This window comes from Salvelinus alpinus, chromosome 16 (assembly GCF_045679555.1).
Source record: "Salvelinus alpinus chromosome 16, SLU_Salpinus.1, whole genome shotgun sequence".
NCBI classification, from domain to species: Eukaryota; Metazoa; Chordata; class Actinopteri; order Salmoniformes; family Salmonidae; genus Salvelinus; species Salvelinus alpinus.
Window position 1 is genome coordinate 56,703,116 of NC_092101.1, and position 72,089 is coordinate 56,775,204.

Below are 72,089 nucleotides of genomic sequence, written 5' to 3' on the forward strand. Positions count from 1 at the left end.
TGGTTAGGTACAGTCGTCCAACGATTGTGCTTTTTTCGCAAATGCGCTTTTGTTAAATCATCCCCCAGCATTGCATCGATTATATGCAACGCGGGACACGCTAGATAAACTAGTAATATCATCAACCATGTGTAGTTATAACTAGTGATTATGATTGATTGTTTTTTATAAGATAAGTTTAATGCTAGCTAGCAACTTACCTTGGCTTCTACTGCATTCGCGTAACAGGCGGGCTCCTCGGAGTGCAATGAGAGGCAGGTGGTTAGAGCGTTGGACTAGTTAACTTTAAGGTTGCAAGATTGGATCCCCCGAGCTGACAAGGTGAAAATATGTCGTTCTGCCCCTGAACAAGGCAGTTAACCCACCGTTCATAGGCCGTCATTGAAAATAAGAATGTGTTCTTAACTGACTTGCCTAGTTAAATAAAGGTATTTTAAAAATAAAATAAATAAATTTAAAAATCGGCGCCCAAAAATACCGATTTCCGATTGTTATGAGAACTTGAAATCGGCCCTAATTAATCGGCCATTCCGATTAATCGGTCGACCTCTAGTCCAGAGTAGTGATGATAGATGCTAACAGTTGAGCAAGCCATTCGCACCATTTGCTCCTCTCGCGGCCACACAGCAACGACTTTCAAAAAGTTGAGGACAAGAGAGGTTGAGGACTGTAAGTACACATTTTTGTCCGAATAATTTAATAAGCATTTTGTAATCTGTTTGTTTCATTGAACCTTTATTTAACTAGGCACTTCAGTTAAGAACACATTCTTACTTACAATGACGGTGTCATGACGCTGGCCTTGGGGGTAGGTTTATGACAGTCATAAATACCTCTCCCCCCTTTTTTTCCTCTCTACCCTACTGATGTGACTATTGAAAATCCCTTGGTTAACATAGAGATTCTGGGAACATCAGAAGGTGGGGGGAAATTAACTATATTTTGGTAATCCAACCAGTTGAACATATGCGTTGGTACTTAATGTATATGATGTCAGTTCGGTTGTCATCTGAGACATTCTCATCAATGATAGGATGACATAAACGGTACAGTAGAAAGTCTACACATTATAGTTATCAGATTCACATGGAATTGTTGTGCAATTTAAATGTTTGAATATGAAATTATTTGTGAGGGGATGAAATGTGATTTTAGCTTCTAAAATGTGAGAATTGGGTTTTCAAGAATGAATTAGGCCCGACTCAGTGGCCCGCCCACGTGAAGAGACATTGGTTATAAACTATGAAACACACCCTCCTCTCCCTTCCTATATAAAGCCTTGACGACAATATAACTTCCTGTTCCGGGAACATTAAGGCGACGAAATCTGATGGCTGAATGGTAAAGAACATCTAGCCTCTCGAGAGCACCCTTACCTGCAGATCTATAAATTATGTCTCCGTAATCTAGCATGGGTAGGATGGTCATGTGAATCATCTGTTCAGGTCGCAAACTAGTATTTTCTCTAAACTTTTCTCAAGAATGCAGAAGCTAGCTAGCTAACGTTACAAAACGGACAGAAGTGGACAGCTAAATATCTTTAGCTAGCTACAAGGCGGGAAAGCATAGGTAACTGATTGAGAGGGGTCCAGCTGCAACATCGTCCCTCAGAGCAGTCATCCCTCAGAGTCTTTATGCAGGTCATCTCTCAGGAAAAGTGGGCGTTTTGAAAGGAACCATAAAAGGAGAAGTGGGGGTTTAGAAAGGTGTCAGTCAAGACGTTGTTTGGGTTATCGGACATTAGGTCTGCAGAGATGACAGTAAGGAATTTCAGTTATGCAAAAAAATGTCTATTTATTCACTGAGAGCTGCGTCTTTGAACGTTACCTACCGATAGCCATTAATGTAACGTTAAGTTTTTCATACATGTAAATGCTAGCTAACGATAGCTACCTTTACTCATAAAAAAAAATATTCATTTTACAATATATTATGTATTATTGAATATTTGAAATAATAATTAAAATAACAAATCATGGCTCTTCTAGTAGTTATGGAATTGCAGCGCTTCTAGTGTTGACTCCTTTGTAAACCCCCACTTCTCTTTATATGGTTCCTTTATTAAACTTTTCCTGAGAGATGAGATGACCTATCAGTATGTGGTAGCATAGAGACCCTGAAGGATAACTGCTCTGAGAGATGGAGTCGCAGCTGGACCCTATTGAACTGATTTGATAACTAACTTGCAGTCGGGGTTGACTATCTAACTAGGTGTGAGGTGTGTCCAAACTTTTGACTGGCAATGTATATGTTTTTATTTATAAAAAAAAATTTACCTCGTTTTTCTCCCCAATTTCGGGATATCCAATTGTGATCCAATTACAATCTTGTCTCACCGCTGCCACTCCCCAATTGGCTCGGGAAAGGCGAAGGTCAAGTCATGCGTACTCTGAAACATGACCCGTCAAGCCGCGCTGCTTCTTAACACCCGCTCGCTTAACCCAGAAGCCAGCTGTTGGAGGAAACACTGTCCAACTGACGACCACAGTGAACTTGCAGGCGCCCGGACCGCCACGAGGAGTCGGTAGAGTGCGATGAGTCAAGTAAAGCCCCCCGGCCAAACCCTCCCCTAAACCAATTGTGCGCCGCCCTATGGGACTCCCTGTCAGGCCCTGATCTGTTTCACCTGTCCTTGTGATTGTCTCCACCCCCCTCCCAGGTGTCGCCCATCTTTCCCATTATCCCCACTTCGTCTTGTTTGTCAAGTCAACCAGCGTTTTTCTCAGTTCCTGCTTTTCCTCAGTCTCTCTTTTTCTCGTCCTCCTGGTTTTGACCCTTGCCTGTCCGGACTCTGCGACCGCCTGCTTGAACACTCTGCCTGACCCTGAGCCTGCCTGCCGTCCTGTACCATTGCCCCACTACTCTGGATTATCGACCCCTGCCTGCCTTGATCTGTCGTTTACCTGCCCCTGTTGCTGTAATAAACATTGTTACTTCAACACAGTCTGCACTTGGGTCTTACCTGAAACGTTATACTCCCGGTCACGGCCGGTTATGACACAGCCTGGGATCGAACCCCAGGTTGTAGTGAAACCGAAACACTGTGATGCGTCACTCGGAAGGCCCCTAAAGTTTTATATTTAATTCAAATCATTACAACTAAAATGGCGCCGACAGACCATGGCATCTCCAAAGCAACTCTGCAGTAATTTGTTTTTTTGTGTTATTTCTTACATCATTAGCCCAGAACATTTGTTGTGTTATCCAAAAGTTATTTCTGGCTGTATGTAATGTCAGAGCGGCGGTAACTCACCAGCATTACAACCAGGAATACGACTTAACAAATTGGATCCTTTGTTCGTACCCCCCAAGGCAATTGAACTTATCCCAGAGGCTGCTTCAAGTCGCTGCCGGCGGAGTAGAGTTATTCGGAGTGGACTTCTAGTCCGACTCAGGAGGTGGTCACACCATCCACCGCTTCCGAGTATATTACTTGCTAATGTTCAGTCTCTGGACAATAAAGTAGCCGAGCTCAGGGCGAGGATCTCCTTCCAGAGAGACATCAGGGACTGTAACATACTCTGTTTCACAGAATCATGGCTCTCTCTGGATATATTGTCCCCGTCCATACAGCCAGCTGGGTTCTCAGTACATCGCGCAAACAGGAATAAAGAACTCTCCAGGAAGAAGAAGAAAGGCTGAGGTGTATGCTTCATGATTAACTACACATGATGTGAATGTGATGACATACAGAAACTCAAGTCCTTTTGTTCACCAGACCTAGAATACCTCACAATCAAATGCAGACCGTATTACCTCCCCATCATTTTGGGGGGGTTATAGTCACAGCCATGTATATTCCCTCTCAAGCCGATACCACGACGGCCCTCAAGGAACTACACTGGGCTTTATGCAAACTGGAAACCACATAGCCTGAGGCCACATTTATTGTAGCTGGGGATTTTACCAAAGCAAATTTGAGGAAAACGCTATAGAAGTTCAACACATTGACTGTAGTGCTCGCTTAGGAAAAACACTAGATCACTGCTACTCGCCTTTTTTTAGAAATGCGTACAAGGCCCTCCCTGCCGTCCCTTTGGTAAATCAGATCACGACTCCATTTTGCTCCTCCCTTCCTATAGGCAGAAACTCAAACAGGAAGTACCCGTGCTAAGGTCTATTCAATGCTGGTCTGACCTATCGGAATCAATGCTTCAAGATTGTTTTGATCACATGGACTGGAATATGTTTCCGGGTAGCCTCTGAGAGTAACATTGACGCTTACACGGACACGGTGACTGAGTTCATCAGGAAGTGTATAGGGGATGTTCCCACAGTGACTACAATGGCAAGAAAAAGTATGTGAACTCTTTAGAATTACATGGATTTCTGCCTTAAATTGGTCATAAAATTTGATCTGATCTTCATCTAATTCACAACAATAGACCAACACAGTCTGCTTAAACTAATAACACACAAACAATTATACGTTTTCATGTCTTTATTGAACACACTGTGTAAACATTTGTAGTGCAGTTTGGAAAAAGTATACTTTGGCAGCAATAACCTCAACCAAACATTTTCTGTAGTTGCGGATCAGACCTACACAACGGTCAGGAGGAATTTTGGACCATTCATCTTTACAAAACTGTTTCAGTTCAGCAATATTCTTAGAATGTCTGGTGTGAATCGCTCTCGTGGTCATGCCACAGCATCTCAATCGGGTTGAGGTCAGGACTCAGACTGGGCCACTCCAGAAGGTGTATTTTCTTCTGTTGAAGCCATTCTGTTGTGGATTTACTCATGTATTTTGGGTCGTTGTCCTGTTGCATCACCTAACTTCTGTTGGCGGACAGATAGCCTAACATTCTCCTGCAAATTGTCTTGATAAACTTGGGAATTCATTTTTCCGTCAATGACAGCAAGCTGTCCAGGCCCTGAGGCAACAAAGCATGATGCTCCCTCCACCATACTTTACAGATGGGATGAGGTTTTGATGTTGGTGTGCTGTGCCTTTTTTTTCTCCACACATAGTGTTGTGTGTTCCTTCCAAAGAACTAAAATGTTGTTTAATCTTTCCACAGAATATTTTGCCAGAAGCGCTGTGGAACATCCACATGCTCTTTTGTGAACTTGAGTTTTTTTTATAGGGCAGGGCAGCTCTAACCAACATCTCCAATCTCGTTTCATTGATTGGATTCCAGGTTAAAATGTAACGTTGAGATTGGTGTTTTGCGGGTACTATTTAATGAAGCTGCCAGTTGAGGACTTGTGAAGCATCTGTTTCTCAAACTAGACACTCTAATGTACTTGTCCTTTTGCTCAGTTGTGCACCGGGGCCTCCCACTCCTCTTTCTATTCTGGTTAGAGACAGTTTGCGCTGTTCTGTGAAGGGAGTAGTACACAGCGTTGTACCAGATTTTCAGTTTCTTGGCAATTTCTCGAATGGAATAGCCTTCATTTCTCAGAACAAGAATAGACTGACGAGTTTCAGAAGGAAGGTCTTTGTTTCTGGCCATTTTGAGCCTGTAATCGAACCCACAAATGCTGATGCAAATGCTGATGATCCACTTGTTTCCAGGCTATGAACATCCGGCGCCGAAACGAGATGGCCGCCTCGCTTCGCGTTCCTTGGAAAATATGCAGTATTTTGTTTTTTTATGTGTTATTTCTTACATCGGTACCCCAGGTAATCTTAGGTTTCATTACATACAGTCGGGAGGAACTACTGAATATACGATTAACGTCAACTCATCATCGTTCCTACCAGGAATATGACTTTCCCGAAACGGATCCAGTGTTTTGCCTTCCACCCAATACAATGGATCTGATCCCAGCCGGCGACCCTGTGCGACGCCGTAAAAGGGGAAAACGAGGCGGTCTCCTGGCCAGGCTTCGGAGACGGGCACATCGCACTCCACTCCCTAGCATACTACTCGCCAATGTCCAGTCTCTTGACAATAAGGTTGATGAAATCCGAGCACGGGTAGCATTCCAGAGAGACATCAGGGATTGCAACGTGCTCTGCTTCACGGAAACATGGCTAACTCAAGAGACGCTAACGGAGTCGGTGCAGCCAGCTGGTTTCTTCATGCATCGCGCCGACAGAAACAAACATCTTTCTGGTAAGAAGAGGGGCGGGGGGGTATGCCTTATGATTAACGAGACGTGGTGTGATCATCATAACAACACACAGGAACTCAAGTCATTCTGTTCACCTGATCTAGAACTCCTCACAATCAAATGTCGACCGCATTATCTACCAAGGGAATTCTCTTCGGTCATAATCACAGCCGTATATATTCCCCCCCAAGCAGACACATCGATGGCCCTGAACGAACTTTATCTGACTCTTTGTAAACTGGAAACCACACACCCTGAGGCTGCATTCATCGTAGCTGGGGATTTTAACAAGGCTAATCTAAAAACAAAACTCCCTAAATTCTATCAGCATATCGATTGTGCTACCAGGGCTGGAAAAACCCTAGATCATTGTTATACTAATTTCCGCGACGCATATAAGGCCCTCCCCCGCCCCCCTTTCGGAAAAGCTGACCACGACTCCATTTTTTTGATTCCAGCCTACAAACAGAAACTAAAACAACAAGCTCCCGCGCTCAGGTCTGTTCAACGCTGGTCCGACCAATCTGATTCCACGCTTCAAGACTGCTTCGATCACGCGGATTGGAATATGTTCCGCATTGCGTCCAACAACAATATTGACGAATATGCTGATTCGGTGAGCGAGTTCATTAGGAAGTGCATTGACGATGTCGTACCCACAGCAACGATTAAAACATTCCCAAACCAGAAACCGTGGATTGACGGCAGCATTCGCGTGAAACTGAAAGCGCGAACCACTGCTTTTAACCAGGGCAAGGTGACCGGAAGCATGACCGAATACAAACAGTGTAGCTATTCTCTCCGCAAGGCAATCAAACAGGCTAAGTCCCAGTACAGAGACAAAATCGAGTCGCAATTCAACAGCTCAGACACAAGAGGTATGTGGCAGGGTCTACAGTCAATCACGGATTACAAAAAGAAAACCAGCCCCGTCTCGGACCAGGATGTCTTGCTCCCAGACAGGCTAAACAACTTTTTTGCCCGCTTTGAGGACAATACAGTGCCACTGACACGGCCCCCTACCAAAACCTGCGGGCTCTCCTTCACTGCAGCCGAGGTGAGTAAAACATTTAAACGTGTTAACCCTCGCAAGGCTGCAGGCCCAGACGGCATTCCCAGCCGCGTCCTCAGAGCATGCGCAGACCAGCTGGCTGGTGTGTTTACGGACATATTCAATCAATCCTTATCCCAGTCTGCTGTTCCCACATGCTTCAAGAGGGCCACCATTGTTCCTGTTCCCAAGAAAGCTAAGGTAACTGAGCTAAACGACTACCGCCCCGTAGCACTCACTTCCGTCATCATGAAGTGCTTTGAGAGACTAGTCAAGGACCATATCACCTCCACCCTACCGGACACCCTAGACCCACTCCAATTTGCTTACCGACCCAATAGGTCCACAGACGACGCAATCGCAACCACACTGCACACTGCCCTAACCCATCTGGACAAGAGGAATACCCATGTGAGAATGCTGTTCATCGATTACAGCTCAGCATTTAACACCATAGTACCCTCCAAACTCGTCATCAAGCTCGAGACCCTGGGTCTCGACCCCGCCCTGTGCAACTGGGTCCTGGACTTCCTGACGGGCCGCCCCCAGGTGGTGAGGGTAGGTAACAACATCTCCACCCCGCTGATCCTCAACACTGGGGCCCCACAAGGGTGCGTTCTGAGCCCTCTCCTGTACTCCCTGTTCACCCACGACTGCGTGGCCATGCACGCCTCCAACTCAATCATCAAGTTTGCGGATGACACTACAGTGGTAGGCTTGATTACCAACAACGACGAGACGGCCTACAGGGAGGAGGTGAGGGCCCTCGGAGTGTGGTGTCAGGAAAATAACCTCACACTCAACGTCAACAAAACAAAGGAGATGATTGTGGACTTCAGGAAACAGCAGAGGGAGCACCCCCCTATCCACATCGACGGGTCAGTAGTGGAGAAGGTGGAAAGTTTTAAGTTCCTCGGTGTACACATCACGGACAAACTGAATTGGTCCACCCACACAGACAGCGTCGTGAAGAAGGCGCAGCAGCGCCTCTTCAACCTCAGGAGGCTGAAGAAATTCGGCTTGTCACCAAAAGCACTCACAAACTTCTACAGATGCACAATCGAGAGCATCCTGTCGGGCTGTATCACCGCCTGGTACGGCAACTGCTCCGCCCACAACCGTAAGGCTCTCCAGAGGGTAGTGAGGTCTGCAGAACGCACCACCGGGGGCAAACTACCTGCCCTCCAGGACACCTACACCACCCGATGTCACAGGAAGGCCATAAAGATCATCAAGGACAACAACCACCCAAGCCACTGCCTGTTCACCCCGCTATCATCCAGAAGGCGAGGTCAGTACAGGTGCATCAAAGCAGGGACCGAGAGACTGAAAAACAGCTTCTATCTCAAGGCCATCAGACTGTTAAACAGCCACCACTAACATTTAGCGGCCGCTGCCAACATACTGACTCAACTCCAGCCACTTTAAAAATGGGAATTGATGGAAATTATGTAAAAATGTACCACTAGCCACTTTAAACAATGCCACTTAATATAATGTTTACATACCCTACATTACCCATCTCATATGTATATACTGTACTCTATATCATCTACTGCATCTTGCCATCTTTATGTAATACATGTACCACTAGCCACTTTAAACTATGCCACTTTATGTTTACATACCCTACAGTACTCATCTCATATGTATATACCGTACTCTATACCATCTACTGCATCTTGCCTATGCCGTTCTGTACCACCACTCATTCATATATCTTTATGTACATATTCTTTATCCCTTTACACTTGTGTGTGTATAAGGTAGTAGTTGTGGAATTGTTAGGTTAGATTACTTGTTGGTTATTACTGCATTGTCGGAACTAGAAGCACAAGCATTTCGCTACACTCGCATTAACATCTGCTAACCATGTGTATGTGACTAATAAAATTTGATTTGATTTGATTTGATGCTCCAGATACTCAACTAGTCTAAAGAAGGCCAGTTTTATTGCTTCATTAATCAGAACAACAGTTTTCAGCTGTGCTAACATAATTGCAAAAGGGTTTTCTAATGATCAATTAGCCTTTTTAAAATGATAAACTTGGATTAGCTAACACAACGTGCCATTGGAACATGTCATGGAAATATTAGGTCAATCATATTTCACAAATACCGGAGCCTGTGAGTTCAAATAGACTTTTGATTACTTCATAACAAAATCCGAGCTGGTTCATGAATACAACTGCCTTCCAGTCTTGACACACACGTTTTATACATTTGTCTTTTTACGTCACACTCATAGTAACTCCTCTTAATGGCTCATCCACTCTGGCATTTAGCCATATTGCCTTCATATTAGGGCATGGAACCCGTAGAGCCACAGAAATAGACAAAAATAGACCTGCACTCGCCTTAAGCTAGCTTCATGCATGTAGAACCATAGTAACAGACCTTGGCACTTTACAGAAATAACCATACATGTCATCCTGCTAACTCCTCTGAAAGGGACACCCCTGTTCTGGAAAAGACCCAAGAGGTGTAACCATAGCAACAGTACATAGTTGGCCATAACACAGTTACAGGAATAACCAGTTGTGTCCAACCCCCAGACAGGTGCATGTCTAATGGTGTCTAATGACCCAGAGCACATATAGAGTGCACTTGTCTTGCTGGTTCCTTCTGAAATAAATAATTGCCACATATGTACTGAAAAATTCACAATATATACAGGAGTGATGGTTGCTGATAATGGGCCTCTGTACGCCTATGTAGATATTCCATAAAAAATCAGGGTGGAGATGGAGATGTTCTCTCCTACTTTCACCACCTGGGGGGGCGGCCCGTCAGGAAGTCCAGGACCCAATTGCACAGGGCGGGGTTGAGACCGAGGGCCTCAAGCTTAATGATGAGCTTGGAGGGTACTATGGTGTTGAATGCTGAGCTATAGTCAATGAACTGCATTCTTACAAAGGTATTCCTCTTGTCCAGATGGGATAAGGCAGTGTGATGGTGATTGCATAGTCTGTAAACCTATTGGGGCGGCCAGCAAATGGAAGTGGGTCTAGGGTGACAGGTAAGGTGGAGGTTATATGATCCTTAACTAGCCTCTCAAAGCACTTCATGATGACAGAAATGAGTGCTTCAGGGAGATAGTCATTTAGTTCAGTTACCTTGGGTACAGGAACAATGGTGGCCATCTTGAAGCATGTGGGGACAGCAGACTGGGATAGGGAAAGATTGAATATGTCCGTAAATACTCCAGCCAGCTAGTCTGCGCATGCTCTGAGGCTGCGGCTATGGATGCCGTCTGGGCTGTTAGCCTTGTGAGGGTTAACATGTTTAAATGTCTTACTCACATCGGCCACGGAGAAGGAGAGTAACTACAATGTTGTTGATCCATCCTCAGTTTTCTCCTATCACAACCATTAAACTATGTAACTGTTTTAAAGTCACCATTGGCCTCATGGTGAAATGCTTGAGCGGTTTCCTTCCTCTCCGGTAACTGAATTAGCAAGGCCACCTGTATCTTGGTAGTGACTGGGTGTATTGATACACCACCCAAAGTGTAATTAATAACTTCACCATGCTCAAAATGCAGTGGCTGTTTTTTATTTATTTTACCTATCTACCAATAGCTGCCCTTCTTTGCGAGGCATTGGAAAACATCCCTGATCTTTTTTACTATTAAACTTATTTAGCCATGCCATTACAAAGGGGTTGAACACTTATTGACTCAGGGCAATTCAGGTTGAAATCATAAATTATTTAGTAAACATTTCTAAAAACATAATTCCACTTTTACATTATGGGGTATTGTGTGTAGGCCAGTGACAAAACAATCTCAATTTATCCCATTTTATATGCAGGCTGTAACACAACAACATGTTGATAAAGTCAAGTGGTGTGAATACTTTCTGAAAGCATTGTATACAGGATGAGGTTTCTTTGTCATGGTAACATACAAGATATGTAAGGTAGCAGAGGCCAAATAAGGAAACTCTGAGATAGATAGACTTAAGCAAAATGTAGAGATACTGTACATACGTAAAGACACATACATATGTATGACATATACACACTAATACATATGTGACTGACCGGCTCGATTCGGGCTTATGTAGCAACATTATAAATAGTTTTTTTTGCGTTGGATAAAAGTAGAGACTCAGAGCTAGAAAATGGTTTATCATACACTACAGTTGAGGAACAATGGGAAAGTAATTCTGCTTTGAAAGTTGATAAACTTGTAACCCCACTTTTGAGAGAATGGCCTTTGAATGTTTTGGTACACCCACTAGAGCTCTTCTTTGTCTACACCAATTCAACATCGTTTACACCTTCTTAAGCCTGAGCCCCACCCATCTCTTTAAGGATTCACATGTGAGGCCATGTGCTAAACAGAGTGAGTTAGGTAGTGTACTAAACAACAAAAGATTTCAAGACAAAAGGCTGGCTTATACAACATGTCTGTATTCAGTTGTCGCAGTGACATCATAAACATTCTATTGTCATCCGACATCCAACTTGTCGTTGTAGTTAAGAAAAAGTATAAACACAAAAACAACAGGCTGCATGACATCAGCAGCCTGGTGATCCATAATAGCATAACTGGTGTATTTTAACACCAATAAACCCATCCGTTTAAAAATGAATTTAGGATATGTCAATCAAGCAAACCAGCAAACTGTCTAAACCATGTCTTGGTTAATTTCTAGCTTGTTAGCTAGCTAACGTTAAGTTAGCTGGCTAGCCAGTTCAAATAGTGACCATATCATATAGCTGACTTAAATTTACCTCATTTGTATTCATTATTACAGGATAATAAACTCATTAATTTCCAGTTAATGGCAAGCTAATTACAGAAAATAGCTTACAGTTGTGTGACAAAATAAAAGCAGGGCATTATACCGGAGAATTTTTTAACTTGGGTAACGTTAAATCCTAACTTGACTTTGGTGCAGGTCATGTTGTTCTTCACATTACCGTCTCTGGTAAACACAAACTAAATCAAATCGCTCTCTCCACTGGGATTCTCTACCTCAAACCCTATTACGGGGGTTGAGTCACTGGCTTACTGGTGCTCTTCCATGCCGTCCCTAGGAGGGGTGCGTCACTTGAGTGGGTTAAGTCACTGATGTGATCTTCCTGTCCGAGTTGGCGCCCTCCCTCAGGTTCGTGCCGTGGGGGAGATCTTCCTGGGCTATACTCGGCCTTATCTCAGGATAGTAAGTTGGGGGTTTGAAGATATCCCTCTAGTGGTGTGGGGGCTGTGCTTTGGCAAAGTGGGTGGGGTTATATCCTGCATGTTTGTCCCTGTCCGAGGGTATCATCGGACAGGGCCACAGTGTCTCCCGACCCCTCCTGTCTCACCCTCCAATATTTATGCTGCAATAGTTTGTGTCGGGGGGCTAGGGTCAGTCTGTTATATCTGGAGTATTTATCCTGTCTTATCTCGTGTACTGTGTGAATTTAAGTATGCTCTCTCTAATTCTCTCTTTCTCTCTCTCGGAGGACCTATTGCCCTAGGACCATGCCTCAGGACTACGTGGCTTGATGACTCCTTGGTGTCCCCAGTCCACCTGGTCGTGCTGCTGCTCCAGTTTCAACTGTTCTGCCTGCGGCTATGGAACCCTGACCTGTTCACAGGACGTGCTACCTGTCCCAGACCTGCTGTTTTCAACTCTCTAGAGACAGCAGGAGCGGTAGAGATACTCTGAATGATCGGCTATGAAAAGCCAACGGACATTTACTCCTGAGGTGCTGACTTGCTGCACCCTCGACAACTACTGTGATTATTATTATTTGACCATGCTGGTCATTTATGAACATTTGAACATCTTGGCCATGTTCTGTTATAATCTCCACCCGGCACAGCCAGAAGAGGACTGGCCACCCCTCAGCCTGGTTTCTCTCTAGGTTTCTTCCTAGGTTCTGGCCTTTCTAGGGAGTTTTTCTTAGCCAGCGTGCTTCCTCACCTGCATTGCTTGCTGTTTGGGGTTTTAGGCTGGGTTTCTGCACAGAACTTTGTGACATCAGCTGATGTAAGAAGGGCTATATAAATACATTTGATTTGATTTAGTATTATTCAATCTTAGTCCTGTATTGACGCTTTGCCTGTTTGATGTTTCGTCTGAGGGCATAAGAGGATGTTGTGTCCCGCTCCTTGAAAGCAGCAGCTCTAGCCTTTAGCTCCGTGCGGATGTTGCCTGTGATCCATGGCTTCTGGTTGGGATATGTACATATGGTCACTGTGGGTACGTCGTCGTTGATGTACTTATTGATGTAGCCGGTGACTGAGGTGGTATACTCCTAAATACCATTCGATGAATCCTGGAACATATTCCAGTCTGTGCTAGCAAAACAGACCTGTAGCATAGCATCCACGTCATCTGACCAATTCCGTATTGAGCGAGTCACTGGTACTTCCTTTAGTTTTTGCTTGTAAGCAGGAATCATGGTCAGATTTTCCAAATGGAGGGTGAGGGAGAGCTTTGTACACGTCTCTGTGTGTGGGATAAAGGTGGTCTAGTTTTTGTGACATGCTGGTAGAAATGAGGGAAAACTGATTTAAGTTTGCCTGCATTAAAGTCCCCAGCCACTAGGAGCGCCGCTTCTGGATTACCATCTTCTTGTTTGGCCTTAGACCGCACTCAACGAGCTGTATTAGTGCCAGCGTCGGCTTGTGGAGGTAAATGGACGGTTACGAAAAACATAGATGAAAACTCTCTTGGTAGATAGTGTGGTCTACAGCTTATCATGAGGTACTCTACCTCAGGCGAGCAATACCTCGAGACTTCTTTAATATTAGACATCGCGCACCAGCTGTTATTGACAAATAGACACACACCCCCACCCCTCGTCTTACCGGACGTAGCTGTTGTATCTTGCCGATGCACGGAAAACAGCCCTGCTCCCACTCAGCCCAGTCCAAGCTCTTCTCTGTCCTGGCACCCCAATGGTGGAACCAGCTTCCCCCTGAAGCTAGGACAACAGCGTCCCTGCCCATCTTCTAAAACCCTACCTCTTCAAACAGTATCTGAGTGGCTCTCCCATAGACACCAATGCAATAGCTGCTGGGTCTGGTCTACTTAGTTAATTGAACCAGAAAAAAACAGTGAGTGTGTTGTCTCGCTTTGTCTTCCGTCTCTGGTAAACTCTAACCTCTGACCCCTCACCCTGCCCTTAACCCTCTCCTAAGCAATGTCAACTGCCTCATGAAATAGCCAAATACACTAATTTAAAGGGCTGTCCACATAATGTTTGTATAGATAGTGTATTATGATCTGGCGTCATCACATTCAGGTTAATATATTAGGATCTGGCTTCATCACATTCAGGTTAATATATTAGGATCTGGCTTCATCACATTCAGGTTAAGATATTAGGATCTGGCTTCATCACATTCAGGTTAAGATATTAGGATCTGGCTTCATCACATTCAGGTTAAGATATTAGGATCTGTATAGACCAGTACAAGTAAATTATCAATTTCAATGTAAGGGTATTGTGATGTAAACTTCTAAATGAATAGGCTATATATACATACAGACGTGCTCAAATTTGTTGGTACCCCTCCACAAAAAACGAAGAATGCACAATTTTCTCGGAAATACTTTTGTCAGTTTCAAGTTAATTGGCATCCACCATTGTTTATTCCATATTTAATATAAATCAGACTTTGCTTTAGATTTTTTTGTTCAACATAATATTGTAAATAAAAAACATGGGACCCTTAACCTAATATTTTGTTGCACAACCTTCAGAGTAAATCACTGCAATCAAACGTTTTCTGTCGCTCTCAATGAGACTCCTGCACCTGTTAACAGGTAGTTTGGCCCACTCTTCCTGAGCAAACTGCTCCAGCTGTCTCAGGTTTGATGGGTACCTTCTGCACCTGGTAACAGGTAGTTTGGCCCACTCTTCCCGAGCAAACTGCTCCAGCTGTCTCAGGTTTGATGGGTACCTTCTGCACCTGGTAACAGGTAGTTTGGCCCACTCTTCCCGAGCAAACTGCTCCAACTGTCTCAGGTTTGATGGGTACCTTCTGCACCTGGTAACAGGTAGTTTGGCCCACTCTTCCTGAGCAAACTGCTCCAACTGTCTCAGGTTTGATGGGTGCCTTCTGCACCTGGTAACAGGTAGTTTGGCCCACTCTTCCTGCTCCAACTGTCTCAGGTTTGTTGGGTGCCTTCTCCAGACTGTAAGTTTCAGCTCTTTCCATAGATGTTCGATAGGATTCAGATCAGGACTCATAAAGGCCACTTCAGAATAGTCCAATGTTTTGTTCTTATCCATTCTTGTGTGCTTTTAGCTGTGTGTTTTGGGTCATTATTCTGTTGAAGGACCCATTACCTGTGACTGAGACAGAGCTTTCTGACACTGGTCAGTACGTTTCGCTACAGAATGCCTTGATATTCTTGAGATTTCATTGTGCCCTGCACAGATTCAAGGCACCCTGTGCCAGGCGCAGCAAAGCAGCCTCAAAACATAACCCAGCCTCCTCCATATTTCACTGTAGGTATGGTGTTCTTTCCTTTGAAAGCTTAATTTCTTAGTCTGTGAACATAGAGCTGATGTGACTTGTCAAAAAGCTCCAGATTTGACTCATCTGTCCAAAGGACATTCTCCCAGAAGGATGGTGGCTTGTCAAGTCTGTCTTTTTTTATGTTTTTCTTTCGAAAGTGTAGTTCGGATGGGTCTTCTTCCATGGAGCCCATTTTAGCTCAAAAAGCGACGGATGGTGCGATCAGAAACTGACGTACCTTCACCTTGGAGTTCAGCTTGTAATCTCTTTGGCAGTTATCCATGGTGTTTTTCTACCTTTCGCACTATCCTTCTGTTCAATCTGGGGTTGATTTTCCTCTTGCGGCCGCGCCCAGGGAGGTTGGCTACAGTTCCATGGACCTTAAACTTCTTAATAATATTTGCAACTGTTGTCACAGGAACATCAAGCTGCTTAGAGATATTCTTGTAGCCTTTACCTTTACCACGCTTGTCTATTATTGTCTTTCTGATCTCCTCAGACAAATCTCTCCTTTGCTTTCTCTGGTCCATGTTCAGTGTGGTGTACACAATGATACCAAACAGCACAGTGACTACTTTTCTCCATTTAAATAGGCTGAATGACTGATTACAAGGTTGCAGACGTGTGATACTAATTAAATAAACTAATTAGTTAGAAAATATAATTGAATTATAGTGATATTTCAAAGGGGCACCAACATGTGTACAGGCCATTTTAGAATAAGAACAATAATTCATCTCTTTTCACAGCTTCTTTGCTTTATTCTATGACATACCAAAGGCATGCAAGTATACATGATAAAATAGCTTGTAAATTCATCACTTTTCAGGAGGAATTAAGCATTATATCAATGAGATGTAAGGGTACCAACACATTGGAGCACATTATACACTGCTCAAAAAAATAAAGGGAACACTTAAACAACACAATGTAACTCCAAGTCAATCACACTTCTGTGAAATCAAACTGTCCACTTAGGAAGCAACACTGATTGACAATAAATTTCACATGCTGTTGTGCAAATGGAATAGACAAAAGGTGGAAATTATAGGCAATTAGCAAGACACCCCCAATAAAGGAGTGGTTCTGCAGGTGGTGACCACAGACCACTTCTCAGTTCCTATGCTTCCTGGCTGATGTTTTGGTCACTTTTGAATGCTGGCGGTGCTTTCACTCTAGTGGTAGCATGAGACAGGCCAGCACATCAGGAGATGTGCAAAATGACCTCCAGCAGGCCACAGGGCTCTGGCAGTGCTCCTCCTTGCACAAAGGCGGAGGTAGCGGTCCTGCTGCTGGGTTGTTGCCCTCCTACGGCCTCCTCCACATCTCCTGATGTACTGGCCTGTCTCCTGGTAGCGCCTCCATGCTCTGGACACTACGCTGACAGACACAGCAAACCTTCTTGCCACAGCTCGCATTGATGTGCCATCCTGGATGAGCTGCACTACCTGAGCCACTTGTGTGGGTTGTAGACACCGTCTCATGCTACCACTAGAGTGAAAGCACCGCCAGCATTCAAAAGTGACCAAAACATCAGCCAGGAAGCATAGGAACTGAGAAGTGGTCTGTGGTCACCATCTGCAGAACCACTCCTTTATTGGGGGTGTCTTGCTAATTGCCTATAATTTCCACCTTTTGTCTATTCCATTTGCACAACAGCATGTGAAATGTATTGTCAATCAGTGTTGCTTTCTAAGTGGACAGTTTGATTTCACAGAAGTGTGATTGACTTGGAGTTACATTGTGTTGTTTAAGTGTTCCCTTTATTTTTTTGAGCAGTGTATGATACTAGGTGGAGAATTTTTATTTTATTTTTTTTTTTCACCTTTATTTAACCAGGTAGGATAGTTGAGAACAAGTTCTCATTTGCAACTGCGACCTGGCCAAGATAAAGCATAGCAGTGTGAACAGACAACACAGAGTTACACATGGAGTAAACAATAAACAAGTCAATAACATGGTAGAAAAAAGAGAATCTATATACAATGTGTGCAAAAGGCATGAGGTAGGCAATAAAGCGAATAATTACAATTTAGCAGATTAACACTGGAGTGATAAATCATCAGATGATCATGTGCAAGAAGAGATACTGGTGTGCAAAAGAGCAGAAAAGTAAATAAATAAAAGCAGTATGGGGGGTGAGGTAGGTAAATTGGGTGGGTAGTTTACCCAGTTTAAAGTCACATAATGTTGTTTGGCCAAATGCTTACAACTGATGCTGCTATTTATACAAATATATTTACAATTCTGGTGAATAGCTGTTTATACAAATATATTTACCATACTACAATGCTGGTGAATAGCTTCTATAACACATGTGAATTCTGGAAGAGGGATATTGAATAGATCCATTGCAGATGGTCAAGGAGCTTGGCTTGTGCTTTAGACGCTGTGTGCTGTTATTATTCATTTCAAGCGCTTATAACAGAATATTTAACTTGTTTATTTTGCAGAACAGAGCAGCTCTTGCACCAGCCTGGGAGAGAACATCTTTAGTCGGACACTGAATGACTGTTTTTTTTTACCATCTGATTGTATTCAAATAGCCTGGCTCAAGTGATCTCACATTGTCTTTTTTGAACGGTGCACCTTAGCAGACATGGTCAGATACCAACTCGACAGTCCTCTTCTCTTTGTTCATAGCCACATGGTGTTCAATAAATCCCTTTCCTGCAGTGAAATTACCTAGTGGCCTCTTGGGTGGGATGTTATTCATATTGTTTCTAATTTCAAATTAATAAACTTTTTTTTCCCCCGACGAAAATGTGTTGTTTCTATGTAAACCAGTTTAGCTTTTTTCAGTCTTCTGTGATGTATATAAAGTGTAATATTGGGATGCAAACTCAATTGAACACATTTCAATTCTATATCTGACATGGTACAGGCGTCTTCTTTTTTTAAGCCTATAATCATGTCTGTGAGGTGTATACTCTTGTTTCAAAGTAGATTTGTTTAACCTTATAGGACACAGCTATCTAGGGTTAACCTTAATACAGGGTTGATTAAACGTATAGAACACCATTACTTCTATTGTTCTCTGCTTGTTAGCAAGCAACTTCCTGTCTGGAGAATGTTTCCTGCATTCGGAAAGTATTCAGACCCCTGGACTTTTTCCACATTTTGTTACGTTACATCAGTGGTTCTTAACCTTGTTGGAGGTACTGAACCCCACCAGTCTCATATGCGCATTCACCGAACCCTTCTTAATTGGAAAAATAAAATATGATTTTTTCAAATTCAAAACATAGGTATATATTTTACTGGTGCACAAAATGAACCGTGCATCAACATTAACACCGTGTGTTCAAAGAACAAAATCATCAAAACATGATTTTCACACAAAAACATAATAATGAATATTTACTGCAAATCAGTGTGACTTCTGCTGTTGCCTTTCAGAGACCAGTTCAGAAATGCGCGGCTTCACCTTGGCAAGTGCCACTCTCATGTCATTTTCACAACAAAGTCTGTTCCTTTTCTTCGTTTTTATGTCCAGCATCCTCGAAAAGGATTGCTCGCAAAGATATGTTGTAACAAACGGTATGAAAATCTCCAGAGCTTTCTTAGCAATAACAGGGTACGTTACCATTTGTTGACACCAAAACGTTGAAAGCGTTGTTGTTCTGAAGAGTTGCTGTTGAACCTGGCTCTGCTGAATTTCAATGATTTCATCGAGGTATTCATCATTGACATCTGTTGTCTCAACACTAAACGTGAACGGCTGTCTCACCAATGCTGGATATTACTCTCTTGTAGGGAAGTATCCGTCGAGAGACTTTGCAAGCTCATCTAAGTGCGTGGCAATTGCTTGCTTCAGTTCCGCGGGTACAGAAATGTCACCGATTCCAGATACATCTTCGATCTTACTTACACAGTCGTCCAGCAGGGGAAAGTTATCGTTCTCTGTTCGTCGTTTCCATAACGGTAGCTTTTTTTGAAAAGCCTTCAGGTTTTCCTCCGCTTCGATGATGTTGACTCCACCGCCCTGCATCTTTTGATTGAGATGATTGAGAGCTGCGAAGATATCAGCCATGTACGCTAAAATGAGAATGAACTCAGAATTTTTGAAGCAATCTGCATGACAATGTTGGTGCTCTTGCAAAAACAGGGCTAATTCCACACGCACGGCAAAAACACGATTCAGCACCTGTCCCCGGGATAACCACCGAACGTTAGAATGGTACAGAAGTACCTCGAATTCAGAGCCCATTTCTTTACACAGCTCACTGAAGATGCGGTGCCTCAGAGCACTAGTTCGCACATAGTTCACGCATTCCACTACAATTTTTAATACTTCTGCCAGTTTTGGAGGCAAGGTTTTTGTTGCCAACGCATGCCTGTGCAGAATACAATGCGTAACAATGATGTGTGGTGCATCGGCTTTCACTAGCGCACCAAAACCAGACTTCCTTCCCAGCATGACTGGAGCTCCGTCCGAACAAACTGCAGAAACCATATCCCACGAAAGATTGTTGTCTTTGAAGAAGTCATCCACAAGTTTCTTCACATCGGCTGCCTTAGTTGTTGTTGTAAGAGGCTTACAAAATAAAAAATCTTCCTTTATCACGTCGTCTTTCACATAGCGCACGAAAACAGCAAGCTGGCTTAGATTGGAAACGTCTGTGGTCTCGTCGAGTTGAAGGCTGAATTTTGCCGGGCTTGAAATCAGATCTGCAACTACTTGAGCCAAGATGTCTTTGCTCATGTCCTCTATTCTGTCGCTGATGGTGTCATTTGAAAGAGGAATTTGGGATAACTTAACTTCAGCCTCTTTTCCCAGCATGATATTCGCCATCTTCAACACAGCTGGTTTTATGAGTGTTTAACCAATGGTGTGTGGTTTGCCCTGCTTTGCGATCAGGTAAGCAACTTCGTACGATGCTGTGAGGATCGGTTTGTTGATGGGTACAAAGCCGAGAACAGGCAGAGTAGCCTTTTCATCGAATCTGGCTCTCTTCACCTTGAATTCAGCGATCGTTGTGTTCTTGTATTTTCCATCTCCATGCAGCTTAAGGAAGTGTTCTCTTAGTTTTGCCGGTGCTAGACCAGAATTGCTTAACTTGGCATTGCAAATCATGCAGTTAGGACGCTGACTCCCATCACGTTCCGTTATACATGTGAATCCATATTGTACATATTCGTCCGACCACTTTCTTTTTTTGCTCGACATAGTAAGTATGAAGGGATTAAAATATTGAGAAAGAAATCACAAGACGTACCATCACGACAGTCACAAGTCGACTACTGAGCGCACCAAATTCCCTGCAGCACAGATAGGCCAAGCGATGTAGCGTGATCACCTGCAGCCAATGATGGCCAAGCGGGGCGTGTCATCACGAATCATATGAGTCGGATGTGTGTCTTGACCTCCGCCGAACCCCTGAGACTGACTCACCGAACCCCTGGGGTTCGATCGAACCCAGGTTAAGAACCACTGCGTTACATCCTTATTCTAAAATTGATTAAATAAAAACACACTCAATACCCCATAATGACAAAGCAAAAACAGCTTTTTAGACATTTTGGCAAATGTATTAAAACTAAAAAACAGATACCTTATGTAAATAAGTATTCAGACCCTTTGCTATGAGACTCGAAATTGAGCTCAGGTGCATCCTGTTTTCATGGATCATCTTTGAGATGTTTCTACAACTTGATTGGAGTCCACCTGTGGTAAATTCAATTGATTGGACAATATAAGGAAGGCACACACATGTCTATATAAGGTCCCACAGTTGACTACATGTCAGAGCAAAAAACAAGCCATGAGTTTGAAGGAATTGTCCGTAGAGCTCAGAGACAGGATTGTGTTGAGGCAGAGATCTGGGGAAGGGTACCAAAATATTTCTGCAGCATTGAAGATCGCCAAGAACACATTGGCCACCATCATTATTAAATGGAAAAAGTTTGGAACCACCAAGACTCTTCCTAGAGCTGGCCGCCCGGCCAAACTGAGCAATTTGGGGAGAAGGGCCTTGGTCAGGGAGGTGACCAAGAACCCGATGGTCACTCTGATAGAGCTCCAGTTCCTCTGTGGAGATGTGAGACCCTTCCAGAAGGACAACCATCTCTGCAGCACTCCACCAATCAGGCCTTTATGGTAGAGTGGCCAGACGGAAGCCACACCTCAGTAAAAGGCACATGACAGCCTGCTTGGAGTTTGCCAAAAGGCACCTAAAGGACACTCAGACCATGAGAAAAGATTCTCTGGTCTGATGAAACCAAGATTGAACTCTTTGGCCTGAATTCCAAGCGTCACGTCTGGAGGAAACCTGGCATCATCCCTACAGTGAAGCATGGTGGCTTGTGTCAGCGGCAGGGACTGGGAGACTAGTCAGGATCGAGGGAAAGATGAACAGAGAAAAGTTCAGAGAGATCCTTGATGAAAACCTGCTCCAGAGCGCTCAGGACCTCAGACTGGGGTGAAGGTTCACCTTCCAACAGAACAACGACTCTAAGCACACAGCCAAGACAACGCAGGAGTGGCTTCGGGACAAGTCTGTGAATGTTCTTGAGTGGCCCAGCCAAAGCCCGGACTTGAACCCGATCTAACATCTCTGGAGAGACCTGAAAATAGCCAGCAACGCTCCCTGTCCAACCTGACAGAGCTTGAGAGGATCTGCAGAGAAGAAACTCCCCAAATACAGGTGTGCCAAGCTTGTAGCGTCATACCCAAGAAGACTCCAGGCTGTAATCGCTGCCAAAGGTGCTTCAACAAAGTACTGAGTTAAGGGTCTGAATACTTATGCAAATGTGATAGTTTTTTTATTTTTATACATTTGCAAAAATGTCCTTAAACCTGTTTTACTTTATAATTATGGGGTATTGTGTGCAGATTGAGTCTAGAATAAGTAACGTAACAAAATGTGCAGAAAGTAAATGGATCTGAATGCACTGTACGTCAGTAAGGATACAGTATCTGAGTACCATCTGAAATAATGTATACAACTAGTTTCCTTTGTTTTCAATGCTGTCACTTTATTGAGGGGTGTATTGGCCCTAAACCTAAATATACAATCTAATGTGATTCAACAGGAGATTGGAGACTCCACTGAAATACAGCAACACTATACCTTACACATCACAATACAAGTCACATTCAAACAGATAGACACAGACAGTACAGTACTTTAGTTTACAGGACATCCAACAACATGTCCACATCTCATCTGACTCTGGACTTTAGATCATTAGGGGCTAGTTCCCCGGACACAGATTACGCCTAGTCCTGGACTAAAAAGCATGCTCAGTGGAGAATCAGGACCAGGCTTTATCTGTGTCCAGTAAACCGGCCCCCAATGATCATGTCTACAGTTCCTTGTTCTCACTTACATGAAACAAATACTATAGTATACTATGGTATAAATATTGTAGTATTCAATGTAGTGTTTAGTATACATATGCATGTACTGTAGTATGTAGTTAACAGTATAAATACTGTAGTAAAATAAACTGTAGTATAGTGTAGTATGTAGTTGATAGTATAAATACTGTAGTAAAATAAACTGTAGTATAGTGTAGTATGTAGTTAATAATAGTATAAATACTGTAGTAAAATAAACTGTCGTAAAAACTATAGTATTTACTGAAGTGTTTTGGAGAACATCACTGTAGTATTTATTATAGTGTTTTGGAGAACATCACTGTAGTGTACTGTAGTGTTTTGGAGAACATCACTGTAGTATTTATTATAGTGTTTTGGAGAACATCACTGTAGTGTACTGTAGTGTTTTGGAGAACATCACTGTAGTATTTATTATAGTGTTTTGGAGAACATCACTGTAGTGTACTGTAGTGTTTTGGAGAACATCACTGTAGTATTTATTATAGTGTTTTTGTTTTATCTTTGACATAGAAGTGGAGGATATCTCCTTCAGGAAACCTATTGGAGAAATAGTAAAAGAGCACGTTTCCATAACCTGTAGGTAGGACGGGATTGAACGGCTCGATCACAGCTTCTGCTCTATAACCTGGTACACAATATATGGTATATACTATATACACAAAAGTATGAGGACATCCCTTAAAATTGGTGGATTCAGGTATTTCAGCCACATCCAGCTGAAATAATCAATTTAATAAGAAATAGTATATAAATGTCCTAAAGCTAAATATACACAAATAATACATTATCTGATAAAATTGCTTTTAAAAAAGGGCAGGAATGTCCCCTCTCCAACCTCCTGTTTGCAATAGCAATTGAACCGCTTGCAGAAAGAATTAGACAGAACTCAAATGTAACAGGTATCAGTATTGGTGAACATGAATATAAACTAAACTTATTTGCAAATTATCTCCTGATATGGCTGACCAATATCGAAAACTCAGAATGCTCAAAAATCTCAGGATATAATTATCGTGGGAAAAAATGATGGTAAAACTCACGATCTACAGCAATCCTTTATGTGGACCACTAAAAAATATGAAATACTTGGGATGCTTAACAAGTGACAACAAATATATAAAGGTAACATTATTCCATTACTCAACAATATGAAAGCAGATCTAATTAAATGGAATAATCTTCCCATAAATCTTACAGGCAGAATAAACCTCTTCAGAATGGCATAGATGTTATATGGGCAAATAAAAGGAAGGTTTTACATCTTCCTGAGTCTGAGGGGGGTTTAACCTTCCTGAGTCTGAGGGGGGTTTAACCTTCCTGAGTCTGAGGGGGGTTTTAACCTTCCACACTTGGAATTGTATTGACTCGCCACCAAAGGCTTTTACTTGCGACATAGAGTTAAATGCACTAAAGTGGAACAATGGGTACATATTGAAGACACAAATGCTCATCCCCAGAATTTTTCCACTTGTCTATTTTCAAAGGATAAAGCTAAGAATACGAACAACTTCATAGTTAAAGAGGAATTTCACCCCGGGGGAACCTGGGTTTGGTTTCATCATGTCTAGAACCCTGAGATGTGTTTCACACATAACAGCCCAGGAGGAAAGCAGGTCTGGGCGTCGCTCGCTGAACGGTACACCCTACGGCTTCAGGTGTTGGGGGGGAGGGGGGCGAGATCTAAAAATAGATGTAGTCCTGCTTTGTGGCATGTCACGATGGCTCTATGTTATATTGATTGCACTTCACGTTTTTGTGGGTGTAGATATATGGTTGTCCTTGTTCCATAGAGTCTTTCAGCAATGTTCCTATCAGAGGATTCATTGCTAAATATGCAAGCAGACACATTTTTTTCTGTCTCTGAAAAAATGCAACTTGTGTTGGGCCCAACCTCACTAACGCTCTTGTGGCTGAATGGAAGCAAGTCCCCGCAGCAATGTTCCAACATCTAGTGGAAAGCCTTCCCAGAAGAGTGGAGGCTGTTATAGCAGCAATGTTCCAACATCTAGTGGAAAGCCTTCCCAGAAGAGTGGAGGCTGTTATAGCAGCAATGTTCCAACATCTAGTGGAAAGCCTTCCCAGAAGAGTGGAGGCTGTTATAGCAGCAATGTTCCAACATCTAGTGGAAAGCCTTCCCAGAAGAGTGGAGGCTGTTATAGCAGCAATGTTCCAACATCTAGTGGAAAGCCTTCCCAGAAGAGTGGAGGCTGTTATAGCAGCAATGTTCCAACATCTAATGTAAAGCCTTCCCAGAAGAGTGGAGGCTGTTACAGCAGCAAGGGGTGACCAACTCCATATAAATGCCCATGATTTAGTAATGATTTAGTTCGACGAGCAGGTGTCCACATACTTTTGGTCATATAGTGTACTTGCCATGTATTTTTCTAACTTATGGGTGGCACAAATTGGGATATGGGGAGGGGAATGGGCAGGGTATATGCAAATTAAATACTGTATTATTTACTATAGTTAAAAAAGGTAAACACACAATGGTCTCTGCCAATAAAACACACTGACAGCCACAGCCCCTAGAAGACAAACAGAGTAAGATATCAAGACATCCTATTGCTACTAGCTGGGTACTGTGTCTTGACAGGGTTACCGGACCAGTAACAAATCAAAGTTTATTTGTCATATGCACGTCATACAGCCAAGTGTACATTGAAATGCTTAAATAATGTCTCCCTTTGGTGTCTGGGAGTTAAGTTGGAAGGGCAAGGTGGACACTGACCTCACTGGGCAAAAACTGATTACATCAACGTGGTTTCCATGTCATTTCAACACAAAAAATACATTTGATAGCGTTGAATAAATGTGTAAAACAAATCAACGTGAGAGCATTTCATATTTTCACCCAACTTTTAGCCTAAATCACATGACATGGTGAATTTGATTCTTGATTTCACGTTGAATTTACGTTAGTTGATAACTTAACCAAATGTAAATCAAAACTAGACGTTGAACTGACATCTGTGCCCAGTAGGATAGACAAGGTTAGAGGTTAGGGGTTAGGGTTATTAGGGTTAGGGTCATGGGTTTTAGGTACACTTGTTCATACACATCAGCAGCTCCATGCGCAGGGCGATGCGGGTGTGCCAACCCAGAGGGAGGAGCCTAACATAGCGGGCCACAATAGGAGGACGCAGCAGGTTCTGAACGGACGACGAGCGGTCCGAGTTCCCATAGAACACCTGCGGGAACAGAGACACGACATTGGCAGGTCGATAACATGCCCATCTGACATCAACCAATCAGCTGACTAACAGCCTACAGACTATAGTCCTCTCTAGAGAAGGATGTACAAGCGAGATGGGTTCAACCCCAAATGGCACCCTATGTAGTGCACCACTTTTCCAGAGCCCATAGAGCTCTGGTCAAAACTACTGCATTAGAAAGGAAATAGAGTGACATTTAGAACACAGAGCCTAAGAGGAACTGACAATTGTTCCCTTGTGATTTAGTAGTATTACTAGTAGCATAATACAGAATGCCCAGCCTGTATACTCACCCTATTGTTGGTCCTACAGCACACCGACCCTGTTGTTGGTCCTACTGCATACTGACCCTATTGTTGGTCCTACTGCACACTGACCCTGTTGTTGGTACTACTGCATACTGACCCTATTGTTGGTCCTACTTTATACTGACCCTGTTGTTGGTCCTACTGCATACTGACCCTTTTGTTGGTCCTACTGCACACTGACCCTGTTGTTGGTCCTACTTTATACTGACCCTGTTGTTGGTCCTACTGCATACTGACCCTATTGTTGGTCCTACTGTATACTGACCCTGTTGTTGGTCCTACTGCATACTGACCCTATTGTTGGTCCTACTGTATACTGACCCTGTTGTTTGTCCTACAGCACACTGACCCTGTTGTTGGTCCTACTGCATACTGACCCTATTGTTGGTCCTTCTGCACACTGACCCTGTTGTTGGTCCTACTGCATACTGACCCTATTGTTGGTCCTACTGCATACTGACCCTTTTGTTGGTCCTACTGCACACTGACCCTGTTGTTGGTCCTACTGCACACTGACCCTGTTGTTGGTCCTACTTTATACTGACCCTGTTGTTGGTCATACTGTATACTGACCCTGTTGTTGGTCCTACTGTATACTGACCCTGTGGTTGGTCCTACTGTATACTGACCCTGTTGTTGGTCCTACTGTATACTGGCTCTGTTGTTGGTCCTACTGTATACTGACCCTGTTGTTGGTCCTACTGCATACTGACCCTGTTGTTGTTCCTAATTTATACTGACCCTTTTGTTGCATGGTCTAGTCCTTTTGTAAACTGACCCTGTTGTTGGTCTTACTGTATACTGACCCTGGTGTTGGTCCTACTGCATACTGACCCTGTTGTTGCCAGTCTGGTCCTACTGCATACTGACCCTGTTGTTGCCAGTCTGGGCCTACTGCATACTAACCCTGTTGTTGGTATTACTGCATATTGACCCTGTTGTTGGTATTACTGCATACTGACCCTGTTGTTGGTCCTAATGTATACTGACCCTGTTGTCGCCAGTCTGGGCCTTCTGCATACTGACCCTGTTGTTGGCCCTACTGTATATGGACCCTGTTGTTGCCAGTCTGGTCCAACTGCATACTAACCCTGTTGTTGGTCCTACTGTATACTGACCCTGTTGCCAGTCTTGTCCTACTGTATACTGACCCTATTGTTGCCAGTATGGTCCTACTGTATACTGACCATGTTTTTGGTCCTACTGTATATTGACCATGTTGTTGCCAGTCTGATCCTACTGTATACTGACCCTGTTGCTGGTCCTACTGCATACTGACCCTGTTGTTGGTCCTATTGTATACTGACCCTGTTGTTGGTCCTATTGTATACTGACCCTGTTGTTGGTCCTACTGCATACTGACCCTGTTGTTGGTCCTATTGTATACTGACCCTGTTGTTGGTCCTGCTGTATACTGACCCTGTTGTTGGTCCTACTGCATACTGACCTTGTTGTTGGTCCTACTGCATACTGACCCTGTTGTTGGTCCTACTGCAAATTGACCCGTTTGTTGGTCCTATTGTGCATTGACCCTGTTGTTGGTCCTACTGTATACTGACCCTGTTGTTGCCAGTCTGATCCTTGTAGTAGATCCAGTTTAGGTTCTGATCGGTGCGGTACTGGACACTGTACTTGGTCAGCCACTCATCAGCATCACAGCGACCCTGGGTCAGGATACCTGAGACCACACCCACATCCTGTAGGTCAATCTGGATCCACTGGCTGTTGTCCTGGAACTTAGACAGCCATGCACACCTGGAAAGGAGGAGGAACATACATGTTAAAATGAGGACTGTCAAAGTTAACGCTGTTCATTTATTTTGAAGCATTTTTTCACATTTCCATTTTTCACCCAAAAGTTTCAAAAGTCTGTTTCCGCACGGACCCTTTTGAGCGTAAAACACAATGCTTATCTGTATGCTCTTTGCAGCTTGCAGCTGAAGACCCAGCTTGCACAAAACGTTTTTGTTACTTTCTACAACATTGTATTAGGTTGTATGATAGAACCCTAAAACTAAACTCTGGTCCTCTAAGCTAGTTCCACTGCATTTTTTTCAGTTAAATTAAAACCAGGAAAATCTGGAGAGTCCCTGCTGATTACGGACCCATTCGTTTAATAAATTGTGAAAACAAAATAATAACAAAGCTCATATGTAATAGAATGGCAAAATCCTTAACAGACTTGATACATACAGTATCAATCAAACAGGGTTTATTAAAAATAGGCACTAACAAACAAATACAAGAACATGTTTTAGTTTAAAATCAATACACAAAAAAATAAGATATAGATTGATCAATAATGGCTATTCATACCGAAAAGATTTACAACCGTCATGAATGGCCTTTTCTATTCAGAAGTTTGGAAGCTTTCAACTTTCCATCTGAAGTAATATATTTAATAAAAAATATTATATACAGTTGAAATTGGAAGTTTACATACACTTTAGCCAAATATATTTAAACTCAGTTTTTCACAATTCCTGACATTTAATCCTATTAAAAATTCCCTGTCTTAGGTCAGTTAGGATCACCACTTTATTTTAAGAATGTGAAATGTCAGAATAATAAGAGAGAATGATTTATTTCAGCTTTGATTTCTTTCATCACATTCCCAGTGGGTCAGAAGTTTACATACATTCAATTAGTATTTGGTAGCATTGCCTTTATATTGTTTAACTTGGGTCAAACGTTCCGGGTTGCCTTCCACAAGCTTCCCACAATAAGTTGGGTGAATTTTGGCCCATTCCTCCTGACAGGAATAAATTATAACTACAACCCAATGTCATGTTTAAAAAAGAAATGAAACCTCTTATATTAGGGTCAAATTTGAACACTTTTTAAAAATGCGATTAATCTTTATTAACTACAGAAAATCATACAATTAATCTTGATTAATTATTTAAATCTATTGACAGCCCTAGTTCTAATATACAACCTGGGGTGTATACTATAAAGCAGGATCAATGAGTTAGCAAGCTAACTTTCATAAACAACCAAAAATAACTACTGATTTTCAGGTTTATTAAGACAGCTAAGCTTCAGTATGTGTTTTTGGTTGTTGAGTCCATTAGACCATGCCCATTTTAAACTGGTCTTTCTAATATAGATATATATATTTAGACAAGTTAGCTGGCTACCTCATTGATCCTGCTTGTAGTTTACCCCTCTGGAGAGAAGGTCATACACATTGATCCTGCTTGTAGTTTACCACTCTGGAGAGAAGGTCATACACATTGATCCTGCTTGTAGTTTACCCCCCTGGAGAGGAGAGAGGATCATACACATTGATCCTGCTTGTAGTTTACCCCCCTGGAGAGGAGAGAGGGTCATACACATTGATCCTGTTTGTAGTTTACCCCTCTAGAGAGGAGAGATGGTCATACACATTGATCATGCTTGTAGTTTACCCCTCTGGAGAGGAGAGAAGGTCATACACATTGATCCTGCTTGTAGTTTACCCCTCTGGAGAGGAGAGAAGGTCATACACATTGTGATGCATACACCTGATTTAGGAGAGGAGACCAACATACACATTATAATACAGAAGGACAACACCAAGATTATGACACCTGAGGTACAAAAGACCCTTGTTACAAAATGTGACCACAAGCACTTATTAACCACCAAGCTCTTCTGAGGATGGTTAAGAGATCTTTGACAATGTGAATGTATGAAGTGAAACCGGGAACCTCTATGGGTTGACGGTATTATGGACAGACGGACAGACAGACAGATAGGACATTTGTATAGACAGCAGCACTGACCCGAAGCCCTGGCTGTTGAGTCGTGCCCTGTTGGAGGTCCAGGAGGAATACCAGCCGCTGTACTCTTCCTGGTTAGAACAGCTAATCTGGTCCGGTGTCACTGAACCAGCCTCGAACCCCAGGGGCTTGTGATAGAGACACTCTGTGGAGCACAGACACACTGTTTTACAACTCATCTATAAAGTCATAAAGTGCTATGGCACATTGCAGAAGAGTCTATTTTCAACATAACATTTTTCACAATCTCATTTTATATTCTCACAGTTGGAGTGGTACAGATCAGAGCACGGTATCTAAATTGTAATCTGGTTATGAAACGTTAAAATGTCAGGGCTCCTAGTGTTTGCGTAACACGTCAAACCTCTGATGCCATCCTTGCGTGACACAGAGAGACGATCTGGGAAGTTGATTAACGTCAAACGTTTACAGAGATTTACAGATGTTTGAGATTCTGTGTAAATCTCCTGCTGGGTTTTGTCTCTGCCAGTCTGCCAGTCTGTTCCTGTTGGATGTAAAGTATTATGGCTCACATCATGCTCTCTGTGCATGTTGGCTGGACATCTATCTGGTACACTTAGCTGGTGTTGAATGCACAGTGGTCGTTCTTCAACTACAGGACACATTGCTGTCACCTTCTCCATGTAAGGATCCTTCATACCACTGAGCTCAGTGTAATATGAGTGATTTTGTTTTCTTAGGGGGTAGATCAGATTGAATATTGCACATAGATTGTGGATTCTATCAATGTAATTGTCTGCATCATTTCCAATCTCCCTTATATATTTTATATATACATACAGTACCAGTCAAAAGTTTGCACACCTACTCATTCAAGGGTTTTTCTTTATTTTTACTATTTTCTACATTGTAGAATAATAGTTCAGACATCAAAACTATGAAATACATGGAATCATGTAGTAACCAAAAAAGTGTTAAACAAATCAAAATATATTTTATATTTGAGATTATTAAAAGTAGCCACCCTTTGCCTTGATGAATGCTTTGCACACTCTTGGCATTCTCTTAACCAGCTTCATGAGGTAGTCACCTGGAATGCATTTCAATTAACAGGTGAGCCTTGTTAAAAGTACATTTGTGGAATTTCTTTCCTTTTTAATGCGTGTGAGCGAATCAGTTGTGTTGTGACAAGGTAGGGGCGGTATACAGAAGATAGCCCTATTTGGCAAAAGACCAAGTCCATATTATGGCAACAACAGGTCCAATAAGCAAAGAGAAACAACAGTCCAGCAGTACTTTAAGACATGAAGCTCAGTCCATCATTACTTTAAGACATGAAGGTCAGTCCATCATTACTTTAAGACATGAAGATCAGTCCATCATTACTTTAAGACATGAAGGTCAGTCCATCATTACTTTAAGACATGAAGGTCAGTCCATCATTACTTTAAGACATGAAGGTCAGTCCATCATTACTTTAAGACATGAAGGTCAGTCCATCATTACTTTAAGACATGAAGGTCAGTCAACCCGGACATTTCAAGAACTTTGAAAGTTTCTAAAAGTGCAGTCGCAAAAACCATCAAGCACTATGTTGAAACTGTCATGAGGACCGCCACAGGAAAGGAAGACCCAGAGTTATCTCTGCTGCAGAGGATAATGTGGTAAACCGTGGGGTGTTGGGTTGAGCGTGCAGAGATTGACACAGAGACAGGGAGGCTTTAGTCCGAAAACAACTTTACTTAAGACAAAAAATAAATATATCAAAGAAATAACTTTTGCTCGGTCTTCCTTCTCTCTCTTAACTGGTGCCCGTCTCTCCTCCGCGGTGTGCCATCGTGCTCCTATTATTTAGCCTCCACAGCTGGTTGGAACTTTCCTCTAATTACCTCCACTTAGCTGTCCGTGTCGGGGTGCCCAGCTCCGGTATTCCCAGCAGAGGGAGCCAACGTCGCCTCACGTACCTCCCCTCTATTACCATCCCCCGGGGTAGACCTCCTGGGATAAAGTTAGGTACAAATCTATTGTAGTAGCCTGCTAACCCCAGGAATGACTTCACCTGCCTCTTGGTTCGGGGGACCGGCTATTCCCTAATGGCAGCGATTTTTTTTTCTTGGGGCTTCACATTTCCCCTCCCGATCTTATATCCCAGGTACTCCACTTCGGCGTAGCCCAGCTTGCACTTGTGGGGGTTCGCGGTCAGACCTGCATCCCTTAGCGCATAAACCACGGCCTGTAACTTACACAGATGTGACTCCCAATTGTCACTGTGCACAATTATGTCATCTAGATAAGCCGCTGCGTACTCACTGTGCGGCCGCAGGACTCGGTCCAGGAGTCGCTGAAATGTCTCTGGTGCCCCGTGGAGCCCGAAAGGCAGAACCGGTAGTGGATCAGCCCCCCCGTGTGGAAAAAGGGAGGTCTCTGCCAGTGGTACCTGCCAGGTCTCTGCCAGTGGTACCTGCCAGTACCCCTTCGTCAGCAATGGACATTAGACCAGTGTAAATATGTCCTTTGGTCTGATAAGTCCAAATTTTTGATTTTTGGTTCAACCGCCGTGTCTTTGTGAGACGCAGAGTAGGTGAACGGATGATCTCTGCATGTGTGGTTCCCATTGTGAAGCATGGAGAAGGAGGTGTGATGGTGTGGGGGTGCTTTCCTGGTGACACTCTCTACTTTATTTAGAATTCAAGGCACACTTAACCAGCATGGCTACCAGTTCCTTTATGTATTCACAGAAAGGCCAAAAAGATCATCAAGGACATCAACCACCCGAGCCACGGCCTGTTCACCCCGCCATCATCCAGACGGCGAGGTCAGTACAGGTGCATCAAAGCTGGGACCGAGACACTGAAAAACAGCTTCTATCTCAAGGCCATCAGTGTTACATCTGCTCCTGCCACGCCTTCTACTTCTCATCCTGTGTCTCCCTAACCTGCCGCCACTCCCCCAGTGCTCTCTCCCTCTCTTTCTATGTGTGTGTGTATGTGATTGTGTGAGTAGCGGCAGTTGCAACCTGTTCCATAATCAAGGCATCTACAAAAACTCAGCCCTGCCACTTCCATGCTGCCAGTTCGTAGCCCCTGCTCAGTCAGTCTGCAATTCAAGCCTTTGGTCCCGCACAGATCTTATCCTGTTGTGCCTGTTTTTCCCTAGCCTGACGCTGCTTTTCTCTCCTCTACAGTTCCGTCTGCTCTGACTCTGGTTCCTGTCTCCAGTCCCTCGTTACGTCAGTCCTGCTTCCCTGTCCTGGAACCCCACTCTACTGCTTCCTTGGATTCCGCTCCGGACCTGCTTACCCTGCCCCTACTCCCCTTGCGCCAGCCCCAGCCTCAGCCCCAGTTCCTGGTTCCCTGCTACCCGCCCCTGCTTACCCTGCCCTTTCTCCCCTTGCCCCAGCCTTAGCCCCAGTTCCTGGTTCCCTGCTACTCGCCCTTGCTTCCCCTGCCCTTTCTCCCCTTGCCCCAGCCTCAGCCCCAGTTCCTGGTTCCCTGCTTACCCTGCCCTTTCTCCCCTTGCCCCAGTTCCTGGTTCCCTGCTTACCCTGCCCTTTCTCCCCTTGCCCCAGCCTCAGCCCCAGTTCCTGGTTCCCTGCTTACCCTGCCCTTTCTCCCCTTGCCCCAGCCTCAGCCCCAGTTCCTGGTTCCCTGCTACCCGCCCCTGCTTCCCCTGCCATTTCTCCCCTTGCCCCAGCCTCAGCCCCAGTTCCTGGTTCCCTGCTACCCGCCCCTGCTTACCCTGTCCTTTCTCCCCTTGCCCCAGCCTCAGCCCCAGTTCCTGGTTCCCTGCTACTCGCCCTTGCTTACCCTGCCCTTTCTCCCCTTGCCCCAGTTCCTGGTTCCCTGCTACCCGCCCCTGCTTCCCCTGCCCTTTCTCCCCTTGCCCCAGCCTCAGCCCCAGTTCCTGGTTCCCTGCTACCCGCCCCTGCTTACCCTGCCCTTTCTCCCCTTGCCCCAGCCTCAGCCCCAGTTCCTGGTTCCCTGCTACCCGCCCCTGCTTTACCCTGCCCTTTCTCCCCTTCCCCCAGCCTCAGCCCCAGTTCCTGGTTCCCTGCTACCCGCCCCTGCTTACCCTGCCCTTTCTCCCCTTTCCCCAGCCTCAGCCCCAGTTCCTGGTTCCCTGCTACCTGCCCCTGCTTACCCTGCCCTTTCTCCCCTTGCCCCAACCTCAGTTCCTGGTTCCCTGCTACCCGCCCCTGCTTACCCTGCCCTTTCTCCCCTTGCCCCAGCCTCAGCCCCAGTTCCCTGCTTACCCTGCCCTTTCTCCCCTTAACCCAGTTCCTGGTTCCCTGCTTACCCTGCCCTTTCTCCCCTTCCCCCAGCCTCAGCCCCAGTTCCTGGTTCCCTGCTTACCCTGCCCTTTCTCCCCTTGCCCCAGCCTCAGCCCCAGTTCCTGGTTCCCTGCTACCCGCCCCTGCTTACCCTGCCCTTTCTCCCCTTGCCCCAGCCTCAGCCCCAGTTCCTGGTTCCCTGCTACCCGCCCCTGCTTACCCTGCCCTTTCTCCCCTTGCCCCAGCCTCAGCCCCAGTTCCTGGTTCCCTGCTTACCCTGCCCTTTCTCCCCTTCCCCCAGCCCCAACCCCAGTTCCTGGTTCCCTGCTTACCCTGCCCTTTCTCCCCTTGCCCCAGCCTCAGCCCCAGTTCCTGGTTCCCTGCTACCCGCCCCTGCTTACCCTGCCCTTTCTCCCCTTGCCCCATCCTCAGTCCCAGTTCCTGGTTCCCTGCTACCCGCCCCTGCTTCCCCTGCCCTTTCTCCCCTTGCCCCAGCCTCAGCCCCAGTTCCTGGTTCCCTGCTTACCCTGCCCTTTCTCCCCTTCCCCCAGCCTCAACCCCAGTTCCTGGTTCCCTGCTTACCCTGCACTTTCTCCCCTTGCCCCAGCCTCAGCCCCAGTTCCTGGTTCCCTGCTACCTGCCCCTGCTTACCCTGCCCTTTCTCCCCTTGCCCCAACCTCAGTTCCTGGTTCCCTGCTACCTGCCCCTGCTTACCCTGCCCTTTCTCCCCTTGCCCCAGCCTCAGCCCCAGTTCCCTGCTTACCCTGCCCTTTCTCCCCTTGCCCCAGTTCCTGGTTCCCTGCTTACCCTGCCCTTTCTCCCCTTCCCCCAGCCTCAGCCCCAGTTCCTGGTTCCCTGCTTACCCTGCCCTTTCTCCCCTTGCCCCAGCCTCAGCCCCAGTTCCCTGCTTACCCTGCCCTTTCTCCCCTTGCCCCAGTTCCTGGTTCCCTGCTTACCCTGCCCTTTCTCCCCTTGCCCCAGCCTCAGCCCCAGTTCCTGGTTCCCTGCTACCCCCCCCTGCTTCCCCTGCCCTTTCTCCCCTTGCCCCAGCCTCAGCCCCAGTTCCTGGTTCCCTGCTTACCCTGCCCTTTCTCCCCTTGCCCCAGCCTCAGCCCCAGTTCCTGGTTCCCTGCTACCCGCCCCTGCTTACCCTGCCCTTTCTCCCCTTGCCCCATCCTCAGTCCCAGTTCCTGGTTCCCTGCTACCCGCCCCTGCTTCCCCTGCCCTTTCTCCCCTTGCCCCAGCCTCAACCCCAGTTCCTGGTTCCCTGCTTACCCTGCCCTTTCTCCCCTTCCCCCAGCCTCAACCCCAGTTCCTGGTTCCCTGCTTACCCTGCACTTTCTCCCCTTGCCCCAGCCTCAGCCCCAGTTCCTGGTTCCCTGCTTACCCTGCCCTTTCTCCCCTTCCCCCAGCCTCAACCCCAGTTCCTGGTTCCCTGCTTACCCTGCACTTTCTCCCCTTGCCCCAGCCTCAGCCCCAGTTCCTGGTTCCCTGCTTACCCTGCCCTTTCTCCCCTTCCCCCAGCCTCAACCCCAGTTCCTGGTTCCCTGCTTACCCTGCACTTTCTCCCCTTGCCCCAGCCTCAGCCCCAGTTCCTGGTTCCCTGCTTACCCTGCCCTTTCTCCCCTTGTCCCAGCCTCAGCCCCAGTTCCTGGTTCCCTGCTACCCGCCCCAGCATCCCCTGGCCTGCACCCCATCTCCCCCCGCTTTTCAATAAATACCTTAGTTACCTTATCCCTGTCTCCTCGTCTGAGTCTGCTCTTGGGTTCACCTGCTTCACCCCGCGTTACAATCAGACTGTTAAATAGCCATCACTAGCCGGGTACCACCCGGTTACTCAACCCTGCAACTTAAATGCCGCTGCCCTATATACATAAACATGGAATCACTGGTCACTTTAATAATGTTTACATACTGCTTTATTCATCTCATATGTATGCACGGTATTCTATTCTACTGTATTTTAGTCAATGCCACTCCGACATTGTTCATCCTAATATTTATATATTTCTTAATTACATTATTTTACTTTTAGATTTGTGTGTATTGTTGTGAATTGTTAGATACTACTGCACTGTTGGAGCTAGGAACACAAGCATTTAGTTAAAAATGACTGCACTGTTGGAGCTAGGAAGACAAGCATTTAGTTAAATATTACTGCACTGTTGGAGCTAGGAAGACAAGCATTTAGTTAAATATTACTGCACTGTTGGAGCTAGAAACACAAGCATTTAGTTAGATACTACTGCACTGTTGGAGCTAGGAACACAAGCATTTAGTTAAAAATTACTGCACTGTTGGAGCTAGGAAGACAAGCATTTAGTTAAATATTACTGCACTGTTGGAGCTAGGAAGACAAGCATTTAGTTAAATATTACTGCACTGTTGGAGCTAGAAACACAAGCATTTAGTTAGATACTACTGCACTGTTGGAGCTAGGAACACAAGCATTTAGTTAAATACTACTGCACTGTTGGAGCTAGGAACACAAGCATTTAGTTAGATACTACTGCACTGTTGTAGCTAGGAACACAAGCATTTAGTTAGATACTACTGCACTGTTGGAGTTAGGAACACAAGCATTTAGTTAAATACTACTGCACTGTTGGAGCTAGGAACACAAGCATTTAGTTAAATACTACTGCACTGTTGGAGCTAGGAACACAAGCATTTAGTTAAATACTACTGCACTGTTGGAGCTAGGAACACAAGCATTTAGTTAGATACTACTGCACTGTTGGAGCTAGGAACACAAGCATTTAGTTAGATACTACTGCACTGGTGGAGCTAGGAAGACAAGCATTTAGTTAGATACTACTGCACTGTTGGAGCTAGGAACACAATAATTTAGTTAAATACTACTGCACTGTTGGAGCTAGGAACACAATCATTTAGTTAAATACTACTGCACTGTTGGAGCTAGAAACATAATCATTTAGTTAGATATTACTGCACTGTTGGAGGCTGAGAGGGAGGCTGCTGGGTGTTCTGACCCCATGCTGGGAGGCTGAGAGGGAGGCTGCTGGGTGTTCTGACCCCATGCTGGGAGACTGAGAGGGAGGCTGCTGGGTGTTCTGACCCCATGCTGGGAGGCTGAGAGGGAGGCTGCTGGGTGCTCTGACCCCATGCTGGGAGACTGAGAGGGAGGCTGCTGGGTGTTCTGACCCCATGCTGGGAGGCTGAGAGGGAGGCTGCTGGGTGCTCTGACCCCATGCTGGGAGACTGAGAGGGAGGCTGCTGGGTGTTCTGACCCCATGCTGGGAGACTGAGAGGGAGGCTGCTGGGTGTTCTGACCCCATGCTGGGAGGCTGAGAGGGAGGCTGCTGGGTGCTCTGACCCCATGCTGGGAAACTGAGAGGGACGCTGCTGGGTGCTCTGACCCCATGCTGGGAGGCTGAGAGGGAGGCTGCTGGGTGTTCTGACCCCATGTTGGGAGACTGAGAGGGAGGCTGCTGGGTGCTCTGACCCCATGCTGGGAGGCTGAGAGGGAGGCTGCTGGGTGCTCTGACCCCATGCTGGGAGGCTGAGAGGGAGGCTGCTGGGTGCTCTGACCCCATGCTGGGAGGCTGAGAGGGAGGCTGCTGGGTGTTCTAACCCCATGCTGGGAGACTGAGAGGGACGCTGCTGGGTGTTCTGACCCCATGCTGGGAGGCTGAGAGGGAGGCTGCTGGGTGTTCTGACCCCATGCTGGGAGGCTGAGAGGGAGGCTGCTGGGTGCTCTGACCCCATGCTGGGAGGCTGAGAGGGAGGCTGCTGGGTGTTCTGACCCCATGCTGGGAGACTGAGAGGGAGGCTGCTGGGTGTTCTGACCCCATGCTGGGAGGCTGAGAGGGAGTCTGCTGGGTGTTCTGACCCCATGCTGGGAGGCTGAGAGGGAGGCTGCTGGGTGGACTGACCCCATGCTGGGAGACTGAGAGGGAGGCTGCTGGGTGTTCTGACCCCATGCTGGGAGACTGAGAGGGAGGCTGCTGGGTGGTCTGACCCCATGCTGGGAGACTTAGAGGGAGGCTGATGGGAGCAGATGGTCAGTCGTCCCCTAAAGTGGTGCTTCACCCCACCAGCCGTTTATATAAAAGGCAGCTTCTAATCCACTATGCTGGATCAACTATCGTTGCCAGTTCCAAAGTCCACAGGATGCCCTCCATCACGTGTGCTCCTGGGCCCAGTATCAGGGAGCAGTAGGGCTTTTGAGTGACAGGCTTATTTAGGGACGTAATCTGTTCATCACATTGCCACTACAGTAATGAGATCATTTAATGGCATCCAACATATGCTATCTCTCCTTCTTCTCTTCCTGACTCTCCTATGGAGCCATTTCAGCGCCAACAGAAATTGTATTTGAATTTGTATTAGGATATTGAATTTGAATGTAATATTTTTGAATTTGTAATGCACAAATCATTGAATTCATACATTTTACTTGTATTTCATGATTTGAAACTGAGTTGAATGAATATTGCATTAAGTTTTAAAATAAAATGTAATATATTTGATTGTTTTTGTCATTTAGCAAACGCAGTTACCCAGAGCGATTTACAGGAGCAACTAGGGTTAAGTGACTTGCTCAAGGGCACATTGACTTGTGCAATTGAAGAAGGCCTTTTTTATTAGCATGATGGGTTGAAATGCTTCAGGAGGGCGGTCACTTGTGTTTTCGAGGTAGAAGACCTGTCTCCATATGAGTTGAATCAGGGGGAAGAGGTACTTGCTAAGCAGGCAGTGTGACAACCTTTACAATGGTGCCACTGGGTTAGGGTTAAGGATAGACCTAACCCAAAAGTACTATCCCTAACCCAACAGTACTAACCCTAACCCTAACCCAACAGTACTAACCCTAACCCAGCAGTACTAACCCTAACCCAGCAGTACTATCCCTAACCCAGCAGTACTATCCCTAACCCAGCAGTACTATCCCTAACCCAGCAGTAATATCCCTAACCCAGCAGTACTATCCCTAACCCAGCAGTACTATCCCTAACCCAGCAGTACTATCCCTAACCCAGCAGTACTAACCCTAACCCAACAGTACTATCCCAACCCAGCAGTTCTATCCCTAACCCAGCAGTACTAACCACAACCCTAACCCAACAGCACTAACCCCAACCCTAACCCAGCAATACTAACCCAACCCAGCAGTACTATCCCTAACCCAGCAGTACTATCCCTAACCCAGCAGTACTAACCCTAACCCAGCAGTACTATCCCTAACCCAGCAGTACTATCCCAACCCAGCAGTACTAACCCTAACCCAGCAGTAATATCCCTAAAGCTAACCCAGCAGTACTATCCCTAACCCAACAGTACTATCCCTAACCCAGCAGTACTATCCCTAACCCAACAGTACTATCCCTAACCCAGCAGTACTATCCCTAACCCAGCAGTACTATCCCTAACCCAGCAGTACTATCCCTAACCCAGCAGTACTATCCCTAACCCAACAGTACTATCCCTAACCCAGCAGTACTATCCCTAACCCAGCAGTACTATCCCTAACCCAGCAGTCCTAACCACAACCCAGCAGTACTATCCCTAACCCAGCAGTACTATCCCTAACCCAGCAGTCCTAACCACAACCCAGCAGTACTATCCCTAACCCAGCAGTACTAACCCCAACCCTAACCCAGCAGTACTAACCCTAACCCAGCAGTCCTAACCACAACCCAGCAGTACTATCCCTAACCCAGCAGTACTAACCACAACCACAACCCAGCAGTACTATCCCTAACCCAACAGTACTATCCCTAACCCAGCAGTAATATCCCTAACCCAGCAGTACTATCCCTAACCCAGCAGTACTATCCCTAACCCAACAGTACTATCCCTAACCCAGCAGTACTATCCCTAACCCAGCAGTACTATCCCTAACCCAGCAGTACTATCCCTAACCCAGCAGTACTATCCCTAACCCAGCAGTCCTAACCACAACCCAGCAGTACTATCCCTAACCCAGCAGTACTAACCCTAACCAAACAGTACTAACCCTAACCAAACAGTGCTAACCCTCACAGTAGGTGACTATAGCTAGGTGACCACAGGTACAGTAGGTGACTATAGCTAGGTGACCACAGGTACAGTAGGTGACTATAGCTAGGTGACTATAGCTAGGTGACCACAGGTACAGTAGGTGACTATAGCGAGGTGACTATAGCTAGGTGACTATAGCTAGGTGACTATAGCTAGGTGACCACTGGTACAGTAGGTGACTATAGCGAGGTGACTATAGCTAGGTGACTATAGCTAGGTGACCACAGGTACAGTAGGTGACTATAGCTAGGTGACTATAGCTAGGTGACCACAGGTACAGTAGGTGACCACAGATAGTCGTTCACCACCGCAAGGTCAGGTGACCTGGGCGGAATCCTATCCTCACCTGGCATGCAGTCTAGTGGGCGGCTCTGAGGAGGCGATGTGGCCAGGACAGGTGATGTCATAGTGGGGGTACCTGTTGCAGAATCCCCCCCTTCACAGTCACATGTGCAGGCTTTCCCTGTCCCAGTCCATGTCTCTAGGACCTCTTCCTCCTGCTGCTGCTCCTCCTGCACCTCCTCCTCTGGTTGCACCTCCTCCTCCTGCTCCTCCTGGACCTCCTCTTCCTCCTGGAATACAGGTCCAGAAATGGTTACAATCTTATTTTAGCCTACTATCGTTCTAACCAGCCCAATCCCATCTCACTGTACTACAGTAACAAGAGTTCTAACCAGCCCAATCCCATCTCAATGTGTTAGAGTAACTAGATTCTAACCAGCCCAATCCAATCTCAATAACCAGCCCATTTCCATATCCATGTACAAGAGTACCTAGAGTACTAACCAGCGCAATCCCATCTCAATGTGTTAGTGTAACTAGAGTACTAACCAGCCCAATCCCATCTCAATGTGTTAGTGTAACTCGAGTACTAACCAGCCCAATCCCATCTCAATGTGTTAGTGTAACTAGAGTACTAACCAGCCCAATCCCATCTCAATGTGTTAGTGTAACTAGAGTACTAACCAGCCCAATCCCATCTAAATGTGTTAAAGTAACTACAGTTCTAACCAGCCCAATCCCATCTCAATGTGTTAGTGTAACTAGAGTACTAACCAGCCCAATCCCATCTAAATGTGTTAGTGTAACTAGAGTACTAACCAGCCCAATCCCATCTCAATGTATTAGTGTAACTAGAGTACTAACCAGCCCAATCCCATCTAAATGTACTAGAGTAACTAGATTCTAACCAGCCCAATCCCATCTCAATGTGTTAAAGTAACTACAGTTCTAACCAGCCCAATCCCATCTCAATGTGTTAAAGTAACTACAGTTCTAACCAGCCCAATCCAATCTCAATGTGTTAGAGTAACTAGATTATAACCAGCTCAATCCTATCTTGCTGTATTCGACTAAATTAGTTCTAAACATCCCAATCCCATCTCAATGTGTTAAAGTAACTACAGTTCTAACCAGCCCAATCCAATCTCAATGTACTAGAGTAACTAGATTCTAACCAGCCCAATCCCATCTCAATGTGTTGTAACTAGTTCTAACCAGCCCAATAATCTCAATGTGTTAGTGTAACTAGAGTCTGACCAGCCCAATCCAATCTCACTGTACCAAAATAACTAGAGTTCTGACCAGCCCAATCCCATCTCACTGTACTAGAGTAGTGTTAACCAGCCCAATCCCATCTCAATGTATTAGAGTAACTAGTTGTAACCAGCCCAATCCAATCTCAATAACCAGCCCATTTCCATATCCATGTACAAGAGTACCTAGAGTTTTAACCAGCCCAATCCCATCTCAATGTGTTAGTGTAACTAGAGTACTAACCAGCCCAATCCCATCTCAATGTACTAGTGTAACTAGAGTACTAACCAGCCCAATCCCATCTCAATGTGTTAGTGTAACTAGAGTACTAACCAGCCCAATCCCATCTCAATGTGTTAGTGTAACTAGAGTACTAACCAGCCCAATCCCATCTCAATGTGTTAGTGTAACTAGAGTACTAACCAGCCCAATCCCATCTAAATGTATTAGTGTAACTAGAGTACTAACCAGCCCAATCCCATCTCAATGTGTTAGTGTAACTAGAGTACTAACCAGCCCAATCCCATCTCAATGTGTTAGTGTAACTAGAGTACTAACCAGCCCAATCCCATCTCAATGTATTAGTGTAACTAGAGTACTAACCAGCCCAATCCCATCTAAATGTGTTAAAGTAACTACAGTTCTAACCAGCCCAATCCCATCTCAATGTGTTAGTGTAACTAGAGTACTAACCAGCCCAATCCCATCTAAATGTACTAGAGTAACTAGATTCTAACCAGCCCAATCCCATCTCAATGTGTTAAAGTAACTACAGTTCTAACCAGCCCAATCCCATCTCAATGTGTTAAAGTAACTACAGTTCTAACCAGCCCAATCCAATCTCAATGTGTTAGAGTAACTAGATTATAACCAGCTCAATCCTATCTTGCTGTATTCGACTAAATTAGTTCTAAACATCCCAATCCCATCTCAATGTGTTATTGTAACTAGAGTTCTGACCAGCCCAATCCCATCTCACTGTACTAGAGTAGTGTTAACCAGCCCAATCCCATCTCAATGTATTAGAGTAGTGTTAACCAGCCCAATCCCATCTCAATGTATTAGAGTAACTAGTTGTAACCAGCCCAATCCAATCTCACTTTACTAAAGTACCTAGAGTTCTAACCAGCCCAATCCCATCTTGCTGTACTAGACTAAATTAATTATTACCAGGCAAATCCCATCTCAATGTATTAGAGTAACTAGATTCTAACCAGCCCAATCCCGTCTCAATAACCAGCGCCATCTCAATGCATTAGAGTTACTAGAGTTTTGACCAGCCCAATCCCATCTCATTGTAATAGGGTGACTAGAGTTCTAACCAGCCCAATCCCATTGTACTAGAGTAACTAGATTCTAACCAGCCCAATCCCATCTCACTCCAATCCTATCTCAATGTTCTATAGTAACTAGAGTTTTTTCCGGCCCAATCCCATCTCAATAACCAGCCCAATCCCATCTCAATGTACTAGAGTAACTAGAGTCCTAACAACCCAATCACACAGCAATGTACTACATTAACTAGATTCTAACCAGCCCAATCCCATCTCAATGTACTTGAGTAGCTACAGTTCTATCCAGCCCAATCCCATCTCAATGCACTTGAGTAGCTACAGTTCTAACCAGCCCAATCCCATCTCAATGTACTAGAGTTCTAACCAGCCAGTTACCATCTCAATGTATGAGAGTTCTAACAGCCCAATCCCATAGCAATGTACTAGAGTAACGAGAGTTCTAACCAGCAGAATCCCATTTTGCTCTACTATAGTAACTAGAGTTCTAACCAGCCCAATCCCATCTATCTGTAGTACAGTAACTACAGTTCTAACCAGCCCAATCCAATCTCAATGTAGTAGAGTAACTAGAGTTCTAACCAGTCCAATCCCATAGCAATGTACTAGAGTAACTAGATTCTAACCAGCCCAATCCCATAGCAATGTACTAGAGTAACTAGAGTTCTAACCAGCCCAATCCCATCTATCTGTAGTACAGTAACTAGAGTTCTAACCAGCCCAATCCCATCTCAATGTATTCGTGTAACTAGAGTACTGACCAGCCCAATCCCATAGCAATGTACTAGAGTAACGAGAGTTCTAACCAGCCCAATCCCATAGCAATGTACTAGAGTAACTAGAGTTCTAACCAGCCCAATCCCATCTATCTGTAGTACAGTAACTAGAGTTCTAACCAGCCCAATCCCATCTCAATGTATTCGTGTAACTAGAGTACTGACCAGCCCAATCCAATCTCACCGTAATAAAGTAACTAGTGTTCTAACAGCCCAATCCCATCTCCCTGTACTAAAGTAACTCGATTCTAACAGCCCAATCCCATCTCCCTGTACTAAAGTAACTCGATTCTAACAGCCCAATCCCATCTCCCTGTACTAAAGTAACTCGATTCTAACAGCCCAATCCCATCTCCCTGTACTAGAGTAACTAGAGTTCTAATTAGCCCAATCCCATTTTATTGTTCTATAGCAACTAGAGTTTTATCCAGCCCAATCCCATCTCAAAAACCAGCCCAATACCACCTAACTTAACTAAAACAAATACAGTTACAACCAGCCCAATCACATCTCAATATACTAGAGTAATTTGAGTTCTAACCAGCCCAATCCCATAGCAATGTACTAGAGTAACGAGAGTTCTAACCAGCCCAATCCCATCTCAATGCACTAGAGTACAACCAGCCCAATCGCATCTCAATATACTAGAGTAATTTGAGTTCTAACCAGCCCAATCCCATAGCAATGTACTAGAGTAACGAGAGTTCTAACCAGCCCAATCCCATCTCAATGCACTAGAGTCCTAACCAGCCCAATCCCATCTCACTCCAATCCTATCTCAATGTTCTATAGTAACTAGAGTTTTTTCCGGCCCAATCCCATCTCAATAACCAGCCCAATCCCATCTCAATGTACTAGAGTAACTAGAGTCCTAACAACCCAATCACACAGCAATGTACTACATTAACTAGATTCTAACCAGCCCAATCCCATCTCAATGTACTTGAGTAGCTACAGTTCTATCCAGCCCAATCCCATCTCACTGTACTAGAGTAACTAGAGTTATAATTTGCCCAATCCCATTTTATTGTTCTATAGCAACTAGAGTTTTATCCAGCCCAATCCCATCTCAAAAACCAGCCCAATCCCACCTAATTTAACTAAAACAAATACAGTTACAACCAGCCCAATCGCATCTCAATATACTAGAGTAACGAGAGTTCTAACCAGCCCAATCCCATAGCAATGTACTAGAGTAACTAGATTCTAACCAGCCCAATCCCATCTCAATGTACTAGAGTAACTAGAGTCCTAACAACCCAATCACACAGCAATGTACTACATTAACTAGATTCTAACCAGCCCAATCCCATCTCAATGTACTTGAGTAGCTACAGTTCTATCCAGCCCAATCCCATCTCACTGTACTAGAGTAACTAGAGTCCTAACAACCCAATCACACAGCAATGTACTACATTAACTAGAGTTCTAACCAGCCCAATCCCATAGCAATGTACTAGAGTAACTAGAGTCCTAACAGCCCAATCCCATTTCAATGTATTAGAGTACCTACCTCCTGAGAGTGAACACCGCTTAGGACTGCAGCACCGACAGACAGGCAGCAGAGAAAGAAAGAGAAAAAGACAGACAGACAGGAGGAGGGAAATACAGTGAGAAAAATACTGAAATATAGAGACAAAATAAACTACATTGGTTTTGAGAGGCCTCTGAAAAACGAGAATAAAACCACAGCATTTTGGATGCAGCAAACTAATCTCTAACAAATATCCCCAACATACGGTCTGATATCCCCAACATACGGTCTGATATCCCCGACATACGGTATGATACTCCCAACGTCTGGTCTGATATCCCCAACATACGGTATGATACCCCCAACATACGGTCTGATATCCCCAACATACGGTATGATACCCCCAACATCCGGTCTGATACCTCCAACATCCGGTCTGATACCCCCAACATACGGTCTGATATCCCCAACATACGGTCTGATATCCCCAACATACGGTCTGATATCCCCAACATACGGTCTGATATCCCCAACATCCGGTCTGATATCCCCAACGTATGGTCTGATATCCTCAACATATGGTCTAATATCCCCAACATCCGGTCTGATACCCCCAACATATGGTCTGATATCCCCAACATCCGGTCTGATATCCCCAACGTCCTGTCTGATATCTCCAACATATGGCCTGATATCCCCAACGTCCGGTCTGATACCCCCAACATCCGGTCTGATATCCCCAACGTCCGGTCTGATACCCCCAACGTCCGGTCTGATATCCCCAACATACGGTCTGATACCCCGAACATACGGTCTGATACCCCCAACATACGGTCTGATATCCCAGCATACGGTCTGATACCCCCAACATACGGTCTGATATCCCCAACATACGGTCTGATATCCCCAACATCCGGTCTGATATCCTCAACATCCGGTCTGATATCCCCAACATCTGGTCTGATATCCCCAACATACGGTATGATACCCCCAACATACGGTCTGATATCCCCAACATACGGTATGATACCCCCAACATACGGTCTGATATCCCCAACATACGGTATGATACCCCCAACATACGGTATGATACTCCCAAAATATGGTCTGATATCCCCAACATCCGGTCTGATACCCCCAACATACGGTCTGATATCCCCAACATACGGTATGATACCCCCAACATACTGTCTGATACCCCCAACATACGGTCTGATATCCCCGACATACGGTATGATACCCCCAACACACGGTCTGATATCCCCAACGTACGGTCTGATATCCCCAACATACGGTCTGATATCCCCAACATACGGTCTGATATCCCCAGCATACGGTCTGATACCCCCAACATACGGTCTGATATCCCCAACATACGGTATGATACCCCCAACATACGGTCTGATACCCCCAACATACGGTATGATACCCCCAACATACGGTCTGCTATCCCCAACATACGGTATGATACCCCCAACATACGGTCTGATATCCCCAACATACGGTATGATACCCCCAACATACGGTCTGATACCCCCAACATACGGTATGATACCCCCAACATACGGTCTGATACCCCCAACATACGGTCTGATATCCCCGACATACGGTATGATACTCCCAACATACGGTATTATACTCCCAACATACGGTCTGATACCCCCAACATACGGTCTGATATCCCCAACATACGGTATGATACTCCCAACATACGGTATGATACTCCCAACATACGGTATGATACTCCCAACATACGGTATGATACTCCCAACATACGGTATGATACTCCCAACATACGGTATGATACTCCCAACATACGGTCTGATACCCCCAACATACGGTATGATACTCCCAACATACGGTCTGATACCCCCAACATACGGTATGATACTCCCAACATACGGTATGATACTCCCAACATACGGTATGATACTCCCAACATACGGTCTGATATCCCCAACATACGGTCTGATATCCCCGACATACGGTATGATACTCCCAACGTCTGGTCTGATATCCCCAACATACGGTATGATACCCCCAACATACGGTCTGATATCCCCAACATACGGTATGATACCCCCAACATCCGGTCTGATACCTCCAACATCCGGTCTGATACCCCCAACATACGGTCTGATATCCCCAACATACGGTCTGATATCCCCAACATACGGTCTGATATCCCCAACATACGGTCTGATATCCCCAACATCCGGTCTGATATCCCCAACGTATGGTCTGATATCCTCAACATATGGTCTAATATCCCCAACATCCGGTCTGATACCCCCAACATATGGTCTGATATCCCCAACATCCGGTCTGATATCCCCAACGTCCTGTCTGATATCTCCAACATATGGCCTGATATCCCCAACGTCCGGTCTGATACCCCCAACATCCGGTCTGATATCCCCAACGTCCGGTCTGATACCCCCAACGTCCGGTCTGATATCCCCAACATACGGTCTGATACCCCGAACATACGGTCTGATACCCCCAACATACGGTCTGATATCCCAGCATACGGTCTGATACCCCCAACATACGGTCTGATATCCCCAACATACGGTCTGATATCCCCAACATCCGGTCTGATATCCTCAACATCCGGTCTGATATCCCCAACATCTGGTCTGATATCCCCAACATACGGTATGATACCCCCAACATACGGTCTGATATCCCCAACATACGGTATGATACCCCCAACATACGGTCTGATATCCCCAACATACGGTATGATACCCCCAACATACGGTATGATACTCCCAAAATATGGTCTGATATCCCCAACATCCGGTCTGATACCCCCAACATACGGTCTGATATCCCCAACATACGGTATGATACCCCCAACATACTGTCTGATACCCCCAACATACGGTCTGATATCCCCGACATACGGTATGATACCCCCAACACACGGTCTGATATCCCCAACGTACGGTCTGATATCCCCAACATACGGTCTGATATCCCCAACATACGGTCTGATATCCCCAGCATACGGTCTGATACCCCCAACATACGGTCTGATATCCCCAACATACGGTATGATACCCCCAACATACGGTCTGATACCCCCAACATACGGTATGATACCCCCAACATACGGTCTGCTATCCCCAACATACGGTATGATACCCCCAACATACGGTCTGATATCCCCAACATACGGTATGATACCCCCAACATACGGTCTGATACCCCCAACATACGGTATGATACCCCCAACATACGGTCTGATACCCCCAACATACGGTCTGATATCCCCGACATACGGTATGATACTCCCAACATACGGTATTATACTCCCAACATACGGTCTGATACCCCCAACATACGGTCTGATATCCCCAACATACGGTATGATACTCCCAACATACGGTATGATACTCCCAACATACGGTATGATACTCCCAACATACGGTATGATACTCCCAACATACGGTATGATACTCCCAACATACGGTATGATACTCCCAACATACGGTCTGATACCCCCAACATACGGTATGATACTCCCAACATACGGTATGATACTCCCAACATACGGTATGATACTCCCAACATACGGTATGATACTCCCAACATACGGTATGATACTCCCAACATACGGTATGATACTCCCAACATACGGTCTGATACCCCCAACATACGGTATGATATCCCCAACATACGGTCTGATACCCCCAACATACGGTCTGATACCCCCAGCATACGGTCTGATACCCCCAACATACGGTCTGATACCCCCAACATACTGTCTGATACCCCCGACATACGGTCTGATATCCCCGACATACGGTCTGATACCCCCAACATACGGTCTGATATCCCCAACATACGGTCTGATATCCCCAACATACGGTATGATACCCCCAACATACGGTCTGATATCCCCAACATACGGTCTGATATCCCCAACATACGGTATGATACCCTCAACATACGGTCTGATACCCCCAACATACGGTCTGATATCCCCAACATACGGTATGATACTCCCAACGTCCGGTCTGATATCCCCAACATCCGGTCTGATATCCCCAACGTCTGGGCTGATATCCCCAACATACGGTATGATACCCCCAACATACGGTCTGATATCCGCAACATCCGGTCTGATATCCCCAACATAATGTCTGATATCCCCAACATACGGTATGATACCCCCAACATACGGTCTGATATCCCCAACATACGGTCTGATATCCCCAACATACGGTATGATACCCCCAACATCCGGTATGATACCTCCAACATACGGTCTGATACCTCCAACATACGGTCTGATACCCCCAACATACGGTCTGATATCCCCAACATACGGTATGATACCCCCAACATACGGTCTGATACCCCCAACATACGGTCTGATATCCTCAACATACGGTCTGATACCCCCAACATACGGTCTGATATCCCCAACATACGGTCTGATATCCCCAACATACGGTCTGATATCCCCAACATCCGGTCTGATATCCCCAACATACGGTATGATACCCCCAACATACGGTCTGATATCCTCAACATACGGTCTGATACCCCCAACATACGGTCTGATACCCCCAACATACGGTATGATACCCCAACATACGGTCTGATATCCCCAACATACGGTATGATACCCCCAACATACGGTCTGATATCCTCAACATACGGTCTGATACCCCCAACATACGGTCTGATACCCCCAACATACGGTATGATACCCCCAACATACGGTCTGATACCCCCAACATACTGTCTGATACCCCCAACATATGGTCTGATATCCCCGACATACGGTCTGATACCCCCAACATACGGTATGATACTCCCAACATACGGTATGATACTCCCAACATACGGTCTGATATCCCCAACATACGGTCTGATATCCCCAACATACGGTCTGATATCCCCGACATACGGTATGATACTCCCAACGTCCGGTCTGATATCCCCAACATCCGGTCTGATATCCCCAACGTCTGGGCTGATATCCCCAACATACGGTATGATACCCCCAACATCCGGTCTGATATCCGCAACATCCGGTCTGATATCCCCAACATACGGTCTGATACCCCCAACATACGGTCTGATATCCCCAACATACGGTCTGATATCCCCAACATTACAGGCATTCTTGACTGACTGAGCCTATTTAACATTATTCCACCGATGACCTTACCATGAGCTGAGTTTAAAGGTCCAGTCAACTTCTACAGACTCTTTACTCATTAGGTATTCAGAGCTGCATTTCAGAGATCTAGTATGAATCCCTTTAAGACATTTAACTGCTAAACTACTGTCCAGTTCTTCCATAACCCAGTCCAACCCAGTTTAACCCAGTCTAACCCAGTCTGACATTACCCAGTCTAACCCAGTTAACCCAGTCTGACATTACCCAGTCTAACCCAGTCTAACCCAGTCTGACTTTACCCAGTCTAACCCAGTCTGACTTTACCCAGTCTAATGCAGTCTGACATTACCCAGTCTAACCCAGTTTAACCCAGTCTGACTTTACCCAGTCTAACCCAGTCTGACTTTACCCAGTCTAATGCAGTCTGACATTACCCAGTCTAACCCAGTTTAACCCAGTCTGACATTACCCAGTCTAACCCAGTTTAATAGAGTCTGACTTTACCCAGTCTAATGCAGTCTGACATTACCCAGTCTAACCCAGTTTAACCCAGTCTGACATTACCCAGTCTAATGCAGTCTGACTTTACCCAGTCTAACCCAGTTTAACCCAGTCTGACATTACCCAGTCTAATGCAGTCTGATATTACCCAGTAAAACCCACTCTGATATTACCCAGTCTAACCCAGTTTAATCCAGTCTGACTTTACCCAGTCTAACCCAGTTTAACCCAGTCTGACTTTACCCAGTCTAATGCAGTCTGACATTACCCAGTCTAACCCAGTTTAACCCAGTCTAATGCAGTCTGACATTACCCAGTCTAACCCAGTTTAACTCGGTCTGACATTACCCAGTCTAACCCAGTTTAACCCAGTTCTTCCATAACCCAGTCTAACCCAGTTTAATCCAGTCTGACATTCCCCACTCTAAACCAGCTTACCCAGTCTAATGCAGTCTGACATTACCCAGTTTAACCCAGTTTAATCCAGTCTGACATTCCCCACTCTAAACCAGTTAACCCCAGTCTGACTTTACCCAGTCTAATGCATTCTGACATTACCCAGTCTAACCCAGTTTAACCCAGTCTGACATTACCCAGTCTAACCCAGTCTGACTTTACCCAGTCTAACCCAGTTTAACCCAGTCTGACATTACCCAGTCTAATGCAGTCTGATATTACCCAGTCTAACCCAGTCTAACCCACTCTGATATTACCCAGTCTAACCCAGTTTAATTCAGTCTGACTTTACCCAGTCTAACCCAGTTTAACCCAGTCTGACTTTACCCAGTCTAATGCAGTCTGACATTACCCAGTCTAACCCAGTTTAACCCAGTCTAATGCAGCCTGACATTACCCAGTCTAACCCAGTTTAACTCAGTCTGACATTACCCAGTCTAACCCAGTTTAACCCAGTTCTTCCATAACCCAGTCTAACCCAGTTTAACCCAGTCTGACATTACCCAGTCTAATGGAGTCTGACATTACCCAGTCTAACCCAGTTTAATCCAGTCTGACATTCCCCACTCTAAACCAGTTTACCCCACTCTGACATTACCCAGTCTAACCCAGTCTGAAATTACCCAGTCTAACCCACTCTGACATTACCCAGTCTAACCCAGTTTAACCCAGTCTGACATTACCCAGTCTAACCCAGTTAACCCAGTCTGATATTACCCAGTCTAACCCAGTCTAACCCAGTTTAACCCAGTCTGACATTACCCAGTCTAACCCAGTTTAACCCAGTCTGACTTTACCCAGTCTAATGCAGTCTGACATTACCCAGTCTAACCCAGTTTAACCCAGTCTGACTTTACCCAGTCTAATGCAGTCTGACATTACCCAGTCTAACCCTTGTTTAATAGAGTCTGACTTTACCCAGTCTAATGCAGTCTGACATTACCCAGTCTAACCCAGTTTAACCCAGTCTGACATTACCCAGTCTAATACAGTCTGACTTTACCCAGTCTAACCCAGTTTAACCCAGTCTGACATTACCCAGTCTAATGCAGTCTGACATTACCCAGTCTAACCCAGTTTAATAGAGTCTGACTTTACCCAGTCTAATGCAGTCTGACATTACCCAGTCTAACCCAGTTTAACCCAGTCTGACATTACCCAGTCTAATACAGTCTGACTTTACCCAGTCTAACCCAGTTTAACCCAGTCTGACATTACCCAGTCTAATGCAGTCTGATATTACCCAGTCTAACCCACTCTGATATTACCCAGTCTAACCCAGTTTAATCCAGTCTGACTTTACCCAGTCTAACCCAGTTTAACCCAGTCTGACTTTACCCAGTCTAATGCAGTCTGACATTACCCAGTCTAACCCAGTCTAATGCAGTCTGACATTACCCAGTTTAACTCAGTCTGACATTACCCAGTTTAACCCAGTCTAACCCAGTTTAATCCAGTCTGACATTCCCCACTCTAAACCAGTTTACCCAGTCTAATGCAGTCTGACATTACCCAGTTTAACCCAGTTTAATCCAGTCTGACATTCCCCACTCTAAACCAGTTTACCCCAGTCTGACTTTACCCAGTCTAACCCAGTTTAACCCAGTCTGACATTACCCAGTCTAATGCAGTCTGATATTACCCAGTCTAACCCACTCTGATATTACCCAGTCTAACCCAGTTTAATCCAGTCTGACTTTACCCAGTCTAACCCAGTTTAACCCAGTCTGACTTTACCCAGTCTAATGCAGTCTGACATTACCCAGTCTAACCCAGTCTAATGCAGTCTGACATTACCCAGTCTAACCCAGTTTAACTCAGTCTGACATTACCCAGTTTAACCCAGTCTAACCCAGTTTAATCCAGTCTGACATTCCCCACTCTAAACCAGTTTACCCAGTCTAATGCAGTCTGACATTACCCAGTTTAACCCAGTTTAATCCAGTCTGACATTCCCCACTCTAAACCAGTTTACCCCAGTCTGACTTTACCCAGTCTAATGCAGTCTGACATTACCCAGTCTAACCCAGTTTATTAGAGTCTGACTTTACCCAGTCTAATGCAGTCTGACATTACCCAGTCTAACCCAGTTTAACCCAGTCTGACATTACCCAGTCTAATGAAGTCTGACTTTACCCAGTCTAATCCAGTTTAACCCAGTCTGACATTACCCAGTCTAATGCAGTCTGATATTACCCAGTCTAACCCACTCTAACCCACTCTGATATTACCCAGTCTAACCCAGTTTAATCCAGTCTGACTTTACCCAGTCTAACCCAGTCTGACTTTACCCAGTCTAATGCAGTCTGACATTACCCAGTCTAACCCAGTTTAACCCAGTCTAATGCAGTCTGACATTACCCAGTCTAACCCAGTCTAACCAGTCTGACATTACCCAGTCTAACCCAGTTCTCCCATAACCCAGTCTAACCCAGTCTGACATTACCCAGTCTAATGCAGTCTGACATTACCCAGTCTAACCCAGTCTAACCAGTCTGACATTACCCAGTCTAACCCAGTTCTTCCATAACCCAGTCTAACCCAGTCTGACATTACCCAGTCTAATGCAGTCTGACATTACCCAGTCTAACCCAGTTTAATCCAGTCTGACATTCCCCACTCTAAACCAGTTTACCCCACTCTGACATTACCCAGTCTAACCCAGTTTAACCCACTCTGACATTACCCAGTTTAACCCAGTTTAACCCAGTCTGACATTTCCCACTCTAAACCAGTTTAACCCACTCTGACATTACCCAGTTTAACCCAGTCTGAAATTACTAAGTCTAACCCACTCTGACATTACCCAGTCTAACCCAGTTTAACCCAGTCTGACATTACCCACTCTGACATTACCCAGACTAACCCAGTTTAATCCAGTCTGACATTTCCCACTCTAAACCAGTTTAACCCACTCTGACATTACCCAGTTTAACCCAGTCTGAAATTACCCAGTCTAACCCACTCTGACATTACCCAGTCTAACCCAGTTTAACCCAGTCTGACATTACCCAGTCTAAGACATTGCCCTCTCAAACCCAGTCTAAGACATTATCCAGTCTAAACCAGTCTAAGACATTACCCAGTCCAACCAGTCTAAGACACTACCTAGTCTAACCCAGTCTAAGACATTACCTAGTCTAACCCAGTCTAAGACATTACCTAGTCTAACCCAGTTTAAGACAGCACCTAGTCTAACCCAGTCTAAAATATTACCCAGTCTAAAACATGACCCAGTCTAACCCAGTCTAGGACAGCACCTAGTCTAATCCATTCTAAGGCATTACCCAGTCTAAGACATTACCCAGTCTAACAACCGGACAGCAGGAAGACAAGCAGAGACCAACAGAGTTTAGCGATGTCTATTCCAGATCATCTCAGGGCTGTCAGACCATGGTTAGTAAACTGCTGATTCAGTAAACTGGGTCATGGGTCATGGTTAGTAAACTCCTGATTCAGTAAACTGGGTCATGGTTAGTAAACTGCTGATTCAGTAAACTGGGTCATGGTTAGTAAACTGCTGATTCAGTAAACTGGGTCATGGGTCATGGTTAGTAAACTCCTGATTCAGTAAACTGGGTCATGGGTCATGGTTAGTAAACCGCTGATTCAGTAAACTGGGTCATGGTTAGTAAACTGCTGATTCAGTAAACTGGGTCATGGGTCATGGTTAAGGTCCAATGCAGCAGTTTTGATCTCAATAAAAAATCATTTCGGGGTAACAATTATGTATCTCAAAAATAAACAAAAATTGCTTCTGAGCAAACAGCAATTTCTCAAGCAAGACTTTTGCTAGAACTTTCTGGGAGGGGTCTGAGTGGAGAGGGGAAAACTGAAACCTAGCTGTTATCGGCAGAGCGGGTTGGAACACTCTTTATTATTGGTCTGTTAACTAATTTACCGCCAGGTGATGTCACCAGGCAAGCTAAAACTCCATCCCACCAAAACAGGCTGAAATAGCAGGCTGCCTTTTCAAACAGCTCTTACACTAAAAGGGCATTATAATAATTTTCTAAATGTCTAAGTATCATTCCAACCTCAGTGTGGAAATATATATAAAACACAGGAAAATCATGCTGATTTGGGTAACTGGACATATGGGTTAGGGGGGTTAGGCTAGAGACAGTTCTGACAGGGTACCTGGGTTAGGGAGATTAATCTTACCTTGAGCTAACAGCAGCAGAACCAGCAGAGCAACACAGCGAGTATTGACCCCCATCTTCCTCCCGGACTGGACTGGTGTGAGCAGAGTGATATGATGTGACTGAGCAGGACACCGAGGCTAGTGGAGGCTGCTGAAGGCTGCTGGATAGGCTTACAGTAATCCACTGGACTCTGATGGCCTCATCTAATACCCACAATCTGCCCCATGACCAAACCCCTCCCTCCCTCAGTTCTCCTGGCCATCCCTCAGCCCTGGGCCATTTGGCAACAGAGAACTACTCATTATGTTAAACATTTCTACTAGAGTGACACACATTCCCTCTGCTGGATTGTCAAACATTTTGTCTCTAACCATCTTCTAAACCTTCAAATTAAATTCACCATATGTCTCTTTTTAGTCACTATTTTTTTTATTATTTTATAGAGGGTGGATCAGCTTTAATGTTGTGGATAGATTGTCGCTTCCATCAATGTAATTGTCTGCATCATTTCCAATCCCCCATATATTTTGGGGGTAAATATATATATCTATATACACTACCGTTCAAAAGTTTGGGGTCACTTAGATATGTCCTGCAATTTTTTTGTCCATTAAAATAACATCAAATCGATCAGAAATACAGTGTAGACATTGTTAATGTTGTAAATGATTATTGTAGCTGGAAACAGCATATCTTTAATGGAATATCTACATAGGCGTACAGAGGCCCATTATCAGCAACCATCACTCCTGTGTTCCAATGGCACGTTGTGTTAGCTAGCCCAAGTTTATCATTTTAAATGGCTAATTGATCATTAGAAAACCCTTTTGCAATTATGTTACCACAGCTGAAAACTGTTGTTCTGATCAAAGAAGCAATAAAACTTGCCTTCTTTAGACTAGTTGAGTATCTGGAGCATCAGCATTTGTGGGTTCGATTACAGGCTCAAAATGGCCAGAAACAAAGAACTTTCTTCTGAAACTCGTCAGTCTATTCTTGTTCTCAGAAATGAAGGCTATTCCATGCCAGAAATTGCCAAGAAACTGAAGATCTCGTACAACGCTGTGTACAACGCCCTTTATTTATGTATTGCTTCTTTAATCAGAACAACAGTTTTCAGCTGTGCTAACATACTTGCAAAAGGGTTTTCTAATGATCAATTAGCCTTTTAAAATGATAAACTTGGATTAGCTAACACAACATGCCATTGGAACACAGGAGTGATGGTTGCTGATAATGGGCCTCTGTATGCTTATGTAGATATTCCATAAAAAATCTGCCATTTCCATCTACAATAGTCATTTACAACATGAACAATGTCTACACTGTATTTCTGATCAATTTGATGTTATGGACAGAAAATCCATGTACAAAATGTGCTTTTCTTTCAAAAACAAGGACATTTCTAAGTGACACCAAACTTTTGAACGGTAGTGTACATACAATACACATTTTACAGACACAATCTATTTTACAATAGTTATATTTTGTTTGTTTTTAGTCCTGGCCTTCCTCTATTTCTGATGTCCATCCAGTTTGATTTCTATTTGTAACTGTGCTATTTCACAAAACTTCTGAACCTATATCCATTTTACAGACCCCGTATGTTTTACATTGGTTATCTTGTTATTGGTCCCACCCTTCAGCTCCATTCAACCTCTCCCATCTATCGCTTAACACCATCCATTTTGGATTTCTATTTGCCATATATTTTTCAACTGTGCTGTGATGCTTCACAAAAGTACTGAACCTTTCTATTCTCATAGTTTCTACAGATTGTAAATTAAATAAACATTTTTGCTAAAATAATTATTACATTATTGATCGATTGACTATTACTTTTCAAATCACCCAGTATTGCTGCAGCGTTAGTTCTAGGTAAATGTTGCAATTCTTCAGCCATTCCTGGACCTGTGACCAGAAACGAGCTACATATGGACAATACCAAAATAAATGATCTAATGACTCCGCTTCCAGACAGCAAAATCTGCAGAGCTTTTTAGTCACTCTTAACAGGCTTGTGTTGACAGTGAATATCAATCTTGCTTCTGGCATTAATCACTTTCATATTCAAAGTCAGGACTTGGATGTATGCCAAGCTAATATTCCTCACTACGTCTGTTGATATTCCAGAGTGTGTGAGTGAGAAAGTGCCTAAGGGAAGGAGCTAAGGGAAGGGGATAGGGGAAGGCGCTAAGGGAAGGAGCTAAGGGAAGGGGATAGGGGAAGGAGCTAACGGTAGGAGCTAAGGTAAGAGGCTAGGGGAAGACACTAAGGGAAGAAGCTAAGGGTAGGAGGTAAGGGAAGGGGTTAGGGGAAGGGGCTAAGGGATAGAGCTAAAGGGAAGGGACTAAGGGTCCAGTTGGTATTGGGCAGGAAGAGGTACTACCACAGGGCTGAATGAAAACAATAATCGCCTAATGAGGAAACCTGGTGCACACTATTTTATCTCTTGAGTGGTGAGGGAGTAGGTAAGTATATATGGAAAATGGTGTAGCAAGTGTCCCAAAGAACAATGTGTACATGTTTAAGTCTTTTTAGAAATACACAATGACAAATCCTGGCATTCGAATGGCTAAGAAGGTAAAGCTGTAATGTGGACAGCAGTAGAGTCCAGGCTTATTCAACCTACAGGCTTCAGAAACATTGATGATCATTCACTGATTCATCATAGTTGGATGCTGTTTCGACCTATTGAAGTTCCTTCCTTGAAGTAGGCCTGATCAGATCACTGATTAGGAATGAGTGGGCAGGTGAAAGCTGTGTGGTGGAGCCCTTGAGATCACCTTTCCAATGTCTAATCACTAATTACTTGCATGGAGGAAGGATACGCTGAAGGAATTCCAACAGGGCCCATGTTTGTCTCAAATGGCACCCTATTCCCTATATAGTGCACTGATTTTGACCAGGGCCCATAGGGTAGGGCGTCATTTGGAACACACACCACGTCTGTTTGATCCTGAGCAGATTGGCCCCATCCCGCTGTGCCTCGCCCTCTACCCAGAGGGGAGAGACACTCCAGATGGGATCAGAGGCAGCGTGACTCCGAGATGAACAGACACTGAGCCATCACCAGGCTGGACGTTCATTCTGCCCTGAAGATCCTGGCCTTGTCAGCATGCTGGGGGAGCCTGAGCTTGAACACAACAACCTGTTTTAAGATTTTCATAGCCATTTTTAAATATGATAGTATTTATTATTTTTTTGTGCTTCAGTGCATTTTTGGCTGCAAAAGTGGGTTAGCCTAAGTTTTTCTAGTAGGCTCCAGTAGTGTGATTATGGCCTGCAATTTTGGGCATTTCTTTATGTGGTTGATTAAACAGCATGATCATTGCAAAGGTGCACCTTGTGCTGGGGACAAAAGGCCACTCTAAAATGTGCAGTTTGTCACACAACACAATGCCACAGAAGTCTGAAGTTGAGGGAGTTTTAAATTAGCATGCTGACTGCAGAAATGTCTACCAGAGTACATGCCAGAGAACTGAATGTTCATATCTACCATAAGCCGCCTCCAACGTAATTTTATAAACTCAGCAAAAAAAGAAACGACCTCTCACCGTCAACTGCATTTATTTTCAGCAAACTTAACACGTGTAAATATTTGTATGAACATAACAAGATTCAACAACTGAGACATAAACTAAACAAGTTCCACAGACATGTGACTAACAGAAATGGAATAATGTGTCCCTGAACAAAGGTGGGGGTCAACATCAAAAGTAACAGTCAGTATCTGGTGTGGCCACCAGCTGCATTAAGTACTGTAGTGCATCTCCTCCTCATGGACTGCACCAGATTTGCCAGTTCTTGCTGTGAGATGTTACCCCACTCTTCCACCAAGGCACCTGCAAGTTATAGGACATTTCTGTGGGGGGAATGGCTCTAGCCCTCACCCGCCGATCCAACAGGTCCCAGACGTGCTCAATGGGATTGAGATCCGGGCTCTTCGCTGGCCATGGGAGAACACTGACATTCCTGTCTTGCAGGAAATCACGCACAGAACGAGCAGTATGGCTGGTGGCATTGTCATGCTGGAGGGTACTCCTCCTCTGTTCCTCTGGTGATGTAGAGGTTAATCGAGGCCCTGCAGCGCCTAGCTCCACTCCCATTCCCCAGGCGCTCTCATTTGTTAACTTCTGTAACCGTAAAAGCCTTGGTTTCATGCATGTTAACATTAGAAGCCTCCTCAAGAAGTTTGTTGTATTCACTGCTTTAGCACACTCTGCCAACCCGTGTCTGAATCCTGGCTTAGGAAGGCCACCAAATATCCTGAAATTTCCATCCCTAACTATAACATTTTCCGACAAGATAGAATTGCCAAAGGGGGCGGAGTTGCAATCTACTGCAGAGATAGCCTGCAGAGTTCTGTCATACTTTCCAGGTCTGTGCCCAAACAATTAGAGCTTCTACTTCTAAAAATCCACCTTCCCAGAAACAAGTCTCTCACCATTGCTGCTTGATATAGACCCCTCTCAGCCCCCAGCTGTGCCCTGGACACCATATGTGAATTGATTGCCCCCATCTATCTTCAGAGCTCGTAATGTTAGGTGACCTAAACTGGAACATGCTTAACATCCCGGCCGTCCTACAATCTAAGCTTGATGCCCTCAATCTCACACAAATTATCAATGAACCTACCAGGTACAACCCCAAATCTGTAAAAACGGGTACCCTCGTAGATATCATCCTGACCAATCTGCCCTCTAAATACACCTCTGCTGTCTTCAACCAGGATCTCAGCGACCACTGCCTCATTGCCTGCGTCCGTAATGGGTCTACGGTCAAACAACCACCCCTCATCACTGTCAAAGGCTCCCTAAAATACTTCAGCGAGCAGGCCTTTCTAATCGACCTGACCCGGGTATCCTGGAAGGATATTGACCTCATTCCGTCAGTAGAGGATGCCTGGTTATTCTTTAAAAGTGCTTTCCTCACCATCTTAAATCAGCATGCCATTTCTCCTTCACCCAAATCCAGATAGCTGATGTTCTGAAAGAGTTACAAAATCTGGACCCCTACAAATCAGCTGGGCTAGACAATCTGAACCCCCTCTTTCTAAAATTATCCACCGCAATTGTTGCAACCTCTATTACTAGCCTGTTCAACCTCTCTTTTATATCGTCTGAGATCCCCAAAGATTGGAAAGCTGCCGCGGTCAACCCCCTCTTCAACGGGGGAGACACTCTAGACCCAAACTGTTACAGACCTATATCTATCCTACCCTGCCTTTCTAAGGTCTTCGAAAGCCAAGTTAACAAACAGATCACCAACCATTTCGAATCCCACCTATGCAATCTGGTTTCCGAGCTGGTCATGGGTGCACCTCAGCCACGCTCAAGGTCCTAAACGATATCATAACCGCCATCGATAAAAGACAATACTGTGCAGCCGGGTACTATATTGTTTATTCCATGTGTAACTCTGTGTTGCTTTGCTTTATCTGGGCCAGGTCACAGTTGTAAATGAGAACTTGTTCTCAACTGGCCTACCTGGATAAATAAAGGTGAAATAAAATAAAAATAAAAATGTGTATAGTGTTGAGTCATCAGCATACACAGACACAGGCTTTACTCAGTGGCAAGTCCTTAGTAAAGATTGAAAAAAGTAAGAGGCCAAGACCGCTGCCCTGGGGAATTCCTGACTCTACCTGGATTATGTTGGAGAGGCTTCCATTAAAGAACACCCTCTGCTCTGCTGGACAGGTAACTCTCGATCCACAATATAGCCGGGATGTAAAGCCATAACACATTAGTTTTTCCAGCAGCAGATTATGATAGCTAATGTCAAAAGCTGCACTGAAATCTAGCAAAACATGTCCAACTATTTTTATTATGAATATCTTTCAGCCAATCATCAATCGTTTGTGTAAGTACCATGCATGTTAAGTGCCCTCCCCTATAAGCATGCTGAAAGGCAGTTGATAATTTGTTTCCTGTGACGGTCCTGATGAGATGTACAAAGTTCTTTAAATGTTCCGGATTGACTGACCTTCATGTCTTAAAGTAATGATGGACTGACCTTCATGTCTTAAAGTAATGCTGGACTGATCTTCATGTCTTAAAGTAATGATGGACTGTTGTTTCTCTTTGCTTATTGGAGCTGTTGTTGCCATAATATGGACTTCGTCTTTTACCAAATAGGTCTGTCTTCTGTATACCACCCCTACCTTGTCACAACACAACTGATTCGCTCAAACGCATTAAAAAGGAAAGAAATTCCACAAATTCACTTTCAACAAGGCACACCTGTTAATTGAAATCCATTCCAGATGACTACCCCATGAAGCTGGTTGAGAGAATGCCAAGAGTGTGCCAAGCTGTCATCAAGGCAAAGGGTGGCTATTTTGAAGAATCTAAACACTTTTTTGGTTACTACATGATTCCTACATTTTTTACTACATGTGTTATTTCATAGTTCTGATGTCGTCACTATTATTCTACAATGTAGATTTTTTTTTGAAAAACCCTTGAATGAGTAGGTGTGTCCAAACTTTGACTGGTACTATAGGTCCTGGATGGCAGGAAGCTTGGCCCAAGGGATGTACTAAGCCGTACGCACTACCCTCTGTAGCGCCTTACGGTCGGATGACGAGCAGTTGCCATACCAGGCGGTAATGCAACCGGTCAGGATGCTCTTGATGGTGCAGCTGTAGAACTTTGAGGATCTGGGGACCCATGCCAAATCTTTTCAGTCTCCTGAGGGGAAAAAGTTGTTGTCGTGCCCTCTTCACGACTGTCTTGGTGTGTTTGGACCATGGTAGTTTGCTGGTGATGTGAACACCAAGGAACTCTCGACTGGACGTGCTACCTTGCCTACCTTGAACATCTTGGCCATGTTCTGTTATGATCTCCACCCGGCACAGCCAGAAGAGGACTGTCCACCCCTCATAGGCTGGTTCCTCTCTAGGTTTCTTCCTAGGTTTTGGCCTTTCTAGGGAGTTTTTCCTAGCCACCGTGCTTCTACACCTGCATTGCTTGCTGTTTGGGGTTTTAGGCTGGGTTTCTGTACAGCACTTTGAGATATCAGCTGATGTAAGAAGGGCTATATAAATACATTTGATTTGATTTGATTCATGGGCTATACTCAGCCTTTTCCCAGGTAGTAAGTTGGTGGTCTGTTGATATCCCTCCAGTGGTGTGGGGGCTGTGCTTTGGCAAAGTGGGTTGGGTTATAGCCTGCCTGGTTGGCCCTGTCTGGGGATATCATCGGACTCGGCCACAGTGTAACGGACGGGGCCCCCGCCCCCTCTGTCTCAGTCTCCAGTATCTATGCTGCAATAGTCTATGTGCCGGGGGCTAGGGTCAGTCTGTCTTATCTGGTGTCCTGTGTGAATCTAAGTATGTTCCCTCTAATTCGCTCTCTCTCCCTCCCCTCCCGGAGGACCTGAACCCTAGGACTATGCCTCAGGACTACCTGGCCTGATGAATCCTTGTTGTCCCCAGTGCACCTGGTTGTGCTGCTGCTCCAGTTTCAACTGTTCTGCCTGCGGCTATGGAACCCTGACCTGTTCACTGGGCGTGCTACCTGTCCCAGACCTGCTGTTTTCAACTCTCTCTCTATCGCATCTGCTGTCTAGACCTCTGAATGCTTGGCTATGAAAAGCCAACTGAAATTTACTCCTGAGGTGCTGACCTGTTGCACCCTCTACAACCACTGTGATTATTATTTGACCCTGCTGGTCATCTATGAACATTTGAACATCTTGAAGAACAATCTGGCCTTAATGGTCATGTACTGTTATAATCTCCTCCCGAAACAGCCAGAAGAGGACTGGCCACCACTCAGAGCCTGGTTCCTCTCCATGATTCTTCCTAGGTTCCTGCCATTCTACTGGGTTTTTCCTAGCCACTGTGCTTCTACATTTACATATTTACATTTAAGTCATTTAGCAGACGCTCTTATCCAGAGCGACTTACAAATTGGTGCATTCACCTTATGATATCCAGTGGAACAACCACTTTACAATAGTGCATCTAACTCTTTTAAGGGGGGGGGGGGGGGGTTAGAAGGATTACTTTATCCTATCCTAGGTATTCTTTAAAGAGGTGGGGTTTCAGGTGTCTCCGGAAGGTGGTGATTGACTTCGCTGACCTGGCGTCGTGAGGGAGTTTGTTCCACCATTGGGGTGCCAGAGCAGCGAACAGTTTTGACTGGGCTGAGCGGGAACTGTACTTCCTCAGAGGTAGGGAGGCGAGCAGGCCAGGCCAGAGGTGGATGATGATTCTACATATGCATTGCTTGCTGTTTGGGGTTTTAGGCTGCTGCTGATGTAAAAAGGGCTTTATAAATACATTTGATTGGTTGGTTGGTAGCAGGCTGATTGGACGGCTGTTTGAGCCAGTAAAGGGTGCTTTAATATTCTTGGGTAGCAGAATGACTTTTGCGTCCCTCCAGGCCTGAGGGTACCCACTTTCCCGTAGACTTAGATTGAAGAGATGGCAATATCGTCCGCTATCATCCTCAGTAATTGTCCATCCAAATGATCAGACCCAGGTGGCTTGTCAGTGTTCATAGAGAACAATTCATTTTTCACCTCTTACACACTTGACTTTACGGAATTCAAAATTACAATGCTCATCTTTCATAATCTGGTCAGTTATGCGTTTAGAATTTGTTGCTGGCATGTCATGCATAAATTTGCTAATCTTGCCAATGAAAAAATCTGTATTTGACAATATCAAATGATCTGATTCAATGAGTGATGAGTTTCTATTTTTCCTCAACATGTATTTCATTTAAGGCTTTTTACTCATTATTTATGTCATTTATTTTTGTTTCATAGTGCAGATTCTTCTTCTTTTTATTTAGTTACACAATTTCTCAATTTACAGTACGTTTGCCGATCAGGATACTGCTTTAAAACAAATTTCAATACATATTGATGATTTAATTCCTGTGCTGTTTCTAACTACCCTGGTAGGTTGACTGATAACTTGAACCAGGTTACAGGCACTGGTTACAGTTTGAAGCTTTTTCTTGAGTGGGCAGCTTGATGAAAGCCAGTCAATATTTAGGTACCCCAGAATATATAACTCTCTGTTGATATCACATAAATTATGAGACATTTCACAGATATTATCCATATACTGACTGTTAACACTTGGTGGTGTATAGCAACTCCCCATAGGAACAGGCATTGCTTGCTTTTTGAGATTTAAAGCTTGGTTTCTGTAAAGCACTTTGTGACAACTGCTGATGTAGAAAGGGCATTATAAATACATTATATTGAGGTGAGGCCGGTGAAACTGTGGCCATATCACTTCAACAGTATTTAACATGAGATCCTCTCTAGGCTTTACAGGAATATGATTATAAATATAAACAGTAACCCCTCCTCCATTGACATTGCTGTCTCTACGGTAGATGTTATAACCTTGTATTGATACCATTGTATCATCAAAGGTATTATCTAACTGAGTTTCAGAGATACATTAACGTAGGCCATTTTTGGGGGCTTTTCAAGGATGATTGATTGTTTTTATTGCTTTACTGGGAAACTTATCAGATGTAGACATGACGGTGATATTTATGTTTGAGCTGATAGCGCAGGATAAGCTGCACACAGTGGACTTCCTACTAGGACACACCACCTCAGTGTTAACAGTGGTCTTCCTGCTAGGACACACCACCTCAGTGTTAACAGTGGTCTTCCTACTAGGACACACCACCTCAGTGTTAACAGTGGTCTTCCTACTAGGACACACCACCTCAGTGTTAACAGTGGTCTTCCTACTAGGACACACCACCTCAGTGTTAACAGTGGTCTTCCTACTAGGACACACCACCTCAGTGTTAACAGTGGTCTTCCTACTAGGACACACCACCTCAGTGTTAACAGTGGTCTTCCTACTAGGACACACCACCTCAGTGTTAACAGTGGTCTTCCTACTAGGACACACCACCTCAGTGTTAACAGTGGTCTTCCTACTAGGACACACCACCTCAGTGTTAACAGTGGTCGTCCTACTAGGACACACCACCTCAGTGTTAACAGTGGTCTTCCTCCTAGGACACACCACCTCAGTGTTAACAGTGGTCTTCCTACTAGGACACACCACCTCAGTGTTAACAGTGGACTTCCTACTAGGACACACCACCTCAGTGTTAACAGTGGACTTCCTACTAGGGCACACAGCCTCAGTGTTAACAGTGGTCTTCCTACTAGGACACACCACCTCAGTGTTAACAGTGGTCTTCCTACTAGGACACACCACCTCAGTGTTAACAGTGGTCTTCCTACTAGGACACACCACCTCAGTGTTAACAGTGGTCTTCCTACTAGGACACACCACCTCAGTGTTAACAGTGGTCTTCCTCCTAGGACACACCACCTCAGTGTTAACAGTGGTCTTCCTACTAGGACACACCACCTCAGTGTTAACAGTGGTCTTCCTACTAGGACACACCACCTCAGTGTTAACAGTGGACTTCCTACTAGGACACACCACCTCAGTGTTAACAGTGGACTTCCTACTAGGGCACACAGCCTCAGTGCTAAAAGTATAACTCTGGTTCATAAGCAGATTATTACTGCTGACAATAGCTGTAGGATTGAAAGAGGCATTCAGGGAAGTTACAGGGACACAAGTTAGGTAACTTACATTATGACTTCCAACGCTCCTGGGACAATGGACATCTGTAGCAGTACTACGACAACTCAGCGACACAATGGTAGCGATTATCTGAGCAGGGCTTGGGTCATTGATAAATCATTGTCTCAATGCGACCTGGACAAGGTCCAGGCACCAATATGATATGGATGGACTCGTCATTCCTGTAGCATCTTCTGTTTCCAGAAGGTGTCAAAGTTATCTTTAGCCAGATGTGTAATGACGGTAGCCTGCTGAATCCAAGGCAAATCTGTCAAGAGTTATACATTTTAAATTGCATCAACTACATCATTGCTTAGCTCTCCATTCCCAAATAAATATGGTGGTTTAAGGAGCAGCGTCTCGTAATTTCTTGCATGATTTACCGACCTGCTGCAAGGTTGTCACTAGTTACCAACGCCACAAAGTCAGAAACCCCGCCTATTTCTACAGTATCTCTTCTTCGAAAGTGATTTTAAACAACCTTAACCACACTGCTAACCTAATTCCTAACATTAAATTAGAACCAAAAATCAAATGTTTGTATTCATGAATTTTTACGATATAGCCAATATTGACTTTGTGGCTGTGCTATCTAGTGGAAATACTGCTGCAGGTGTGTTATGATGGTCGGTCACAAGGCAGCGCTGCTGCACTGAACATGTCTTGACCACTTAGAAATGTTATACTTTTTGTATTTCACATTGCATCTGAAACAAACTGGTGACAGACGGACACTTTTAGGCTACTATACTTTCAATTTATTGATTAGGAATTATGTAAAGCTTTATCGATATATGTCAGATTTGAATCTTCAGACAACATTGGAGGATAACATCGGGGGCGATATAGTGATTGACGAACACAACAGCCGAGGCTGATAATATTCTGAACCTAGACAGCCAAACACCGCCATGATGTCAAGCCTGATCCAGAGTAGGCGGGAATAACGGAGTTTATTGACCAATGAAAAATCGTAAAAGCGCCCCGAGTCCAATAGTAAATGTAGTTGTCGTTTGACAACTGCTTGGGGTTGACAACAGGAGCAGTAGACATTCATTCTCTGTGAATACCAAACTAACAGACTGTGTATTGAGTAAGAGTACATCATTCCCCCTTGAAGAATTTAACTAAGAGTGAAAGGTAAGTCGTCTCCGGCATGATATTGTTTGACTTTTAATATACATATTTAGAACTCTCCGACTGTTTCTGTCGCTGACATAAAGTCCAAATATAACGTTACTCCGTTATGTTGGCCAAGGCAGCACAAATGCACCTCCATACGTTACTAGCTTCCATAGCCAAAGTCATAAACCCCGCCCATTTATACAATTTATCTTCTTCAAATTTGATTTGAACCTAACAGTAACCACACTGCTAACCTTAAATTAAGACCAAAAAGCACATTTCTGTAGCAAATTTTGACTTGCGGCTGTGAGTCTGACTTTGTGGCTATGGAAGCTAGTGGAAACCAGGTAGTGGCCGGTGGGGGAGAGACTATACGGTCACGCTTGGAGTTGGGATGGATTTCAATCTGTCCACAGCTAGCTCATTAAATTATTTATGCTAATTTATGCTTGTGGTTCGCTAATTTAAGCGAGGGTTTTTAAACGTGCAGTGGCGATTTTAGCATGTCAATATTGGTGGTGCAAACTCCACCATTTTCTTTTTTAGATGCATGCCATCAAAGCCACTACAAAATATGTATTATTTTATTAGACCTATGTGGCCTAAAAAGGAGGGGAAATACAATCACGAGGATCCACTTTTGACCTGTATGCTCTCGTTGGCTGGCCCTCGCTTCATACTCGTCGCCAAACCTACTGCCTCCAGGTCATCTGTAAGTCTTTGCTAGGTAAAGCCCTGCCTTATCTCAGCTCACTGGTCACCATAGCAGCACCCACCTGTAGCACGCGCTCCAGCAGGTATATCTCACTGGTCATCCCCAAAGCCAATTCCTCGTTGGGCCGCCTTTCCTTCCAGTTCTCTGCTGCCAATGACTGGAACCAACTGCAAAAATCACTGAAGCTGGAGACCCATATCTCCCTCACTAACTTTAAGCACCAGCTGTCAGAGCAGCTCACAGATCACTGCACCTGTACATAGCCCATCCAACTACCTCATCCCCATACTGTTATTTATTTGATTTCTTTTTCTCCTTTGCACCCCAGTATCTCTACTTGCACATTCATCTTCTGCACATCTATCACTCCAGTGTTTAATTGCTAAATTGTAATTATTTCCCCACTATGGCCTATTTATTACCTACCTCCCTTATCTTACCTCATTTGCACACACTGTATATAGACTTTTTCTCTATTGTGTTATTGACTGTATGTTTGTTTATTCCATGTGTAACTCTGTGTTGTTGTTTGTGTCGCACTGGTTTTCTTTATCTTGGCCAGGTCGCAGTTGTAAATGAGAACTTGTTCTCAACTAGCCTACCTGGTTAAATAAAGGGTTAGGGTTATATATATAAATACCTGGTTAAATAAAAAAAATAAGCAGACAATGAAAGCTCTTACAATATTAAATGAGTACATTTCTCTAAAACGGTCTGTCTTTAGGCTACACGTGCACCACCAATTCAGAACTGTAGGCTAAGTTATGATGGGGAGAGGGACCAAATTATTAGAGTGAGGCACATGAGCTACTAACAGCTTACTACACAACATACACTTAGTATTACTTTCTTAGCTACAGTATACATATCTCCCTGGCAGATTACATCATTTGCAGTGCCTTCGGAAAGTATTCAGACCCCTTGACATTTTCCAAATGTTGTTACATTACAGCCTTATTCAAAAATGTATTAAATTATTTTTTTACTCATCAATCTACACAGAATACCCCATAATAATCATTTTAAATAAGTGTTTTATTTTATTTTGGCAAATGTATTAAAAATAAAAAACAGATACCTTATTTACATAACTATTCAGACCCTTTTGCTATGAGACTCGAAATTGAGCTCATGTGCATCCTGTTTCCATTGATTATCCTTGAGATGTTTCTACAACTTGATTGGAGTCCACCTGTTAATTGGACATGATTTGGAAAGTCACACACCTGGTCCCACAGTTGACAGTGCATGTCAGAGCAAAATCCAAGCCATGAGGTCGAAGGAATTGTCTGTAGAGCTCCGAGACTGGGGGAGGGTACCAAAACATTTTTGCAGCATTGAAGGTCCCCAAGAACACAGTGCCCTCCATCATTAGTTGATAGAAATTTGGAACCACCAAGACTCTTCCTAGAGCTGGCCGCGCGGCCGAACTGAGCAATCGGGGGAGATGGGCCTTGGTCAGGGAGGTGACCAAGAACCCAATGGTCACTCTGACAGAGCTCCAGAGTTCCTCTGTGGAGATGGAGGAACCTTCCAGAAGGACAACCATCTCTGCAGTATCAGGCCTTTATGGTAGAGTAGCCAGAGGGAAGCCACTCCTCAGTAAAAGGCACATGACAGCCAGCTTGGAATTTGCCAAAAGGCACCTAAAGACTCTCAGACCATGAGAAACAAGGTTCTCTGGTCTGATGAAACCAAGATTGAACTCTTTGGCCAGAATGCCAAGCGTCATGTCTGGAGGAAACCTGGCACCATCCCTACGGTGAAGCATGGTGGTGGCAGCATCATGCTGTGGGGATGTTTCTCAGCAGCAGGGACTGGGAGACTAGTCAGGATCGAGGGAAAGATGAGCGAAGCAAAGTACAGAGAGATCCTTGATGAAAACCTGCTCCAGAGCACTCAGGACCTCAGACTGGGGCGAAGGTTCACCTTCCAACAGGAGAATGACCCTAAGCACACAGCCAAGACAACGCAGGAGTGGCTTCGGGACAAGTCTGTGAATGTTCTTGAGTGGCCAAGCCAGAACCTGGACTTGAACCCGATCGAACATCTCTGGAGACCTGAAAATAGCTGCTTAGCGACGCTCCCCATCCAACCTGACTTGAGCTTGAGAGGATTTGCAGAGAAGAATGGGAGGAACTCCCCAAATACAGGTGTGTCAAGTTTGTAGCGTCATACCCAAGAAGACTCCAGGCTGTAATCGCTGCCAAAGTTGCTAAAACAAGTACTGAGTAAAGGGTCTGAATACTTATTTAAATGTGATATTTAAAATAAAATAAATGTAAATAAATTATCCCCCCCCCCCCCCCCAAAAAAAAAACGTTTTTGCTTTGTCATTATCGTGTATTGTGTGTAGATTGCTAAGGGAAAAAAACGTTTTAATCCATTTTGGAATAATGCTGTAACGTAACAATGTGGAATAAGTCAAGGGGTCTGAATGCACTGTATGCAGCAGTATACAGTACATGTTTTTGGACTCACCGTTGTTGTCCTGTCCTCACTTGAACGTGGCATGGCCGTCTTGTGGGCTCACTTTGTCATCAAACTTTGTCATCAAAGTCTGTCATTCTCTGACTTTATGGTGCTTTCAAGACAACTGAGAACTCTGAAAAAAACAAGGTTGAATTATGACGTCAGTGATCTTCAGGTCGGAGCTCTAGAAAGAGGCCTAAGTTCTAGATGCCGGCTTGCAGTGCAAACTCTCCCCATTGAGCAGCAGTAGGCTGTATCACAGTGACCAGAGCTGTAAACTCTCCCCATTGAGCAGCAGTAGGCTGTATCACAGTGACCAGAGCTGTAAACTCTCCCATTGAGCAGCAGTAGGCTGTATCACAGTGACCAGAGCTGTAAACTCTCCCCATTGAGCAGCAGTAGGCTGTATCACTGTGACCAGAGCTGTAAACTCTCCCCATTGAGCAGCAGTAGGCTGTATCATAGTGACCAGAGCTGCAAACTCTCCCCATTGAGCAGCAGTAGGCTGTATCACTGTGACCAGAGCTGCAAACCCTCCCCATTGAGCAGCAGTAGGCTGTATCACTGTGACCAGAGCTGCAAACTCTCCCCATTGAGCAGCAGTGGGCTGTATCACAGTGACCAGAGCTGCAAACTCTCCCCATTGAGCAGCAGTAGGCTGTATCACTGTGACCAGAGCTGCAAACTCTCCCCATTGAGCAGCAGTAGGCTGTATCACAGTGACCAGAGCTGTAAACTCTCCCCATTGAGCAGCAGTAGGCTGTATCACTGTGACCAGAGCTGCAAACTCTCCCCATTGAGCAGCAGTAGGCTGTATCACAGTGACCAGAGCTGTAAACTCTCCCCATTGAGCAGCAGTAGGCTGTATCACTGTGACCAGAGCTGCAAACTCTCCCCATTGAGCAGCAGTAGGCTGTATCACTGTGACCAGAGCTGCAAACTCTCCCCATTGAGCAGCAGTAGGCTGTATCACAGTGACCAGAGCTGTAAACTCTCCCCATTGAGCAGCAGTAGGCTGTATCACAGTGACCAGAGCTGTAAACTCTCCCCATTGGCTGTGAGACACACGATGTCGACCCTCTCACGGCAGCTCTCTTATATCTCACGCATTGAAATGTACTGCTTTTATTGTTCTAATTAGTTCATTGTATTGTCAGAGTGTTAACTTTTCAACTGTGCTCCAAATCGTTTTGAAATGCAATTTAATATCACGAGCAGAACCTACAGACAGGCCTACAGTATGTTGTAGCAGGGTAGTTTGGTGACTGGCATTTAGGCTGTGGCAACGAAAAGGCAGCAGACAGGCCTACATTATGTTGTAGCAGGGTAGTTTGGTGACTGGCATTTAGGCTGTGGCAACGAAAAGGCAGCAGACAGGCCTACAGTATGTTGTA

The 72,089-nt window shown here is 44.8% G+C and overlaps 2 protein-coding genes across 4 annotated transcripts in view; one reads left to right on the forward strand and one right to left on the reverse strand.

Annotated features, from left to right (window-relative positions):
* Positions 1 to 22,566: 22,566 nt before the first annotated feature.
* Positions 22,567 to 56,040, reverse strand: LOC139541714 (retinoschisin-like). Its single transcript, XM_071346667.1, has 6 exons — positions 55,811 to 56,040; positions 45,589 to 45,614; positions 40,818 to 41,043; positions 30,220 to 30,361; positions 28,012 to 28,207; positions 22,567 to 26,120 (listed from the first exon to the last, which is right to left on the reverse strand). Exons 1-6 carry the CDS (start codon positions 55,863 to 55,865, stop codon positions 25,968 to 25,970), a joined length of 798 nt encoding a protein of 265 aa, XP_071202768.1. The 5' UTR covers positions 55,866 to 56,040; the 3' UTR covers positions 22,567 to 25,967.
* An 11,106-nt stretch (positions 56,041 to 67,146) lies between these two features.
* The window catches only part of LOC139541715 (AP-1 complex subunit sigma-2-like), a 65,267-nt gene continuing 60,324 nt past the window's right edge, over positions 67,147 to 72,089 (forward strand). For 2 of the 3 annotated variants that reach the window (XM_071346668.1, XM_071346669.1), the window contains exon 1: positions 67,147 to 67,523. The gene's annotated coding sequence lies outside the window, so the exon portion shown is untranslated. The remainder of the gene's footprint in view (positions 67,524 to 72,089) is intronic. The other variant, XM_071346670.1, reaches the window with a different exon arrangement.

Excerpts from the sequence above, each read along its gene's own strand:
- LOC139541714 (XM_071346667.1), bottom strand. The coding sequence starts at position 55,865 with ATGGGGGTCAATACTCGCTGTGTTGCTCTGCTGGTTCTGCTGCTGTTA. Across the intron at positions 45,615-55,810 it reads TCTGCTGCTGTTAGCTCAAG|TCCTAAGCGGTGTTCACTCT; the intron begins GTAAGATTAATC and ends TCGGTGCTGCAG. Across the intron at positions 41,044-45,588 it reads GCGGTGTTCACTCTCAGGAG|GAGGAAGAGGAGGTCCAGGA; the intron begins GTAGGTACTCTA and ends CCTGTATTCCAG.